This window comes from Pinus tabuliformis, chromosome 8 (genome assembly GCF_031772625.1).
Source record: "Pinus tabuliformis cultivar Carrire ecotype Pingquan chromosome 8, CPIR1, whole genome shotgun sequence".
NCBI lineage: Eukaryota > Viridiplantae > Streptophyta > Pinopsida > Pinales > Pinaceae > Pinus > Pinus tabuliformis.
This window is the reverse complement of record NC_142294.1, coordinates 497699443-497771531: the sequence shown is the minus strand read 5'-3', so window position 1 is coordinate 497771531 and position 72089 is coordinate 497699443.

Here is a 72089-nt window from a genome sequence, read left to right as displayed (position 1 = left end):
ATTGCATATGAAATAAGGATTGAAGAAGAGGATGGTACATCTCACTTAGAAACAACATTTGCTGCATCCAAGAAGACTAGTAAGGACAAGTAGACTCCGAAAGAAAAAACTTGCAGTTGTAAGGATGAAGAAAAGGAAGAAGATGAAGAAGGATTTTCAGATAAAGAATTTGCCTACTTCACGCGAAAAATGAGAACAGGTATGGGAAAATTCAAAGGTAAACTTCCATTAATATGTTTTGATTGTGGTGAGGTTGGGAATTTTGCAACCAAGTGTCCTCACAAAAATGAGGTTGTTATGAAGGGAAAGAAAGGTCCTAGGAAGTACAACAAGCAAGGTAAGAAGAAATGGTTTAAGAAGAGTTTCTTCTTCAAATAAGAAATCCCCTCATCTGATGAAGACATTGATAATGAAGAAGAAACCAATGGAAGAGTATTTTTTATGGCCAAGCATAATAAGCAAGAGGCATCTGATGAAGAAGGAGAAGAAGAGATGACTGGGGTTGAATTTCAAAATGAAGTGATGAGGATTATCAAAGAGCTCAAGGCCGAAAATAAGCACATCAATACCCTTGAAGACGAATTAAAGACAAAAAGGGAACATGTCCTAAATATTAAAATCAAGGTTGAAGAATACAAACGAATTGAAGAATCACTCAAGAAAGAATTAAACGAAGTCAACAAGGAAAGAGAGACATTGGAAGCTGAAATAGTTTCTCTATGAAAGGAAGTAAAAAATGGAAAATCTCTTCAAAACTATGCCAACAGCTCAAAGGCATTGGAAGAACCCATCAACAATCAACGATCACGCAGTAGCAAGAGTGGTCTTGGCTACAAAGAAAAATCCAAAAAGGAGTCAAATCCTTCTATGACAACAAAAGAAGATGGATATGAAAAATATACCAAGAAGGTAGATCTCTCAGGTAAATCAAGAGATCAAGACTCATAGGAAGAGCCGTGGAAAACAATTCCTCGAAGAAGATTTCTTGTTAGGTATCAAACTATATTTTATGGTCATTGTTATTCATGTGGAAGGTTTGGACATAGAACTCTAGAATGTCGCATGTATGTTTGGAATGAATATAGTTCCAGGAGATCTTTCAGAAATGGATATTCCATAAATCAACAGAATATAAACAGTTATGATCATTTGAGAGATGATGTCAAATGGTACAAATGTAACAATTTTGGACATCTGGCTAAATATTGCAGACTTGGAAGCTCTTCAAAGGAATTATCGCAAAATCAGAATGAACAAGTATGGAAAAAGAAGACTAAAAAATGTGTTATCGCTCTCAAGGCTCAAAGAAACAAAAACGTTTGGTATGTTGACAGTGGTTTCTCAATGCATATGACTGGAGATAAAAATAAGTTCATATCCTTGAAGGAAAAGAAGGATGGAACAATGTCTTTTGGAAATGACAGGTCTTCAAACGTCATAGGAGTAGGTATGGTCACACTTGAAAGCAAGGATGCATTAGCAAAGGATATGTTTTTAGTTGAAAATATGAATCATAATCTGCTCAGCGTTGGAAAGATGTGCGATCAAGGACACACGATGCTATTCAACTCTAAGAAATGTGAAATCAGGAAAGGCAAATTTGGAAAATTTGTGGCTACAGGAAGAAGAGCTCCAAATTACATATACATTTTGGATGAAACACCTAAAGGGTGATTTTTGGAAAAAGAAGATGAAAGTTTTTTATGGAACAAACACATGGGACACATAAATTTCGATAATTTGGTCAGGGTCAGCAAAAAGAAAAAAGTAAGAGAAATGCCTAAAATTTCAAAACCTACCAATTCGATATCTGAATCTTTTCGGCACAACAAATTGACAAAATTTGAGTTCAAGACAAAGGAACACTTTGCATCACATCCATTGGAATTAATACATACTAATCTACGTGGTCCTATGGGAACAAAAGGTTTAGATGGTGAATTATACTTTATGCTAATGATAGATGATTACACCAAATTGGCATTCGAATGTTTCAAAATCTACAAGGATGGGTCGAAAATTAAACCGATTTTAAGATCAAATGTTTGACATGAGAGAATTCACGTGCAAAGCATTTCAGCAATACTGTGACGAAAATGGAATAAAAAGGAAATTCTCAACAACTAGAACACCAAAACAGAATGGAGTTTTTGAAAGAAAAAACATAACCGTATAGGAAATGGCTAGAACAATGTTAGTTGACTCAAAATTGGATGATAAATTATGGATCAAGCAATCGATATAGTCGTATTCATTATAAACAGAGGTCTTCTCAGGAACAATTGTAACATGATTCCATACAAACTATGTTAGGGAATACCGACTAACATCAAATACTTTAAAATATTTGGAAGTAAAGTCTGCATCAAAAGAGAAGACCAAAATTTGGCAAGTTTGATTCTCGTGTTGACAAAGGTATTTTTGTTGGTTATTCACACAAAATAAAGGCTTATAGATGCTACAATCTGAGGCAAAAACAAATAGTTGAAAGTATAAATGTTACTTTTGACAAAGACTATGTTCTAAAGGATAGCAATGAGATCGTCTTTGAGGGGCTTGAGGTAGAATCTCTGAAGAATGAAGAAGAAGCTCTAGAACAAGACCAATCAAATAAGGAAACAACAGTCAACTAAGAGGAAATAAGAAATGATTAGAAGGATGTACAAGAAAATTCTGCAAAAGTTTTAAAAGAATGGTGTCAAAAGAATCATCTGTCAAATCAAATCATCGAAAACATAAATGAAGGAATTAGAACCAGAAGAAGTCGACAAATTCATTCATCACAACAAGCCCACTTTTCTCTTTTAGCAACTTTTGAGCCTAGCAATTTTGAGAAAACTAGTCAAGATGAACAGTGGGTAGCAGTTATGAATGAAGAACTGGATCAAATTGAGAATAATGACACTTGGGAATTGGTTCCATGACCAAAGGATAAAATTTTTATTAGAAATAAATGGGTCTTCAAAAACAAATTGAATGAGGATGGACATGTTGCCAGGAATAAGGCAAGATTAGTTTGCAAAGGATATCCACAAGTAGTAGGAATTTATTTTGAAGAAACGATTTCTTCCGTTGCTAGAATGGAAGTTATCAAGATGTTTCTCACTTTTGTTAAGTCAACATTTCTAAATGATGAATTGGAGGAAGAAGATTACATTAAACAACCTGAAGGTTTTATGCTCTCTAGCAAGGAAGACTAGATTTGCAGATTAAAAAAGGCACTATATGGTATCAAACATGCTCCTAGAGATTGGTATGCTCATCTTGATGGATATTTTCATCAACAAGGATTCAAGAAAGAAAGCGCTCACAACAATCTCTATGTGAAAGTGGATCAAGATAACCTAACAATTATCGAGGTATATGTGGACGATATAATCTTCGGAAGCAATGATGACAGATTAAGTAAAAACTTTTCCATAAAGATGCAAAGTGAGTTTGAAATGTCTCTACTTGGCGAGATGACATACTTTTTAGGGATTTAGATATCTCAGTAGGATAAAGGAATATTTATATATCAAACCAAGTACATCAAGGAAATTCTTAAGAAATTCAAGATGGAATATTGCAAGCTTGTCCTTACCCCAATGGTAACAGGTTGCAAGTTAAGCTTAGAAGATTCGTCAAAGGATGTGGAACAGAGGTTGTATAGATTTATGATTGGAAGTCTTCTATATGTGATAGCTTCTTGACCAAAAGTAATGCAGGTAGTTGGACAAGTAGCAAGATTCCAAGCATCACCAAAAGAATCTCATATTTTTGTCGTCAAAAGAATTATTCGATATCCTAAAGGCACAACAAAATATGGTTTATGGTATCCCAAAGGAAATGATCTAGTTATCTAAGCTTATATAGATCCAGATTCGGTAGGAAGTGTTGATGATCAAAAGAGTACCAGTGGAGCAACATTCTATGTAGGTGGTTTCCTTATTTCATGGTTAAGTAAAAAGAAGTCTTCAATCTCGTTATCCACAACGAAAGAAGAATATATCGCGACATCATCTTGTTGTACTCAAGTTCTCTAGATGAAGCAAACTTTGCAAGATATTCAAGTCAAGTTTGATGAGCCTATTCCCATCTTCTGCGATAACACTAGTGACATCAGTATCTCCAAGAATCATGTGGTACATTGTAAAAAAAATCAAATTTCGATCAAATATCATTTAATTAGAGAGAAGGTTCCGAAAAGAATATCAATCTTGAATATGTTCGCACAAAGGAAGAAATTGTTGACATATTTACCAAACCATTACCTCGTGAAGCATTTGAGTATCTTTGCCAAAAGCTTGGGATTCTCCCAAGTTCTCATTAGACTCTTTCTCTTATCTAACAAAGTAGAAAGGGGGAGTGTAGGTCTGTACAGGTCTGTAGGATGATAGTTTGTAGGGTGGGGTTACCATTTGCCATTCATGACAAAGGGGGAGAGTAGGCAGTTTTAAGAGGTTTCATGATCACAGGGGGAGTACTTGTGTTGCCATCCATGCCAAAGGGGGAGATTGTTGATCAGTGGTTTTCATTGATGTCAACCCAAGTAACACCAGGGGATACCACAATCTTGAATGGTCATTTTGACTTTATAAATCATCCTATTCTGAGTCAATGATATTCTAGATGGATTCTACTCATTGAGATGATTCCGTTGATATATGGCACACCACGTAGTTCTTCACGGTTTGAGATTTATTCATGTTTGAAGTTAGTAACCCCAGTTAGTGGGCTAAAACCCCATGGGGTTGTGGCATGACACTCGTCATTGGTTGTGATCATTAAATAGTCAATAATTTATAATTTTTTATGCTCCTAAAATCCCTCCAATGTTCACTAGTTGAGGACCCTCTCAACTCAAGACATTTCTATAAATAGTGACCCTCATATCCTCCTTTAGCAAAGCACTTTTCAACGAACTATCTTGTGAGAAGACATACATAAATTTTTGGCCCTCATGAGCTTCTAATGTAGGATCTATTGTAGGTAATTTAAGGTTTCATTGAGGTCTGGTTAGGGAAAAAAAATATGATCAAGTTTGAAGGTCTGTTTTGAAGCAAGTTTAGAGCCTTGGATTCTAGGATTTCATTGCTTCAAATAAGTCATCGTGGCATTTTCACTATAATTTTGTTTCTACAAAGCTTCAGAAGCTAAAATTAAAACCCATTTTACCCGAAATATGGATGAACAGTGTGACCCAATTTTAGATACTAATTCTCTATATTTTTAGAGATATGATCTGTGGAAGTTATGGTTTTTGTAGGCTCCAAAATTCCATGTCAAATAGGTGACCTCGGGAAAAGTTTCATAACTTTCTCTCTATGCATTGGATTCAAATTTCGTAAATAGTGACAGAAAGAAAATAGACTATAGTTTATTGGATATTGTTTTCAGGGCCAAAGATAGAAACAATGACACGTGGCGCTTCGTACAAGTTCTCTCCACTGAACTCATATTTAATTAGGTCATTATGTGAGATTGCGCATAACTCTTTCTTGAAGAATCCAATCTCGATCATACTTATGGGGTTGGAAAGAGGTCTCAGAGGGATACAATAGGACAAAATTTTAGACCTTGGAGATTCGAAATTACATATATACAATAGGTTCAATAGCAAGCTTCTAGAAGGCAAGAAAAAGTATGCATTCAAGGATCAGTGCAATAAGGACCACACATCAACGGTTAAGGGTAAGTCTCCTACAAAAAGGTATGTATGATTAGTGTTTTCATTTGAATTTTTAGTATCATCTCTCACATATGTTTTTGTAGGATAACATAAGTAAATTTTTTTTTTATTTGTTTGGGTCTTTCTTGTTAATGCATGTGAAGGAAAGATGACACTTTAGAACAACTCGAACACATACTAGAAGGACATGAAATGCCAAAGTACCATTACTTGAAGCAAGCACAATAGTACCTCAACAGCTGCAAGTGATCCAAGAAGAAATTTCGAGTCAAGTGTTAGGTCTTGTCAAAAATCCAGTGCTGTAAAAGAGTCATCATTGAAAGAGTCATTATTGTAAAAGAGTCAATATGCCTAGAGTCGAAGAGGCATTGTTGGGAGGTATAGGAGTCACTGTTGGGATGATGTCATGGTTGGGTTGCAAGTCATAGTGTGATTGGGTGTTTGGTCAAGTACAAGAAAATCATTGTAAATCATATTGTATCGTGGATCATTGTCCCTGGTACAGGAGTCCACACTCTTGTCTCACTTCTGATCATTATAGGGTGGTAGGGAGGTGCTAGGCAGGTGCATGAAGTCGCCTATAGGTTGGAGCCTGTGAACACTTCAGGGTGGTAGGTTGGTTTAGGATGTTGGGGCATCCATTCAGTTGACTATTGAAGAAACTAGGGCATTGGGGTGTCCTTCCAGTGGGAGCTGGAGAAGAAGGCTTTTCTAGAATTCTAGGAAGTCGTAACCTTGATTTCAATTGGGGTCAAAGATTAAAGAATTTATTAGAAAACCGTTTGGTGGTTTTTTACCTAGAGGGGGTTTTCCACCTAAAATTCTTATGCCTATTGTGTTCTTTTGTTTATTGTTTTTGCTGGATAAACATTAATAATAATTGAAGATTAAATAATGCTCTGAAAAGATTTAAAAGTGTTAATTTCTAAGGAATACTGATTCACCCCCCCTCTCAGTATTTCCAACAGTTGGTAGGCCCAAATTCTTCACGACCTCTGACGAAATGAGATTCTTCTAACTCCCACTATTGATAATGAACTACAACGAAGAACCCTTCATCCGCATTTGTGAGTGGAAGAGGAGCTCCCCATCCTTTGGATCTTCGGGCTCAATCTTCTGGATCATGGTGGTGGAAACGATGACACTGGACGTCACGCCAATAATCTTCTTCCCTTTGTCATTCCCCTTGTTAGGTTCTAACTCAACGTCAAAACATGCGTCTGATGCAGAAGCCTTCATCTCGGCCACTAGAGACTGCTTGGATTGACACTCACTCATATTGTGAGTGGGGCTCTTATGGAACTCACACCGCTTTCCCATGTCCTTCTTTGTCTTCATGGTGTTGTTCTTTTCTTGCAAATTTTGTGAGTCATCCTAGGTCACCTCGCCTTGGCTCTGTCCTTTATTCTGTGGTTTGGGGGTTGCCTTTCCCTTGCTTCAGATTAGCAAATCCAAAGTCTCACTTCTTCTGTTTAAATTTATGATCGATCTTAACAGCATATTGATAAGCGTCGCTGAGTGAGGAGATGACTAGGAAATCCATCTCATGTTGTATGTAATTGTGTAGGAAGACATGGTACTTGAGCATCAAATTTCGCTCAGAATCTTTGATACCCAACTTCATGCAAAGTGTATGAAAAAGAATTTGTGAAGTCAGGTACATCTTGGTCCCTTCCTTGCCACAATGTGGCCCACTTTATGTATTTATTTTCATAGCTCCCGACAGGGTAATACTGCTCCTTAATGGTGTCTCAAAAATAATTCCAAGTGGGTGTGGCTGAAAATAATGAGGGTTCCATCTCGTCCCTCTTCTCACAATAGGTTTCCCACCAGTCCTTGATGTGGGGACTGGCTTTGAGGAGTGCAAAAGTAATCTTTTCTGAATTGGAAAAATCATGAACCAAAAAATATCCTTCTAATACATTTAACAATTTTTCTATGACATCTGCATCTATCTGGCCTTCAAATATGGGGATGTCAAAGTTGACTTGGCACCTCCAGAGTGGTTTTCAAATGAATATGTGTCACCTGTGGGTAGCCACTGAAGGATCTAGGTGAATTTTTCCATCATTGCGTTCCTCTGTCGCTCGAGGAATTCTTCAAGAAATATTTTGAAAGGATATCTTGCTCCCTCATCTTTATTTTCTTCCCCCATGGGAGGTCGTTTGGGTTTTCGAGGCTGGTCTTGCAAAGGTTCAACCAGTTTTAGCCCTAACTCCTTATATCCTGACCTTGTCGAGGACATGCAAAGAAAAACAGAGAAATACTAGACCGCTCTAATATCATTGATCCTAACTTATAGAGGAACACATCAAAAGAGGGATATTAACATAAACACAAAGATGCAACAGAAATAAAACTTCATTTCATTAATATCAAAGAATTGAAATTTGCTTACATACATAATGGAAATAAACTAGCTCGAGAGATGGTAGCTTACCTCTAAGAAGAGATGTGGTGGATACATGTCTCTAAACTGTGTTACAATGAGGCTTAAGGGACTATTTATGATTGAGAAACAATGGAAAACCCTAAACATCCAAAAAACTAACCCTAGGAGATGAAGCACCAAAACTGTGGGCCAGGTTGGGGTAAATTGGTACATCAACTTCCTAGGGTCGTAACTTTGGCATACAATATCTGTTTGACATATGATACTTTGTTATAAATATCTATCAGAAGAATAAAACTTTCGGCTACAAATGTGAGTCTTTGACTCACATTTTCCTGTTTTCCAAAAAACGTCGTTTAGGGCCTCAAAACGGCTTCGGAAGTTTAGGACCCGAAAAACTACCAAAAATAGTAAACTATGCTATAATTAAGGAAACTAAAAAATTGAAGGAAACAAAGGTGGGGATCCAAGTGGAATAGGTGGGTGGCTACCACTATCCACCTAGATCACTTGAACTCTGAGCCAAGGGTGAGCACATTGTGCATTCCTAGCCAGTAGTAATGACACCCTTATCTCCTGCAAATGTGCATTATGCCATCCTCAGGAAAACCTCCTTCACAAGCACATTGTACAATCTTGAAGCACAATCTCTCAAGCCTCTACTACTTACACTTGCTCATTGCACTGAAGAATGACTCTTTCTTACCTCCATTGTGCTTGGCACAGTGCCAATGGACAATGGAGCCTCCTCTGGATCACTTCTGAAGAAAATGGGGCAATTTTTGATCCTCCTCTTTTGTCACTACACATTACGTTGTCACAGTCAACAGTCACTCAACCCTTGTCTCCTAGACTTTCCCACTGTGTAGAAGCCTTGTCAATCCTCTCCTACACTTCACAATGTGTAGTTCTAGTGGGTAGTGAGTCATCTAGAGACCTTCTCAATAGAAAAATTGTGCAATGCCTTGACTCCTTCTCTCTTGGGAAGCTTCAATCCTTAGGCTCCTAGTCATTGCCTCTTGTACTTCACACACATTCTTGTTTCTTCCACTTTCTCTAGTGCAGTGCACATTTCCAATCCATTGTCTCCCATTTCTTAGCTCCTGTAATTTTAGACTTAACCCAAGGAAGCCTCTCCCTCTTAGTCCTCACAAAAACCCATAATAGTCAACACTTGCCATGAATAGGTAGAGGTAGCATAGATGATTTTCTGACTAATGTTATTTTTTCACAAGTGAACTTCATTTTCAAGTGTCATCATCTCAACATGGCAAGTTGATTTTCAAGGAAGTCATTAAGGAGAGGTTACAAGAAGTAACTTGTGAAGAATAAACACAAAGGAACCATCATGAAGGACATGAAGGAATCTTGAATTACGACAGAAATATGGCAACTCATGTTGACTTGGAAGGTTCCAACGCTGATCCTGACCTTTTGGAGGGTGAAGAAGAAGTAAAATTTAGACCTATCATGAATAATTGAATACATAGCATCAAAGAGAGAAACTTAGCATTGATACATTATAATAAAGTCATGGCTCCTCAAAGTTTCACCACAATAGTCATATGTTTTTAAAGTGTTTTTGCCACATTAATGGTAAAATGTAATTATTGTATTTCCACAAAATGAGAAAATGTAAATGTGTGGAAGCCCAAGGGTCCCACATGGAATATGAAGAGTCACTAGAGAGTCCTAAAGTCTTGTAGAAGATCAAAGGTCACATAGGAATTCGAAAAGTCATATGGGAGCTCAACAATCATGAGAGAAGGTCAATGATCACAAGGGAGGTGGACAGTCATGTTATTTGTTATAAATAAGCCCTCATAGCTCAAGCAAAAGGAAGACGACTTTTCACCTTGGCTTATCTAGCTTGGCATAGGAGAGAAAATATTTCTTTGGAGGAGAAAGTAGTGAATTAATGTTCCACTATTGGAGCTAGTGTTTCATTGTTGTAATTGTATATCTTGGAACTTTCACATAATATATGAAGCTCTTAGAGTCGGCACACTTTCATGCATATGTGATGAATGATTGTAAGACTATTTGTTCATTATTTCTGGTGTATGTTTGTGTTAACACATACTAATGAAAATTAATTATTTCATTGGATTTGGTGTGCATTTTGTTGAATGTGCATTATTACTTTCTTTTATGATCACTGTTATCTTGTGAGCTACTTTGCAAGTTAATTAATTATTCTTTCCATGCTCTTGTGTGTCTCTTTTAGGATAGTACTATATACTTTTATTTTAAATGCTAACTCTTTGTTTTCCCTTCCATGAAGGTACCTTATATACATTGTAATTGTGTGCTTCACAATGTCAACTTACTTGTTTTTTTAAAAGATTGTTTGTATAATATCTTATGTTGATAACTCTTCCAAGGAAAATTCCTAACAATAATGGTGGACAGGACTATTATCTAGATGGGGCTCTTACTCCAAATGGTGTGAGGTATAGTTGGGACTTCATACTGGGGAGGCCCCCTTTGTTGGTGGATTTTCAACACCGTCAACAATTATCCACCACCATGTCTGCCATACTTGCATGTGTTACTTGTTTTTGGCCCACATGGCCAACCAAAATGACAAATCTACATGTCACATGCCACGTCCCTATTGGTTCCACATGTACTGTTAATATTATCATGCCATTATGGATCCCATGTCACTCTATTAGCTAATCACAGTGCACCATGTATATTTCTCCACATCACTAGGTAAAACAGAAGAGGGGGTCGAAGCCTTGTCATGTGACCTTGCTATGACATAATCCTGAAACCCAAAACTTTTAGCCTTGTGCATGCCTTTGTAACTTATAAGGAAAAGCTTCCAAGGTTACTTGTTTTGTTGGTCCTCCCCACCGATGATGTGAAGTAATCAATTTTTCCTCCATCACATTACTCGGCCACATCTTGTCAGTGCTGCATCACCCCACTAGTTATATCTTGTGCCTTCCTTCATAACTCCCGACGAAATACTTTTGGGTTTTGTTTCGTCGGGGTTACCTGTACTCTATGGGGTCCTCTCATGCTATCCTCCTAAGATTATGAGTGGTCCACCAACGCACCCACATGGCGGTGCTTTCCACCTCTGCATGATGGCTGTCTTGTAGGGCCCTTGACCAAAAACACCAAAATTTTGATTTTTACCCTTATAACTTTGACCAACCATATCTTTAGTTTGAGGAATCCTTTTTCAAAATTCAATATACTGTTGGAAATCTATTTCCAACCACTATCCATTTGAGTAGCTTCCAAGAGCTTCCGAATTAATCTTTTATACTAAAAATGCCTCTAATGTCTTTTCTCCCCGAAACACACTTGTTCATCTATTTTCTTGGAAACATATGAGTTTTGCCACACCTTTTACATGCTTGTCAATCTAATAACAATATCCATGATACTATCTTTGATGTCAATGACAACACCTTTGACATCATTTGCCACCAATGACAACACATGTCTAATAGAAGGTTCTTAATGAAGTCTTAGAGCCAAGGTGTCCCTCTACCTTTCTCTAACAACATAACACATTTTTCATAGAAACACATGGAAATCAATGCATATTACAATGTTCCAGTGCCACCATAATGGCCTAGTTCGTGAAGTATTTAGCTCTAGTATGTTTCTACTACACCGATCTAATATTACCATGTTGATACTTCTTTGTTTTGTAATCTACCTCATAAATATTTTTTGGTTAGCTCAAAAACTCACCTATATCATAAGAAGACAATTCTTATGAGATTATTCATAGGAATTTAAATAAATTCAAACCATAACTTCAACAGATAAATTCTTCCAATTGATAATTGATATTTATCTCTATAGTTACTCTTTTCTTCCTCTAGCTTACAAGCACTGATTGATTTTGCAGAAAAAATAAATACTATGTGTTTCATAGCTCCACGTAGTCTTCAACCAACTCCATATTTAAATCCATCTCACAGATTGGTTTCTTAGCTGAAGAAAGAACTCAATGGTAGTTATACTGCTCCACATAGTCTTTTTGTATAACTCCAAATAAGACCCACCGTGCTCACATCCCACTGAGTGTGTGCATATTTACTCTCCCACAAGTGACTCACTCCTCTAGGCCCAAGAAACCCCCATTTTTGGTGGTATCCCTATCCAAGTGTTTTCTTGTGTGGGCTCCCATTAGCTACTCACCTTTATAGGCCCCAGAAATCCCAATTCTTGGAATTCTTCCTAGCCAAAGTATTTCCTACATGGGCTCCCATCCGCTACTCACCTTTTTGAGCCTAGGAAACCCCAACTTTGGGGAGTCTACCTTGCCAAAGGCTTTCCTACATGGGATATTCATTATATTCTTACAACCAACTAATAGTTTGACATGCTCTAATATAATGTGCATGGAGTCTTATGGCCAGGTAATGGTTTGGCATGCTGCATTGCACTACTCATGGAGTCTTAAAGTTAAGGTACTGGTTATGAATTTCTCCCATCAGAAAAGAAAAACACCACAGGGCCAAAATGCCATTAATGCATTCCTCTTCTTGAGCTCCATGCTCCATCATTTCGCCTATGTCACAACATTTAGTTTTCCATGAGGCATACTGAAAAATTTCAAATCATAAATTTTAATTAGAAAAAATTATTTCATTAAGAAATCAGATCTCATAAGCATGAGACTTGTAATTAGTTGTTGGGTTTTTTTGTAGGTGGTGTTACTCTGCAATGCTAGCTTTGATTTCACACCCCATTCCAACACTCTTTCTACAATCTGATCCTTTAATCAACCAATTAGCTATCAATATTCACACATACATTTATGGCAAGGATTCACAACATCCTGAAGTGATCTTAGAATTGTTGCACATATAACAATTCCATTAATCCATCTAATTTATATTAGATTGAAAAAAATTATGATAGCATCATACATGTGCATCACATAAATTCCAAGCATTTCATAATGCAATCCAACATTTATTCTAGCATACCAATGAGTTAAAAATGAGAAATGCATATCTCTAAATTCATGAGAAATTTAGTTCTCCATTTCATTTAGCATGCTTTACAAAATTCATTGCAATATTTTCACACTAAAGGTTACCTACCTTAACCATGCCCTTTCCTAGGCATCCATGCAAAGCATTCATTAATTTAAAATGATATATATTAATTTCAACTGAAAGAAACTCTCATCTAATTCCCTTCCTTTACCTTTTAGCCATTGATTATTGATGCCTTACTTACTTGTCTTTTATTACCAACACTTTCAATTGAAGCCTTTTTAAGGGGTCTAGTTGCTTGGTAGCATATCTATTGTTGCAATATTTAGCAATTCCTGAAATGATTTTAGTCTCACATATTAGTCACAAATTTATCAATTAAACTATTTACAAATTTCAATGTTATTTCATAAAGGAAATTTCATTACTTGTTCAGTATACACATTCGAACTTTTATTTTTCCATCCACCCAAACCTATGCATATTCATTTTGACAAGCATGTGTTTCACATGCACCCATCCCATGGTATGCATATGTTATTGTTTTCAGGGTAAATTTTCAGCCGCTATTGTTTTCATTTATTCACAAAACACATGTCATAAGTATAAGCATAAATGTAAGCACATTGATCATGGTATTTTACAACAAGAGGTTTTTCTTGTACACTTTCCCAATGGTTCCTCCATGTGACATGGAATCCATTAAATAACTTCACTATGTTACTCAAAACATAACAAGTAGTATATTAGTCACATAGTCATAATATTTTTAAATATAAATCACTTATCTTCCTACTATGATGGTTATCATGATCCATATTTATGAACGAACAAAATGAAACACAAATTTAAAACAAAAACATATAGATATAATGAAACAAAATTTCAATTAATAAATATCAAATGTTCAAAATTCTTTACATGCAAAATGAAAGAAAACTAGCTCAAATGATGGTAGCTTATCTATGAGAAGAGATGTGATGGCTACATTCCTTCTGACAGTGAGGATATGAGGCATTTTTATCACGAATAAATAATGATAAACCATAAACATCCAAAAACCTAACCCTAGGAGATGAAGCACCAAAAGGTATGGACCTTGATGGGGTTAGTTGGAACCTCAACTTTTTGGGTTTGTAACTTTGACATATTATCTTTGTTTGGTGTGCACGATAGCTTGTTAGAAAGGTTTATCCAAGGAAAATATATTTTTATTGTAAATTTCATTCAAAACCTCACATTTTCCCATTTCCATAAAAATCATTGTTTAGGGCCTCAAAATGGCTTTGAAAGTTTAGGACTTGAAAACTACCAAAAATAGAAAATTGTTGAAATAGGAAATTGTGTTGAAAAATAGGAAACTAATGGAAAACCGTGTTGGGGGTCTAATTGGAATAAGTAGGTGGCCAAAAATATTCACTAGGATCAGTCCTCCCCCCTAGAAAGAAATTTTCCCCATTGCATTGAGTGCCTCAATGAGGTGAGGAAACTTCTGCTGAGCTTGGTCCCTGGTGAGCCACTTGCCTTGGTGTAGAAATTGGACGGATTTAACAACCTGATATAGTTGAATCATATGTCAATGAGTGTTATTAATTTGTGTGTCCATGATACGATTAGTTGTGGACTATTCAATTCAATCTGGGTTGAGCTTTGTTGGTGTCAGTTGCTCAACAATGTCTAATTTGTCCAACAATGGTGGAAAGTATGGCCAAAGGTGGTCCACATTGAATACTAGGTGTAGGCCAAGGAATGGGGAGATACTTAGCTCAAAATCATTGTCACCTACAACCTTGGTGATGGTGTTAGCCTCGTATTGTAGTTGTCGAAGCTTCCAATGGGCTCTAGAAAGGAATTTCTTCTACAAATGCAACCAAACCTTGTCACCCACTTGAAACTTATGGGGAACCTGATGTTGGTCATGAAGTTATTTGTAATTAGTATTGGATTTATCCAAGATATCATGAACCTGTTGGTGGATGTGATGAAGTGTTCAATAAAATTTATGGCCTTATCGCTTCAAATTGAACATGTGAAAATTCTATTTATCTAGTTGCAAGAGGCATTGCAACATCAATGTGGCACAACAATTGAAATCCTAGGCCCATCTAAAATGGGCTATGGCTAGTTGAGTTATGGAGATATTGTTTTTAGTTGTGTTGAACATAGGGGAGACTCTCATCCCATGTTCATGGATGCTTAGAGTTGTACATGTGTAATATGTGCACTATCATCCTATTGACGACCTTTGTTTGACCATCAGTATGGGGGTGGAATGTAGTCGAATTGGTGAGCTTGGTGTCTAACAATGATTAGAGGCTCGACTAGAATGTGCATAGGAACCTTCTATCCCGATATGATATAATGTTTTGCAGGATCCCAAAATGTACTCATACTCATTGGAAGAAGAATTTGGTAGTGGATTCTGTTGTGATACTCTTCTTGTAGGAAGCCAATATGGCCATCTTAGGAAATGTATCAATGACCACAAACACATAGTCACTACTATGCTTGGTAGAAGGAATACCAGACATATAGTCGATGGAGATGGATTCCAAAGGTCGGCTAGGAGTAGGCAGAGGAGTGTACATGCCTTGCTTCTTAATGGTTGGCTTTGCGATAGCACAAGTATTGCAGGATCTAAAATATTTTACAACATCATGTTGGAGTTTTAGCTAATAGAAATACTTATGCATTACTTCCATTATCTTCTCCACACCAAAGTGTCATGTGACCTAGCTGTAACGTGCCTCCAAAATCATCTTGGAACACTCTCTTGAATGAACAAAAATATGTCCCAGGTAGCACAATAGTCCATCCTAAAGGTGGAAGCCTCGAACTGGCTTTGCAACCATCAACACCTTGTAGGTGGCAACAAATTTCGAGTAATTTTCATATAGTTGCATCCATCCATAGGTCTCGTGCCCATAAGAGTTGAGAACTATTTTAAGTGCCACAATTGGTCGTCGGTTAAGGCATTTTGCAATGTGATTAGTGCTACCCTTCTTGTATTTAATGTTCAACTGTAATTACGACAAGTATGTGGATGATTTATTATGGCGATCATTCTACAACTTCCCCTATGTTTGCATAAATTAAAGAGGTTGGTGATCTATATGGATGATCATCTCCTTCCCTAGAATATAATTTTTCCATTAGTGGCAGACCTACACAATATAATACATTTCCTTATCATAGGTGGGGTATCTTCAAATAATATCAGAGAGTGTCTCACTATGATATGCTACTAGATGACCTTACTGAATGAGGATTGCACCAATAACATACTCAGAGGCATATGTCTCAATCTCAAATGGTTGATGCCAATATGGAAAGTTGAGGAATGGTGCAGAGAAAAGGCGGTGTTTTAGTTCAATGAATTCCTTCTATTGTGGCTCAAATTAGAAAAAAATTTCTTTTGTTACACCCTTGGTAACTTGACTCAAGGGCTAAGTGAGATGAAAGAACCCCAACACGAATCTACCATACAAACTATCAAGGCATAAGAAGTTGTGAATCTCTATTAGATTTGTGGGGGCCAATCAATCCTAAATGACTTGGATATTAGCTAGATCCACATGCAACCATTTCTAATCAATTATGAGGCCTAGATATTGGACCTGGTCAATGCCAAAGGAGGATTCTCCAATTTGGAAAATATCTTATGTTGTTGCAGGGTTTGAAGGACTTGTCAAATATGTTGCAAGTGCTTTACCAAACTCTTGTTGAAGATGATGACATCATCAAGATATACAACCACATGAACAACTACTCAAATAGACCCTCCTTGGACTTGAAGGCGATACTCCATATATCCATGGGTTCTATTGGAACTTGGTGATAGTTGAACTTCAAATTTATCTTGTTGAAGTGTTTAGCCCCATTAAGCTAGTTAGGAAGGTCATCAATCCATGGGATTGGGTATTTGTTATTGACTTTGATTTTTTTCAATTCCCAATAATGAATGTAGAGTCTCCAGGTCTCATCTTTCTTCTGCATGAGGACAATTAGGCTCCCACAAGGTGATGAACTTGGTCAAATGTACCCATTTGTAGCAACTCCTAGATTTGCTACTTGATTTATTCATTCTATAGAAGAGAGTAGTGATATATTAGCCCATTAGATAGAGGTGAACCAAGGGTCAAGTCAATCGAATGCTTGACTTGACAATACAAAAGGTACCCCTGTGGGTGAGGAAAATATGTCCCAATACTCTTCCATGACCTTATCCACTTGATTTTTTTGTGTGGCAGAGCCATTTCTAGAGGCCATGGATGTGGCCACAATACTCCCCTTACTTTGAGAGAAAATTAGGAAGAAAACAGACTTCCTAGTTTGGGAGATGATCTTACTGCACTTCTTAGCAGAGATCAAAGAAATGGAGGCAGGTGGGGCTACCTACAATATATTGTATAGTTTTATTCCTAAAGTAATAATAATCGTACAAGGTCAAGAATCATACACAACATGATGCTTCCATTAGTTTGGTTTTACTAATAAGACATCAAAAACTTCAAGGGGAGAAACAACAAGTAATACCTCATCTCTGAAAGGCTTAATGTTGTAAGTAAAGTGGCACTTATTGCTAACGCGAGGATCTCGTCCTTGGTGGAGACATACGATGGTGTACAGTTGTAGGTGTGGTTTTCTCTGCAAGCCGAACTTCTTAACAACATATGATGAGATGAGGTTCTTTTGACGCCCACTATGAACAATGAACTGCAACAGAGCACCCTTCACCCACATCTATGAGTGGAAGAGACGCTCACCCTCCTCCAGATATTTGAGCTCACTTTACTTAATATTGGTGGTGGAAAAGGTGGTGTTAGGTTTTTTCATCAACGATTTGTTGCCCTTTGTCAAGTACTAGCTCAAAGTCAGAAGATGCGTTTAACTCTAAAGCTTTTATCTCAACCACTAGTGACTATTGGCATTATGGCTAATGTGTTGTCCTTGATGGAAACCTGCTTAATAATGATGTCAACATGATTGGAACAGATGCTACATATGTGGTGAATAGATTAATGATATTTCATAGATAAAGGCATGTTAAATATGAAGTTTGAGAAAGTATACGCGAATCCTATGAAGAAGGGTCACATACATACGTAGGTATTGTGAAGAAAAATCACGTACAGAATCCACACCATGGTAATTTGGATACCAGGTGTCTTTACAATGATATTGGCCCATATTAATGGGTGTGATAAATGGTTATTTGATCCCATCAAAGAATACTTACAACATAACCAAGGTATTTACCTGAGGTATTGGCTAAGGAAAATACAATATAAAGAGATGGAGATCAAAGTGTTGGGTGTGAAAGTATTGGGTTATATTTAAAGATTTGATCTTAAACAAGTGTGAACCAGAAAGAAAGGAGAATACTTAGATCTGATAGATATGAAAGTATAATAAAGAATAATGAATAGAATTTCTCAATCTGTTTTGGCTAACATTGATAAATATATGATGATAATAATGATATGATGTGAATATGTGTTGGTGAAGTTTATGTAGTATGTGTTGTGATTGCAGCGAAGGTTTTCCTTAGAAATTTCAAGATTTGTAAGAAAGTTTGTTTTAGGATAATGATGTACATATGTGGATCCATCTTTGTAGGGCCACGTATATATTTTGCGAAATACTTTTCAGTATGTGTATATCTGTACGTGGGTGTTATGCATGGTAAGTGCGTACATAAATGAAATCTACTTTAGAAAAGTCATATATACATTCTAGGGTTTTGTAGTCTAGATTAATGATGATTTATTTGATCAATTTTGTTCTGACTGTTGTTGTATGTCGATGATGTCTCTATTATAATGATCTGTATCTGACAATGTTGACTGGGTTAAATGATGAATGGTTGGTAATGATGCTACAATATGGTGATCTTTGTCTGATTCAGTAATCTGTGATTAGTTAAAGTAATCTATGATTGATGGAATGATCTAAGTATGGTTCAATGATTGATGATTCAGTGTTCAATACTCTGATATCTGTATGCAAATATGAGACAGAGAAAACACGTATATACACGAGCCTTATTCAGTAAAGTCACATACATAATTTTATATTTGTTTTTTTTTTTTGCTAGGTTCTGCATTCTATGATTTGATGCTTCAGATTTTAGTTGATTTGTGTGTGACAGTGTCTCAGATTTAGTGCTTTAGTTTGTTTGGGTTTACGGTTGATATGGGTCCAATTTAAAAATTTGATGAAAGGTAGCCTACAGGTTGTGTGATGATTGTTTGAAAGGTGGATCTAGTCTAAAATATTTTGAAAAGTGGTCCACAAGGAGTTGAGGGTTTCAACCTTCAGAAAGGGGGTAGGAGCTCCCTTCTGGTAGGAGATGATAAATGAGTTTAGGGGATTGTATATCCCTTCTAGTGAGTACTAGAGAATAAGAGAATATTTTAGCTTTCAGTGTGCCTACGTACTAACATAAGTTTGCATTAGTAAAAATGTAATACTTTTCTTTATATCATAAGAAAGAATACAGAGACAACAACAATGGTGGTTTTCTCACACATTGGGTTTCCACCTAAAAATCCTGGGTTTATTATATGCTATGATTTATTTATGTTCCTTACTGCATACTGAAAATTAATTAATCTACCTATGAAATGATTAAAGATAATCATCTGATAGAATGCATGCAAATTCAGTAAGATGGATATACGTTGGTTTCCTTCTCTGAAGTAGCGTACATACACAAGTTGATTTAACAAAAGTAGTGTACATATTTTAGAATATAAATTTTGGATGTTTGAATTTAAAAAGACTGATTCACCCCCCCAGTATTTTTCCCAACAGTGATTACTTTGTGTAACGTTCACTTGTGTTGTGAATGGGGCTCTTATGGAACTCATACCACTTTCTTGTGTCTTTCTTTGTCTTCCCATTACTATTATTTTCTTGTGGCTTTGATGAGTTTTCCTATGTCATTCCACGTTGGACCTATCCTTTATTCTATAGTTTGGGGGTGCATTTTCTCTGCTTTGGGTTCACAGATCCAAAGTCTCGCTTCTTCTCTTCAAATTTCTGCTCGATCTTGACAACATATTGGTATGCTACACCAAGTGAGGAGATGTCTAGGAACTCCATTTTTTTCCATATGTATTTTTTCAGACATCCATGGTACTAAATAAATAGATTTCACTTAGAGTCCTTGATACCAAACTTCGTGAATAGGGTGTGAAATAAATTTGTGAAATATGGCACTTCTTGGACCCTTTCCTGTTGTAGTTGTTGGAAATAATACTGAGAGGGGGGGTGAATCAGTATTATCAAGTTCTTTTAACAAATCTTCCTTATTTACACTTTGAATTAATTTTGCATATCAGTACCATAAAATAATGAGCATGAACAAGAAAAACAGATAGTCACACCAAAGAACACCAGATATAAGGTGGAAACCCAATGTGGGTGAAAACCACCTGCTGCAATATGTCTCTATCTTCTTTCAAATTAGAAACTCCTTTTACAATGGTCTTGTACTGGTGCAGTCCTTTACCAGTACGCAGGCTGCAACCTGCAGAGAGCTACAACTCTCTCTCGTTTTCTAGTCTCTCCTGGAAGGGAGCTACAATCCCCTACTTATATCAAATGATCATCAAGTACATGTAGATTTCACAGTCAACTGCAGTAACCAAATCAACAAAACAGAACTAAACCCAGAACACCTTATCAACAGAAAAATTCAGTCAACAGAAAGTCATAAGACAGATATGCAGTTTTCCTTTCTCTGGCCTGCGTCGCTACGCACTTCACCTTCTGCGGCGCCTCCGCACTGCGCCTTCTGTGGCGCCTCTGCACTGCGCCTTCTGTGGCGCCTCCGCACTGCGTCTTCTGTGGCGCCTCTGTGGCGTCTCCGCACTGCGCCTTCTGTGGCGCCTCCGCACTGCGCCTTCTGTGGCGCCTCTGTGGCGTCTCCGCACTGCGCCTTCTGTGGCGCCTCTGCACTGCGCCTTCTGTGGCGCCTCTGTGGCGTCTCTGCACTGCGCCTTCTATGGCGCCTCCTCACTGTGCCTTCTGTGGTGCCTCCGCATTGCGCCTTCTGTGGCGCCTCTGTGGCGTCTCCGCACTGCGCCTTCTGTGGCGTCTCCACACTGCGCCTTCTGTGACACCTCTGTGGCGTCTCCGCACTGCGCCTTCTGTGGCGCCTCTATGGTGTCTCCACACTGCGCCTTCTGTGGCGCCTCCGCACTGCGCCTTCTGTGGCGCCTCCGCACTTCTGCAGCTGCAGCGCTCGAGAGATCACCCTTCACAGATTCGCTTTCAACTTCCCTTTTATAGATCAAACTTTTAAAACAATAACCCAATATTTCAGATCTTAAGATATTCGATTTGCAAGAATGAATTAGCCAAGTGATCTCCTTTGCTTTATATAGGCAAGCTTCTTCCTAAAATCATGGATCAATACCATAGATAACCAATACAAGGGGCCCAAAAACATGGGGCTCAATAATACCAAGGACTAACCACCATGGACCAAAGGTAAGTTCTCCAACATATACACACTTTTGATGAGGTACCATGGTCCAAAACCATAGGTTCAAATACCAAGGACTAACTACCATGGACCAAAGGTAAGTTCTCCAACATGAAAGTGCGTGAACTTTTTCTCTACATGAAATAAACTTTTCTCTACATGAAATAAGTGTGTGAACTTTTCTCTACATAGAATAAGATTTTCTCTGCATATAAGTGCGTGAACTTTTCTGCACTATAATTTATCATCTAAGATGAGTGGGTTGCCATCAAGTACAACATATGTATCATAAAGCCATACCAGAATCATAATGCCAACAATCTCCCCCTTTGGACTTGATGGCAACCTCAAAATCTTCAGCTCATTCTCCCCCTTTGACATCAAGGGCAAAGGGTTATGCTCCCCCTAAGAGCATGCTCCCCCTGAATATGAACCAGATCTGTAAAGAAGAAACATAATCCACCAAACACCATAAATGACCATGAAAGAGATAGAGACATATTGCAGTAATATTCAGATCAGCATACATGATCGCCTTCTGTACATCCTCCATAATGCCAACAATGCATTATAAGCTCCCCCTGAACCAGTGCTATTTGATCTTCAACCAATCCGCAACCCAGCACATGTACGCATATTCCCGTACAACCAACAATCAGAAGAGATTCAACAACAAGATGATGCATCAACAACCCCCAGCTTTTGCCTGAGGTATTCAAAAGTCTCCCTGGGCAATGGTTTGGTGAGTATATCAGCAACTTGTTCCTTAGAAGGAACATACTCCAACTTGACCTTCTGTTCAAGAACTTGTTCCTGAAGAAAATGATACTTGATTGGTATGTGCTTGGTTTTTGAATGCATGACAGGATACTTTGAGATGCTGATTGCACTTGTGTTATCGCATAAGATGGAGATAGGTGGTGTACAAGTGATTTGAAAATCCTGCAAGGTCTGCATCATCCAAAGGCGTTGAGTGCAGCAAGATGCAGCAGCAACATATTCCGCTTCAGTTGTAGACAAGGCAATCGAACTCTGTTTCTTGCTAAACCAAGATACTAATATGGAGCCCATAAAGAACGCACCACCACTTGTGCTCTTCCTTTCATCCACGCTTCCGGCCCAATCTACATCTGTATAAGCATGAAGCGTGAGATCTGTATCTCTAGGATACCATAAGCCATAATTTTGTGTCCCTTGAAGATATTTGAAAATTCTCTTCACTGCCTGAAGATGAGTCTCCTTTGGATTTGCCTGAAATCTTCCAACTATTCCTACTGCATGCATGATGTCCGGTCAGGTACCTGTCAAATAAAGTAGACTTCCAATCATAGATCTGTAGGTTGGTTGATGTACTGCTGCAGATTCATCATTTGCATTAAGGCTACATCCTGTGACCATGGGTGTACATACTGGTTTTGCATCTTCCATGCCATATTTCTTCAAAATCTGTTTGAGATACTTGGTTTGAGATAAAAAGATTCCTCCTTCTTTTTGTTGGATTTGCAAACCAAGGAAATATGTCAATTCTCCCAGCAAGGACATTTCAAATTCTTTCTGCATGACCAAGGCAAAGCTTTGACTCATAGCTTCTTCATTGCTGCCAAAAATAATGTCATCTACATACACAACAAGTATTAGCAATTTGTCATTTTCAACTTTTATATAAAGATTGCTATCTGTTGATCCTTTTGAAAAACCTTTTTGATGAAGATATTTGTCCAAATGATAGTACCAAGCCCTTGGAGCTTGTTTGAGACCATAGAGAGCCTTTTTCAATCTGCATACAAGATTTGGATCATTTCCAAGAATGAACCCATCTGGCTACTCAATGTATACTTCTTCTTCCAAGTCTCCATTCAGAAAGGCTGATTTCACGTCCATTTGAAATACTTTGAAGTTTTGAAAACTTGAGAGAGCAAGGAACATTCGGATGGCCTCAAGTCTTGCAACAGGAGCAAAGGTTTCTTCAAAGTCCATTCCTTCTTGCTGCGCATACCCTTTACAAACAAGTCTGGCCTTGTTTCTAATTACTTCTCCATTTTCATTCAATTTATTTTTGAAGACCCATTTTGTTCCGATAACATTCTTATCCTTTGGTCTAGGAACCAGTTCCCAAGTGTTGTTTTTTTCGATCTGCTCAAGTTCTTCATCCATTGCTTTTACCCAACATTCATCTTTGCATGCCTCTTTCACATTTTGTGGTTCAGTAGAGGAGAGTAATGCCAAATAGCTTGAGGCTTCTGCAACTGTTCTTCTTGTTTGTACACCTGCTTCTTTCTGCCCCATAATCTGAGATTTTGGATGATTCTTCTGAACATATCTGGATGGAGTCTTTTCTTCTATTCTTGTCTGCTCCTCTAGTTGTTCTTGAGGTCCTTCTTGAGGTTATTCTTGAGGTTCTTCATCATTCTGTCGTTGAGGGTAGCCTTCATCTTCTTCTATGTCTTCATGATGTACTTGCTGGTTGAAGGGAAAGTACCCCTAGGGTCCTTTGGGCTAAGACTCTACCAGACTGAAAATTGCTTATTCAAAGAAACACACACACAACCATTATCTTTACTTTAAGCAAATTCTAATGTTAAGGGTACGTACCTAAGGTCCTACGTTCGAGAAGGCCTTTAGGGTCCAAACCCTTCTTGGAGTTTCCTTCTTCTTCCTTTGACCTGTAAGACAAACATATCAAAGAACACAACAGTACATGTACAAATACTTATGTATAAACCATCTTCATGCTATAAAGTTAGCTATAAAAATATTTAAGTAACCACTTGCATAAGAATTCAAAACAAGAATCTCATAAGCATAAAGAAAGATTGTTTCGGGAACCAAGACGTGTTTCTTTATATATAAAGGCAAGTAAAGTACATATAACGGAAAGATATCACCTGAACACCTTCAGCAGGCTCCAAGCAAAGCTTCCTCCCGGATTCGTTCCAGCCTCAAGCCTCCAACAAGAGCTCCTTCCAAGTCTTATTCAATGATGACATAAAGGATGAATGATCACCAATACACATGGAAACAAGGGTTTCCTATGCAAAATGGGGGAAGTGCAGAAAGCACCAAGGACTTCAGACCTGGTCTAAGGGGAAAATTTCAGCATAATAATCTTGCTCTCTTTTTTCTCTCCCTTAGGCCTTCCCTTTGATGTCTTTTTATACCATCTCCAAAGTAGTTTTCTAGTTAGGAGTTGGTTGGGAACAGTTGGGCCACGGGCACTAACAGGTGATCAGCAGGTAAAACCCGCGATCTCCGCCCGAAAATAAGGAATTATTTATTTTTTTAAGTGTTTTAATACATACACGCGGGTTGGGTATACACAGACCCGCGTGTACACGCATTTAACTCAGGGCAATGTCGCGTATAGGGAATAAAACACTGTTTTTTAAATTTTTGGACCAGTTCTGGAACGAGGGGTTGCCCTAGGCCATGAGTGCAGCATCACAAACCATAAGAGTGAGATTTGGAGCTATAACAGATTCCCCCTAATATATGAGGTCAGAAGGGGAACATGATGGCCGAAATATATTATGTAAGTACATGGAAAGGAACTCTGTCGAAAAACCGAGGAGGACTGCACCAGAATTCAGCCTGCCAAGCCACCAAAAGGAGATCAGAAAGAAACACTGTCTGAGGCGGGCATACCCATGCTCAGGAAAAGTAAAGCATGTCCACATATCAAGTACGAGCGGATCCACTAAGTATACAAGTATAAAGGACTGGAAGATACATAATGGATCAGCTGATCATAATGATTAAGTACATGTTTGAATATCACATATAAGACTGTCAATGATGCTGAAAGATGCAACAGATCACTGATATCAAAGACTGATCCCAAGAAGGTACCAACTGAACATGATGGAATATGATGGTACTACACTGCAAACTCAGGTGCCAGCATATAGAATGTCGCCATGACTGACTGCAACATATAAGGTGGAGTGGTATCAACTAGCAGCAACAGGAGCAACTGTCAAGTGAACCAATAAATGCTGATACAACCTGAGGTCTTCACCGACCGCCGTGGTACATTTCTACACCATGGGAATAAATGATCTGAAGTCGACCATGTGAGAAATCGTTTGATTACCGGTCATTGATGTATACCGTTAACAAACGCGAGACTACTCACCGATAATGATAATGAGCGTCAAGGTACCCAGTACAATCTAACAAGTGTGAATAGATGAGCTGAAGTCGAACACCTGTAAGAATCTATCGATCAGGAGACAATGATGGTTTCCCACTGTCGATAGCGAAGGATCTGCCACTAATGACTGCAAACCCCAAGGTACTGCCAAATGGACTCTAGATCTTTGCCCCAGAGCAATGAGTCGTAGTCGATAGGGAAATATCCGCTAGAAGGAAGGCATTAAGGCATCCTCCATCAATCTAGCGCGAGTGTAACCCATAGGCCAATAATGTGGAAGTAATCGGACGAAAAAGATGTAGTAACCCAACCGAAGTACGTTTCCGGCGTACACAAGATGTGGCTAGCGCACGACAGATCCCCTCTGAACCAACCAATAATGAAAGCTGACACAGAGGCGAGGTATCCACCAATAGGGTCAAATGGAAACCAAGGTACTGCACGAATCCCAATGTGTGATAATGTATGCTGATGTCGAACACAAGGGAAACCACTCAGTCAAAGACCCATGATACTGATCGATGCTGAGCATAAGGTGACCTATCAATAATGAAAATAGGGCCAGGGTGCGGCTCTAGGCTTGTCCTCAGAGCAAGGTGTCGTCGTCGATAAGGACAAGACCCGCCAGCAAGAAGTCAATGGGGACCTTCTCAAACCGGCACGAGTAAAGGACCAATATAATTGATGTGATGATGGACATGACACTGACAACCAGGGATGGCCGACTGAAAATGAGTCAAGAGACACCGCAGAAAGGCCGACTAAGGCTAACTTCCCTTGAACAAAAGCATGACTCAATGTGACTATGTGGCAGCATATGATGACTTTGTATAAGCTCATCATGCAGGAGGCACGAACGAACCCTCCATATGATTGGAAGAGATAACCAATCGGGGGAGAACTGACTCAATAACAAGGTTATGGCGTACCTAAGTCAAACTAAATCCCACCCATGCGGAGGAGACTTTGTTTTGAGTGCTTTGTTCAAGGGCAACACGACTGACTCTAGCTGCCAACAATAAATGGAAATAACGTCCCTGTTCCCACTCTTTTTTGGAATATTTAATTTTTTTTGTCTTTTTCTGATAAGCCGGAAAAAGAATAAAAGAATGCTATAGTACAGTGGAAAGAACGAGTGTCGGTGAAACAGATGATCTAGTTCCTGGGAAAGGAACGTTCCTATGCTCAATGCAGGGAGGTGAAAACTGGTCAATGACACTCAAAGGTATGTTCCTTCCACGGGTCAAGGTGTGTCAAGTTGCAGAAGTCAAAGGTATGCAAGGTTGATTTTTGCAGATGTCAAGGTCAAAAGTTGGCTTAAACACGAGTCCAAGTGAAGCCGGCTCTAGGCCCAAAGGTGCAAATGGTCAACATGCAATGCAGTAGTACAACTCAACACAAAGGAGCCTCTAGGGTATAAGGCCAGAACGAAGCGAAGAAGCAAAGAGGAATGAGTCTTCAACGCATAAGTCATGGCGGGACTACAGAGGACTCCCGAGCCTACTCAAAACGAAGCAGCATGGGCAACAAATGTCAGTGAGGTGCTAACTAGGATGCCCATGTAAAGGAATGGCTCTACCATCGTGTCATGATTTAAAGAATCGGCGAGTGAAAATGGTTTACGAACCATAACACGATGGGATCGACCCTATGGCAGATGTATCGGTCAAATGGAGGCTAGTATGCATAATGCAACGGAAAAATGGTGTCCCTAACCTATATGCGAGTGAAAACATGATACCTGCCATGACGGGTCAGCAGTCATGGAACCGTCTCGAACCGTCGAAAAATGTCCAAAATGTCCTGAAAAACAACCCAATCTCGACATTCCAAGCTCCCAAGTTAAAAGTGACATGAAACCAAACAAAATAAAATTTTGAAATTTTTTTTCATTTTCAAAACTTATAAAAAGAAATTTTGGACTTACCATTTTCACCGTTTGACTTGGAGAGCAAAAATTGTGGAGCAAAAGGAGCAAACTTCCCTGTGACTTATTCAACCGTTCAAACTTGCCAAAAACTTCCAGGTACGCCTCAAACTTGTCTTGCAATCAATTGTGATAGTTTTTAGGAAGTTTAATTGATGTTTCACCATTATATTTTTGCAAAAAATTCCTCTGCGGCGTACACGCGGGTTGGTTGTATAGAACTCGCGTATACGACGTCCCTACACGCGACTGTATACAAGGGAACCCGCGTGTGCGCAGCAAACTAATTTTATACACAAAACTAACGGATGAAAATGATTTTTTCTTCCAGGATGCCTCTCACATGGCGAGAAAGAGAGCACTCAGCCGTGGATAATGAAGTCATGGGCAATGATGATGCATTAAATGCTTTACGGGGATGCGGATTGCTTAAGTTCTTCAAATTGCCAAATATGAAAGCAAATACGCGTTTGCTTGAGAGACTCATTGATTACTGGGATGTCGATGAGGAAGCATTCATTATTGATCAGATGCCACTCAGGCTAGAAGTGGAAGATATATATTTTATCACGGGCCTTTCCCGAAGGGGAGAGGTAGTACATTCCCGCGGCAGGACACAGAATAGCCTCAGTGTAGATGACTATGTAGAGATTTACTGCCTGGGTCACCGAAAGGTCGGGAGCCAGATCTCTATCCCAGCTGTGGCGAGTTTGTCACTCAGGATAACGGGTGAACGGATCATCCTCACTGCATCAGGCATCACGGGTAAACATGAGCGTAGCAGTGGACTGTCTCACCACTGTATTTGACTGGTGTACTCCTCTACTGGCCAACATGAAGGAACAACTCACTTCTATCCGGAGGGGACATACCAAGAACTTTGGGTTCGGAACCATCTTGTGCACTTTCTTCTTCGAGAGGGTTCCCGCACTCCGTCCCAGGGTAGCAATTGCCATCAGTAGTCCACGTGATCCACGCATGGGCCGGTGGGCTGACTTGATGAAACGTCTGGGGGGTGGGGAAGTCCCAAGGAATGCATTCGACGATGATTTCTTTACCTGGTGGGAGCAGCAAATCATCGTCGTGGATGACTACCCCTATGCCGGACTGGATTTTCAAGGAGATCCTGATCTAGTGTTACCACCGGATGCAGCATGGGGCGAGATTGGTAACATTTTTTATTTTTATGATTTTTTTTGGATTTTTCAAATATAATGATGAATTTTGAAAAATATTTTTTGATGAGATTCAAATGACTAATATGATGATCATGTTCCAGACATTGGGCCTGTACGACCAGATGGATTCCCACGGCATGGACGGCGTGGCCGAGGAGCCGAAGAGGCGGCTGCCGAAAATGAACGGACCCTAAACAACGTCCAGCGACACTTGGCGAGACTGAGCCGCCAAGTACCGATGGCTGCGATAGAGGATCTTCCTCCAGATATGCAGCGTCATGTGGTTGGGATGCCACGTGACTGGGTTCGCATCTTTTGGCGCGTGGCCAATGCTATAGTGACATATTTAGACGCTCATCCTGAGCCGAGGCGTTAGATATGCCCGACATGATTATGGGCATTTGAGTCCCAATTTTGTATATTTTTGGACACACATATGTACACTCGAGACACTTTGCGATATATATATATATATATATATATATATATATATATATATATATATATATATATATATATATATATATATATATATATATATATATATATATATATATATATATATATATATATATATATATATATATATATATATATATATATATATACAGTTTGACTTTTTGATGCATGATTTTATGATGATGAATGATTGATATGCCAGTCTAATGCTTGATTAGCGATAGAATCAGCTAACCAATTTTGAGATCTTGGAATGTGCAAATAATTAATGTAAATAAATGATCTTTGCAACAACCTCACTCTTAAATATTGGCGATATAATAATGGATCTCTAACCCGATAAATGTTATTTAACTGAGACACTATCAATTGAGAATCAAGATATACTACCAACGAGTCGATCCCATGGGAGATTGCCTCGGATAATAATTTGATAACAGCTGTATACTCGGCCATATTGTTTGAAGCAGGACCGATACACACGCCTCTCGATACCATCAATTGACCAGTTGGATAATAAAGTACCCAAGCTGCGGAAGCAAGATTCCGAGTGTGCCGACTAGCACCATCGGCGAACCCAAAATAAACCAAATCATCCATCAACACCTGCCAAAGCAGACCAAAAAGTGCTGATATCAGAAAACGCTCGATAATATATGTACAAATATACATAAAATACAAAGAAGCCATTGCCTGGTAAAACTAAGCAAAATACTTCTTTAGATAGAGCCCATTTCGGGGCTCCGCCAGCTTGTTTCCTTCGAAATCAATTAACTCATACGATCCTTTTCCTAAGACTCGTTTGATAATGAAAGGACCGTACCACATAGGCTTGAATTTGCCTGCCCCCAAGGCGTCCTTATCTTGGTCATAGACCAAGACAAGGTCACCTTCAGAAAAGACACGAGGACGGATAGACTTATCATACTGAGTTTTGACCCTTTTCTTATGGGCCTCATTCATCGTGGCGGCATCTCGACACTGCTCATCGAGATGTTCCAAGTGAACTAGGCGCTCCTCGAGACTCGAAGTCTCAGGAAGAAGCTCAACAGCCAACTTCAGAGATGGGATTTCACATTCGACCGGAAAGATAGATTCCATCCCGTAAACCAACTGAAAAGGAGTAAAACCAGTAGCCGTTTTGACGGAGGTTCAGTATGCCCAAAGAGTCGAATACAACATAATGTGCCAATTGGACCGATTTTTATCGATTGTCCGTTGGAGTATCGTCTTAAGAGTTTTATTGACCGCCTCGACCTGTCCATTGGCCTGAGGATAATAAGGAGACGAATGCTCCTGACGGAAACCTAATTTAAGAGCCAATTCGGACATTAGCTGATTTTGGAAATGACTGCCATGGTCAGTGACAATCTCTCTTGGGATACCGAATCTTAAGATAACCTGATTGAAAAGAAACAAAGCTGTCGTGTCACTGTCGTTCTTATAAGTAGGCATGGCCTCAGCCCACTTCGTGAAGTAGTTTACAGCCACGATAATGTACTTGTGATTCGCCGCTGAAGGCGGATTACAAGTCGTAAAATCAATACCCCACTTAGTGAAGGGACCGGCACTGACAACGGGAAAAAGGGGAGCTGGATGCGCGCGCATCTTGCGAGTAAAAATTTGACACGGGTGACAGCGTTTTACCGCTTCCACACAGTCCTTAAAGAGTGAAGGCCAAAAATAGCCGGCACGTAAGATGCGCTGGGCTGTAGCAAGCCCTGATAGATGACCACCACAAGCTCCACTGTGGAAATCATTAAGCACAGACTCTACTTCCTCTAAGGTTAAACAACGCCGAAGAATTGAATCAACCCCTCGACGGTATAATGTGTCACCAATGATAACATAGTTTTTAGCTAGGTGACGTAATTTGCGATGTTCATCCTTGGAGAAAGTAGAGGGAAACTTCGAAGTCTGGAGATAAACAATGAAATCTCCATACCAAGGGTCTTGTGAAGAGATGAGGAATATATGTTCGTCGGGTAAACTTTCCTCATAAACAATATCCTCTCCACAAGGAATCTCAGAAATTAGCTCCGCGAAGACCATAGATTTCTTAGACTTAGCTAACAAGAACTCGAGATCGAATTCTTGTAAAATGACTATCCATCTATTATATTTGCCCCCAATCACTCGCCTACTGAGGACAAATTGAAATGGATTGACTGCCGCTAAGACAAAAGTTTTGCGTAGCAAAATATAATGACGGAGCCTCTGGACAGCATGGACAACTGCCAAGGCCAACTTCTCAACTGGAGAATAGCGGAGTTCAGGACCTATTAAGCCTCGGCTCAAATAATAAATCACGTGCTCGGCAAGAGCATCGTCCTCCTGAACTAGAACCATACCAATGGTAGATTCTGCTGCAGCGAGATATAAAAGGAAGTCTCTACCATAATCCGGTGGACTCAAAAGCGGGGCAGAGACTAATGCCTTTTTCAAAGCATCAAACGACCGCTGCGCAAAGTCGTCCCACACAAATGGAACTCCTTTCCGTAGCAAACGCATGAACCCTTTAGTGATCTCGGCATAGTTTTCTATAAACCTTCTTAAGAATATCCTTCCCTTGAAGACTTTGAAGTTGACGAATTGAAGACGGGGGAGGCAACTGAACTATTGCCTCAACCTTGAAGGGATCAACCCGAATCCCTTCATTGGACACAATAAACCCTAACAACCGACCGGATGTAACCGCGAAAACGCACTTGTTGGGATTCAACCGGATCTTGTAAAAATGACATCGCTCAAAGACTAATCGAAGGTGACTAGGATGGTCAGTTCTCTTTCGAGAACGAGCAGCGAGATCATCCAAGTATGCCTCGATGACATGTTTGATGTCGTGGAAAGCGTATGACATGGCCCGCTGAAAAGTGGCTCCAGCATTTTTAAGACCAAAAGGCATCTTTCGATATGCAAAGGTACCCCAGGGACATATGAAGGTTGTCTTATGTTGGTCTTTAGGACGGATAGAGATTTGATTATAACCCAAAAAACCGTCCATGAAGGAAAAAATTTCATTACCCGCGCACTCGTCGATAATCTGATCAATGAATGGCGTGGGGTAATTGTCTTTCGGACAAGCCTTGTTTAAGTCCCTAAAATCGATGCATACTCGGATTGTTCCTTGCTTTTTGTCCATAGGGACTGGATTAGAAACCCAATCCGTAAGAGGAACAGGGTATATAAAACCCGCCCTTAGCAGCTTCTCAACCTCAGCTTTGATAGCGCTGCTTTCCTAGGGTTAACCGGCCGAAGCATTTGATGAATCGGTTTTGCGTTTTCGTACGTCTTGATCTCATGCTGGACTATAGAAGGATCAATGCCGGGCATTTCCTCATAAGACCAAGCAAATACATCACGATATTCCTTGAATAGGTCGGTATAAATTTGAATTTATTCAGGGGAACACTCAATTCCGATGACGATATTCTCGATGATGTTAGGATCCTTAGAGATGTTTATAGGTATCGTTTTTGAAATTACCGACATATTACCTTCGGCACGTGCGTGTGTTGGAGCCAAAGGGTTCGACACCGTACAAACATCACTACCAACGAGCTCGGAGAATCTAGATTCTACTTCCTGTAATGGAGGAAGAAAATATGAACGATGGTGTAAGTCTTCCCAAGGTCGATCTATACCCATCATTACTTTGAGGATTGCTTCTTCAGAAGGTAGAACCGAATCTAAGCAGTCCAAGGCAGAGGTAGAATCAAAGCTCCAAGCGGGGGCCACATGACCATCTAACTCCTCTTCGGAAAAAGGAGTAGAATGGTTATCTGTAGAGTCTACGATAGACTGATATCTAAGCTCAACTGCAGATATAGGAAACGCCATTCCATTAACTTGTCCTTCAACTAATGTGGTCGTAGGTGAAGGCAAGGTCCAAGGGTCGGAAAAATAATGAGTTCGAAAGAACTCTTCTCGAGGGGACTCCTTGGATGATGAAATAGCATTGATTCTTGCAAAAGGAGAGGGAAGATCAAACGTACCCATCAATGAGGAATACATCCCTACTCCTAAATTCTTAGTCGGCGAGCGAGGGTTATCCACCAAAGGAACAGTAGAGTCGGAGTTTGCTTGAGGATCGATTGGAGAATAGTCCAATTGATCGACCTTAACGATTTTCCCCTCATGAGGAAAGCAGATGACACGAAACAGAGTCGACACAACGGCTTCCATCTCGTACACCCAGTTCCTTCCTAATAGGAGATTATAGTCTAGGTTAGCATCTACGACTTCAACTTCGATATTAACGACCTTCCCTCCAACACATATAGGAAAGGCCGAGATAATCCCATGCGGCTTGTGAGAATGGCCATCAAACGCAGTTAAGACGGTTGGTGAAGGAACAGCCGAAGGTGAACCGATAGCCTTCCAACATGACATGGACATAACACATGTGGAAGCTCCTTCATCTATAACGGTGCGAAAAATATTGATTTTCCGGTATGAAGACGTTATCTGAAAATCCATATGATGAGGGAGTCTCTTTTTGACATTTGACATGTCAAAAGAGAGCACTAAAGAGTTAGCCGGATCCACTGCTCCAATTGCGGAGAGTAAAGCACTTCTCTGAGACGGACACGACTGGAGAACCTCCAAAGCGGACATAGCACATGGGCTTTGAGCCAGATCCTCCACAATGGAGTAATTCTGGGCAGCCCTAGCGTTAGGGTTAATCGTCGCGCGTTTGGCGGAACCTTTCGGTATCCTAGGTATAGTCTCAACAGGGGGCCTCTCAATATGAAGGTCATTACCTCCGGGAACAGTTTTATCCTTAGATGTTTCAGCTTCACCATAATCACGTGACCGAGTAGTCACATGGACATTTGAACCCATCATAAAAACATTTGATGCTTTTTCCCCTTCCTGGTTGCCCCCCGAGGAGGTCCCAGGATTCGAATTCGCGCCAACAAGAAGTTGCTGCCCTTGGGGAAACGGGTTAGTTAACACAGCTTGTGAACTAGAAGTCCCTTGCTATCCTAACAAGCGCTGAGCGTCTTCAATTCTAGGGCAGAGATGAGTTAGATGGTCCCCACTGCATAACTTGCAAGGGAACTTAACTTTCTTTCTCGACTCACCTTTACCACCACCAGCGTTGTTGCCGGATTTATTTGCATCAGGCTTCCCATCCGAGTTCTTCTTCTTACCACGTCCTTTCTTTTTCCCATTGGAATTTTGATTTCCTTTGGGGTTATCGGATTGGACGGCGTTAATTGAAGAAGTTTGGGAAGCGGGAGGATTAGACAATGTGACTTGGTTATTAGAAGTAGTTTGTAATGACAACTGCTGCAATTGATTCAACAAGTTCACTGTAGTCGAGTCTACTGACCCAACGATACCATCCACGTGCGGACCTGGCTTTGGCTTAGCCAAATCAACCTTAGATCCAGGAGCATCTGGCAAGTACTTTTGGAGGATCCCAGACTGAGAGTAAATCAATTCTAACTGCTGGGCCCTGAAAATGGCTTGCTCCTCAGAATAGACCCCAGACATGGAGACATCCTTGGAGATCTCAGGTTGCAAAGACTTCAAAAACCACTCTAGACGGTACTCCGGAGGGATTTCGGTTTTAATGAGCCTCTTTCTCCGTCTCCATTCCTGAATGTGATCAGAAATGTGGGTTGCCTTATCCTGACGAAAGGTGGCCAGAAGTTCAGTTCCGGCATCATAGCGGACAGGCAACTGGAAGTGATTTAAGAAGATATTGGCTAAGTCAGCGAACGATGTAAAGCTGCCCCCTGGCAACTCTATATACCATTTAGCCGCATTACCAGTCAAGGTGCGCTGAAAGAGTCTCAACCTTATCAAATCCTCGATGAGGGAGTTGGATGAGCACCACAAATGGAATGTGGTTACATGGTCGCCCGGATCTTCACCACTCTTCCCTTCGAATTTTGGGATATCCGAAGGGAGTTTGGTTGGGACCGGAGGCCAGGCCGGATTGTATCTGATAGGGTCATTTGTTAGCTTGGTGAGATCTGGCAAGTTTAACGTTGCCAGAAATGGAAGCCTAGGAGGACCTAGGGGATTCCACCCAGACTGGGCAGAACTCCCAAAGTTCTGAAAAGATTGTCCTGGGATTTGGGAGGCACCAGGCTACCCGAAGTGTCCAGTAGAACCGGCTGAACCAAAAGGCAAACCTTGTGGTCCAGCAAAATTCGAAGTTTGACCAACTCCTGCCGTATAACCTCCATAGCCCGCAAAGTTTCCTCCTAAAGAATGATAAGGAGTTGATAACCCCTGATATGGGTTCCAAGCCGAAGCAAGGGGAGGAATGCTTTGAAACATGTTAACCGTGGAATACGGCCTACTTCCTTGTTGGCCGATAAATGGATTCGCAGTTCCCGCGCTACTAACCCTAGGGTTATTCCAACCTTGGAAAGGATTGCTGCTTTGTCCTACTGAAGAAAAAGGCATGGATCCTACCGTCGGGTTGGAATGTGGTATATGACCACTTCCGAAAGGAAAACCCTGGAATGAAGTCGATCCGCCCATCATGGACGTAGCGGCACTAAACGGAACCGATGGAATACCCTGTGATTGGGTGCCAAAAAGGAAGGAACCAGTACTAAAAGCATTGGTTTGGGCATTTCCACTCGTGGACGGAATGGAGGTAGACCCTATTAAAGATGTGCTAGCAAAAGATCCGAACAAGGAAGCGGAGGGGATGGAAATGGTTCCTCCCCCTTGCACCGATGTTGGGGTTTGCATAGTCGCAGCACTCGTAGAAGCCATGCTTCCAGTAGTGATCATAAATGGTAAGCGCGTAGCGTAACCTAGACTCGATGGTCTATGAGACGGAGTCCCAACGTATTGCAATACGTCTAGATAACTAGATGGTAGAGGAGAATTTGGAACCACTAATGATTCTAAAAGTTCTTCTACCTCTACGTTACTCTCCGCTTGAAAACGAACTCGAGAAAGGACTGGAGTATCCCTCTCTTGCTCAGAAGTTCCAGGCCTTGCTTGGCCGCTAATATCCCCGAGAGGAGGATCAATCCCCGATGCGTCAACCGGCGTGGGACGGACCCCACCGGTAGTATTCCCTCTGCGCCTTCTAGGAGAAGGCTCTAAACTAGGTGGCGAGAGACCACGAAGTCTTCGAGACCGTCTTGGAGACTGGTCAGCCACTTTGAATTTTTTGCTATGATCTAACTAAAGACTCAAAAAATTAAAAGCTAGGCCAACTAGGAGCACAGAGCACACGCTATAAAGTCCCTAAAGATACAGCCAGTCAAACAGCTTCCAAGTATTTCCGCTCTGGGTGATTAGGACCAGACACCAAAATACGAGAAAGTGAATCAAAGGGCCTTCCGAAGATAGTCTGGGATGATGAGGGCCCAGTCCTATCAGCGAAGGTATCAGAGGAAGTTACGCTGACCTCCTAACAACAGCCTACGCCGATGCAAGCCCCCAAGCTTCGCAAGGGTGCCCTCCAGTAGTACTGTCGAAAGTGATACAACGTCGACCTCAGGTGCCACGGGATTCCCCTCCGCAGCCACCTATGCAGATCCCTAGGAGAGGCAACTATGGGTACCAACTCGTAGCAGAAGCCAGGCGGAACAGTCGTGAGGTAAGTTCAGACAAGTAGGAGAGGGGGTATCTCTCTTCCCTGTCTTCACAGACCCTCGTGCTTAACTCCCAGATCTAGAGCTTTCCTGGTCTCCCTAACGCTACTGGATTTTCTCTCGTTAATCAGACTCTTATGTTTGACGTTTTATGTGGCCTTGGAGAGTTAACTCTCCACTCGCCTAATCCAAGGCCCTAAAATCCTAAACTTGTTGGTGTAATTGACTAAAACAAAAAGTTCTAGTGGATTTTAATTAAGCGCTTGATTTTATTAGGCTGTTCTTTAAGTCACAAGGTAATGGAGATGAAACTTGTGGTGTTTTTATGGATGCAAAAGAAATTAATAAAACTTAGCTACATGCATATGCACTTTTTGTTTTCGATGAAGAGCAATTTCTATGAGGTTCAGAGGTACTTCTAATATAAACAAATTTTCCTTTTCTTTTCAGACTCCACACTCACAAAAACTAACAAAACTATATATGCCTAAAAAGAGATGCAAATCTATCCTAATGCAAGAACTATATGTGGATGCAAGATTCAAAGACTAATCTAAAAACAAAGAAGGAAAGTTGCTGCTTTACCAAATTTTGTCTTGCCACTAAAATGCTTAGATAGAAGATGATGTGTTACTAATCATTTCGTCCAAACAATAAAAACAAGTTTTAAGATAAAAACAAAGCACTTTCACTTCGAAAAAAGGAAATCAAATGAAAAGAAAGTTTAAGAAAGCGAAACTCAAAACTTTCAAAAGATTTTCTTTCAATCAAACCAAAAGTCTTTTTCAAACGAAAGCTCTAAAAAATACTGACACCAATGATTGATAAACAGGCAACCAAACACTTTTGTGAATTGACACCTTTCAAATGATGAAAACTCAACAAAAATAAATGTGTTTGAAATCGCTTTTGGCAATCAAAAGCAGCAATGAAAGTTCAAAAGATCAAAAGACAAGTTTCAAGAAAATGATAACAAACAATTTTCCCGAAACGAAGGAGCAAATGGTCACAAAAATGATTTCGTTAAGCAAACAAAAGGTCATTCAAACAAAATGAACACAAAGCTTGAAATCCAATCTTCCTACTCTGCTGAAACAGAGTAGTCAAGATCCTTAATCAGAAATATTGTGTGTCAACAACAATGACGCTTGCAATCAACGAAAACAAGACTAATACTCCTTATAACTAGAGAGAGTTCAGAACAAGATGCCCCCTGTTAAACAGAGAACTGTTATTGGAAAATGACTGCTTCAAACTGACCCAAACCACCAGACAGACATTCAGCAAAAAAGAAAATTTATGAATCTTGAAAAATATGATATACGCGCCTGCAGTGATGTGCAGAATGCGTGTACACGCGACTGTAACTAAGGAAACCTGCGTATACGCGGGTTCACTTAGTGAAACTTGCGTATATACGCTTCTGTAATCCAGAAAAAGAGCGTATCTGAAGGTTTTCAAGAAAAATAAAAAACACAGACTGAAAAAACTAGAAAAGCTTAGAGTTTAAGAACAGATCAGACAGTCAGAGCCAACAAACAGAGGGGCTGAGCCTTGATTGGCTTGAGGACTACCCAAACTAGGAACAACAAGAGTGTTGTCCCCAGCGGAGTCACCAATTCTGGTTGAAGGGAAAGTACCCCTAGGGTCCTTTGGGCTAAGACTCTACCAGACTGAAAATTGCTTATTCAAAGAAACACACACACAACCATTATCTTTACTTTAAGCAAATTCTAATGTTAAGGGTACGTACCTAAGGTCCTACGTTCGAGAAGGCCTTTAGGGTCCAAACCCTTCTTGGAGTTTCCTTCTTCTTCCTTTGACCTGTAAGACAAACATATCAAAGAACACAACAGTACATGTACAAATACTTATGTATAAACCATCTTCATGCTATAAAGTTAGCTATAAAAATATTTAAGTAACCACTTGCATAAGAATTCAAAACAAGAATCTCATAAGCATAAAGAAAGATTGTTTCGGGAACCAAGACGTGTTTCTTTATATATAAAGGCAAGTAAAGTACATATAACGGAAAGATATCACCTGAACACCTTCAGCAGGCTCCAAGCAAAGCTTCCTCCCGGATTCGTTCCAGCCTCAAGCCTCCAACAAGAGCTCCTTCCAAGTCTTACTCAATGATGACATAAAGGATGAATGATCACCAATACACATGGAAACAAGGGTTTCCTATGCAAAATGGGGGAAGTGCAGAAAGCACCAAGGACTTCAGACCTGGTCTAAGGGGAAAATTTCAGCATAATAATCTTGCTCTCTTTTTTCTCTCCCTTAGGCCTTCCCTTTGATGTCTTTTTATACCATCTCCAAAGTAGTTTTCTAGTTAGGAGTTGGTTGGGAACAGTTGGGCCACGGGCACTAACAGGTGATCAACAGGTAAAACCCGCGATCTCCGCCCGAAAATAAGGAATTATTTATTTTTTTAAGTGTTTTAATACATACACGCGGGTTGGGTATACACAGACCCGCGTGTACACGCATTTAACTCAGGGCAATGTCGCGTATAGGGAATAAAACACTGTTTTTTAAATTTTTGGACCAGGTCTGGAAGGAGGGGTTGCCCTAGGCCATGAGTGCAGCATCACAAACCATAAGAGTGAGATTTGGAGCTATAACACTTGCCTAGGAATGTATCCCTTCTCATCAACCACTACATCAATGCTGTCAACAATTCTGCCAAGTCTTTTATTGTAGCACTTGTATGCTTTGCTATGTGGAGAGTAACCAAGAAGAATGCCTTCATCTGCTCTAGGTTCAAGTTTGCCAAGCTGCTCATCAGTATTCTTAATATAGCATTTGCTCCCAAAGATTTTGAAGTGCTTTACTGAAGGAGTCTTACCACTCCAGAGCTCATGAGGAGTTTGAGTGCTGTTCACCCGGACATTTGTTTTGTTGAGAATAACAACTGCAGCATGTGCAGCTTCACCCCAGAAAGTTGCGAGAGTTCCTGACTCATCAAGCATAGCACGAGCCATTTGTTGGACTGTTCTGTTCATTCTTTCCACAACTCCATTTTGCTGAGGAGTTCTAGCTGTAGAGAATTCTCTTCTTATCCCATGTTCTTCACAGAAATCGAAAAATTCATTTGAGGTAAACTCCCCACCTCTGTCGGATCTGAGGCACTTAATTTTGTGACCTGATTCATTTTCAACCAAGGCTTTGAATTTTTCGAATGCTTCATCTTTGTGCTTCATAAGTCCTAACCAGACAAACCTGGAGAAATCTTCAATGAATAATATCAAGTATTCTTCTCCTCGAGGTGTTCTTTTCCTGAATGGACCACATGTATCTGTATGTACTAGCTCAAGAGGCATGCTAGCTGATCCTTCCTTCTCTGGAAAGTTAGTTCTGGTTTGTTTTCCAAACTGACATGATTTGCATATGGTGTTGTCAGGAATTTTGATATCTGGAAGATCGCGAACTGCCTGATATTTGCATGCTTTCCTTATTTGTGAAAAGCTTAGATGCCCCAACCTCCGATGGCATAACCAGTGCTCATCATCCTTGCTTAGATAGCATTGTTGTTGTACTTCTTCAAATATGTACAGATTATTTGGAGTTCTTTTGCCTTTGATCACTGTTTTACCTGTATCAAGATCACGAACAAGACATCCATTTGATCTGAATATCACCTCGGTTCTTTGATCACACATCTGGCTGACACTTAGAAGATTATGCTTCAATCCATCAACATACAGAACATTTCCAGCCTTGACCTTTTCTTTTAACTGAGCAATGCCTTTTCCTTTTATTGTTGCAGGAGTATCATTTCCAAAAGAAACTTTCTTTCCTTTTTCTAGAGCAGAATATGACTCAAGTTTTTCTTTATCACCTGTCATATGCTTCGAACATCCACTGTCAATGTACCATAGATTTTCCTGTCCCTCTGCATAAAATGCTATCCCACATCTTTCTGTTTGTGGTTCCTTTATTCTCCATGTTTTGGTGCTTGAGGCTTGTTCCTTTTTCTGCTGAAACCTGCTCCTGCATTCAGAATCTTCATGACCAAAGTTATTGCAAATATAACATTCAACTTCATTTTCAAGAGCCGAAAAGTTGTTATAGGTACTTTTTGTAATCCCGGTCATACTTCTTTGTTTTTGAGCTTCTCTAGTCATGATTGTTTTATATGCAACACATTGAGATGCTTTGTGACCAAAGTTATGACAAGAGAAACATTGTCCATTGAAGAAACTTCTGCGGTTATCAAATCTACCGGCCAAGTGATTGTAATCTCTATTGTCATTCATTCTTGAACCAAATTGAGAAGATTTTACCTGTGGTTGGTTGTAGCTTTTGTTCACTCTTAAGACGGATTGCCCCTGATAGTCTTTGTTTGCAATTCGTCCCTGCTTTACCTGATAGTCTCCATTGTGCTTTTGCTCATTCCTTTTTGCTGCATCAAGATAACTTTTTGACGTGGATGCTTGAGAAGTTTCTCCATTATAGCCCAGACCTGTCTTGTTTAGAGGAGAACGTTGTACATTGATAATCTCATCCAGAGTTTCAGATCCTTTGACAAACTTAAGATTAATAGCTTTTGTTTTCTCAATCTCTTTTCTAAGAGCAACAATTTCACCTTCTAATTTTTCAAGATGTTTTTCCTTTTCATCAATTTGAAATTGTAGAGTATCAATGATCATATTCTTTTCTTCTATACATCTCTTGAGTCTAGTAATTTCTTCAAAAAGGCTATCCACATCTATAGCATCCATATAATCATCATCTTCAAATGCCATTAATAGTTTATATTCATTACCTTGTTCATCTTCATCACTATTTGATAGACCATCACTATCTTCATGAGTGTAGTAGCTTTTCTTATTTGCACCCTGTTTCTTGTTCCATCTAGCAGGTTCCTTTCCTTTTTCCTTATAAGGACATTTTGCAGCATAATGACCTACTCTTCCACAAGAAAAGCATTTAAAAGGTAACTTACCTCTGAACCTTCCAGAACCCCTTTGAAGATTTTTGACAAAATTTGATTCTTCTTCTTCTTCTTCTGGCACGTGACTTGCTTCATAATAGTCTCCTTTGCCTGAAGCCTTGAAAGCAGCTTCTCTTATGTCTGATGGACCTCCCTTTCTCATTTCATAAGTAGTTAGAATCCTGTGTAGCTGAGACATAGTAAGAATTCGTAGATTTTCCTTTTCTTCTATTGCAGACACCTTAGATTCAAACTTGGGGGACAATGATCTTAGAACCTTTTCAACCACAATAGCCTCTTTTATTTCTTCACCCAAATTTTTCATGCAATTAACAATCTCATCTACCCGAAGAAAATAGTTAGCCACACTTTCATCATTATACATCCTGAGATTCTCATACTGAATCCTGAGAGTTTGAAGTTTAGCACGCTTTACCTATTCATCTCCTTCGTAGCTCAAGACAATCTTGTCCCATATTTCTTTTGTGGATTTATATTGCATAACCTTTACAAATTCTGTTTGAGATAAGCATCCCAACAAAGTATTGACTGCTTTAGCATTTGTTTCATATTTCTTATTTTCGGCCGCATCTGTAGGAGTAGTTGAAGGAAAAGCGTAGCCTGTATCTATGATATCCCAAACTTCTGTACCAAGAGATTGAAGATAGGCAGTAACTCTTACCTTCCAATAATTGAAGTTTGTCCCATCAAAAATTGGTGGCCTGATTGATGCTTCCCTCTCGTAGTTGCTCATGATGAATGATCTTCCTTCAAGCGATCAAGCTTCTCCGAAGGACCTGCTCTGATACCAATTGTTGGAAATAATACTGAGAGGGGGGGTGAATCAGTATTATCAAGTTCTTTTAACAAATCTTCCTTATTTACACTTTGAATTAATTTTGCATATCAGTACCATAAAATAATGAGCATGAACAAGAAAAACAGATAGTCACACCAAAGAACACCAGATATAAGGTGGAAACCCAATGTGGGTGAAAACCACCTACTGCAATATGTTTCTATCTTCTTTCAAATTAGAAACTCCTTTTACAATGGTCTTGTACTGGTGTAGTCCTTTACCAGTACGCAGGCTGCAACCTGCAGAGAGCTACAACTCTCTCTCGTTTTCCAGTCTCTCCTGGAAGGGAGCTACAACCCCCTACTTATATCAAATGATCATCAAGTACATGTAGATTTCACAGTCAACTGCAGTAACCAAATCAAAAAAAAAGAACTAAACCCAGAACACCTTATCAACAGAAAAATTCAGTCAACAGAAAGTCATAAGACAGATATGCAGTTTTCCTTTCTCTGGCCTGCGTCGCTACGCACTTCACCTTCTGCGGCGCCTCCGCACTGCGCCTTCTGTGGCGCCTCTACACTGCGCCTTCTGTGGCGCCTCCGCACTGTGCCTTCTGTGGCGCCTCTGTGGCGTCTCCGCACTGCGCCTTCTGTGGCGCCTCCGCACTGCACCTTTTGTGGCACCTCTGTGGCGTCTCCGCACTGCGCCTTCTGTGGCGCCTCCGCACTGCGCCTTCTGTGGCGCCTCTGTGGCGTCTCCGCACTGCGCCTTCTGTGGCGCCTCCGCACTGTGCCTTCTGTGGCGCCTCTGTGGCGTCTCCGCACTGCGCCTTCTGTGGCGCCTCCGCACTGCGCCTTCTATGGCGCCTCTATGGCGTCTCTGCACTGCGCCTTCTGTGGCGCCTCTGTGGTGTCTCCGCACTACGCCTTCTCTGGCGCCTCCGCACTGCGCCTTCTGTGGCGCCTCCGCACTTCCGCAGCTGCAGCGCTCGAGAGATCACCCTTCACAGATTCGCTTTCAACTTCCCTTTCATAGATCAAACTTTTAAAACAATAACCCAATATTTCAGATCTTAAGATATTCGATTTGCAAGAATGAATTAGCCAAGTGATCTCCTTTGCTTTATATAGGCAAGCTTCTTCCTAAAATCATGGATCAATACCATAGATAACCAATACAAGGGGCCCAAAAACATGGGGCTCAATAATACCAAGGACTAACCACCGTGGACCAAAGGTAAGTTCTCCAACATATACACACTTTTGACGAGGTACCATGGTCCAAAACCATAGGTTCAAATACCAAAGACTAACTACCATGGACCAAAGGTAAGTTCTCCAACATGAAAGTGCGTGAACTTTTTCTCGACATGAAATAAACTTTTCTCTACATGAAATAAGTGCGTGAACTTTTCTCTACATAGAATAAGCTTTTCTCTGCATATAAGTGCGTGAACTTTTCTGCACTATAATTTATCATCTGAGATGAGTGGGTTGCCATCAAGTACAACATATGTATCATAAAGCCATACCAGAATCATAATGCCAACAGTAGTGTGGTCCATTTTATGTACTTTTATTCATAGCTCCTGAAAGGGTAATAATGTTCCTTAACAACATCTCAGAAAGAGTCCTAAGGGGGTGTGGCTAAAAATAGTGAGGACTCCTCCTCGGACATTTGCTCACAACAATTTTCCCACCAGTCCTTGACATGTGAGGTGGCCTTAAGGAGTGAAAAGTAATATTTTCTCTATCAAAAAAATAATGGATCGAAATATATCCTTCTAACATATTTAACCATTTATCTATAGAATTTGCATTTATCTGGCCTTCATATATGGGAATGTCAAAATTGAATTGTATCTTAAAGGGGGAATTGCCTCCAAAGTGACTTCTAGATGAATATGCTTCACCCATTAGTAACCGCCAAAGGATCTGGGAAAAACTATCCATCATCTCATTCCTTTGTTGCTCGAGGGCTTCTTTTTGCAATAATTTGATAGGATATCCTACTCCCTCTTCTTTATTTTCTTCTACTGAGGGAGGCTATCAGGGTTAGTGAGGACAGTCTTGCAAGGATTCAAGCAGTTTGCGCCCCAACTTCTTGAAGAAATTCCTTGTAGATTCAAACTGCTAATTGTAATTTTCTAAAACAATAGACTTGAATCTACTCTACCAATTGCAAAAACCAATTTAAATGATCATGAAATCATGAATCATACAAGAGAAAGGATTCAATCAACACATTACACAATAATCTCCTGGGGAAAGGGCCAGCTAAAAACCACACTATCTGTATATTGCATTAGTCAGAAAATATGAGAAGATTACAATGCTTTTCTCAAGCCTGAGAAACCTTTGCACTATCTCTATCTGTCTCACTGCTTCCCAGAAAAGCCTAAGCCAATATTTAACCAAAGTTTTATCTCTTAGAGAAAACACTAGCTGCGGGGAAAACTCTAAGGTAAACTTGAACCTCTTTGAGGTTGAAAGCTAGCCCTTCAACCTGGAGAGGGATCTGTCCCTAAACTCAACTACTCAAGGTCACTATATTATAAGGTTTGCAATTGAGTCATATGACCATATTTATTGAAGAATGATTGAATTTGGTTGGACTGTGTGAAAATACTACCATTGAGAATGGATTCTGGCCCAATTAGGCTTTATATAATTATAGTTTCAATGAGAAAAACACAAAATTAGGGTAGTGATATTTCCTTTGACACTTTAAGGAATTTGGAAGAAAATGAAGGAAATTAGTGCAATGGTTAAGTGAACAAAATTTATTAAATGCCCGAGCTAAATAAAAAGGAACATAAACACATGAATCCCAATTTCAAACACTCAGTATTTCAGACATGAGGAAATATAAAATGGAGGAAAGACGGACATGGAATCATAACACAAGAATTTTTGTAAACTACTCACGAAGATTGTTTTTCATTAAGATATGCTCAATAATCCACAAGCGAAACTATATTTCAAATAAACTCCAACCCTTTCTTATTCTACAATATTTTCTTATATACATAATATTATAATTGAAATAGGTTTGTAGCTCAAAAATAATTACAGTAATCCAATACTAACAGTATATCTCTTAGGTACGTGCATATGAAAATATCTTTAAACATATCAAGTTTTTTTTCAAATCAAAACAACTCGCTGAAAATTATTCTGAAAATGGGGTTGAGAAAATATATCAAGGTAGTGCTTCACTTGCTGTAGATCAGGCCTTGTCATCATTAAAAAATAGGCTTATGTTGTAGCTCATGCCTTCTCGGATATCCCTACTACAAATCACAGATAATGTTGTAGGAAACCCTTTAGCTATCAGAACTATTGATTTGGCTGATAGGCTGACTGTCAGCATTTTCGTTCAAGTTATTCTTCTGAAATGTGCTGACAATGGCAATGTCAGTGTTTCTCTGCAAAATACGTCGATAATGAAAATATCAGTAATATCTTGTTCTTTCCTGTGCTTATATGCTAACATCTTCTTGATAAAAAATTCACTTTGATAGTGAATGATCAGAACTGAAAAAGATAGTTGCCAGCCTCTCAGCTGAGGGTACTGGTTTCTTCCAGTAAAACGTTGACCTTATCCATCCATTGCCTCTTTCTTTGTCTAATTTCCATGGGGATTTTCTTCTTGGCTTCCTTTGTTTTCGTGGATCTCTTTGAACTTGTAGCTTTCCCTTTATTTATAATCAATTCCTTTAGTGGAACATTGTCCACATCTGTGACCTCTTTGGTAAGGTCCATGCTTTCCTTCAACTTTATATTCAACCTCAATTTGTTTAAGGGCCTAGTGTGAGGTTTTTCATCCCCTTTGAACATTTCAAATAGGGTGGGCTCTTCTTCATCTAGAACTTCTTCATCATGGGGTTTATGGTCAATCCTCTTTCCCTTATTTTTCTCTAGTGTCTGGATTTCTATAGGGAAATCTTTAGTATGTATATTTTCAGCATGTGGGGAACTCACAGTAGGAGGGTATTTAGCATACTGTATCTTCCTAAGCCTATCACTTCTTCTAGAATAAACCTTAGGTATTTTAGGAATATAAAGTAAGGGTTTGTCTTCCTTTTGTTGGCTTCTAGTTTGCACAGTAGGGGTACGATGAGAAGAGGTTCCTTCCTAAGGGTTTTTGACTTGTTTGTTTCCCTCTTCCTTGTTTAGACTTAAGGGGTTGGGGTTGAAACCCTCCCTATAATAGGAAATGACTCCATGTTCTTCTAGATTTTTCCAATTGATTTTCAATTAATAACTTAATTAAAGGTTTGTGATAGATGAAATTTGGAGATGGGTCCTTTCTGGCTCGAACCCAAGTAACCATGTGCCTAAGACTTTCTAACAAAAAATAGCATGTATTCATTCTTATTTTTCCTACTAGATGAGATAAGAAATGGAAATGGTATAAGTTTACCTGGTTAAACACCCCTCACATGTGAAATATAACCGAGAAATTTTTAGTATCCCATGCCATATGTCTTCCAACCAAGGCTTCTGTACCCTTTCTTTCCAATTTATTTCCTTAAACTCAACCTTTAGGAAGAATGGGACATCGATCCTAGCCAAGACATAGCTTATAAATACCTTTTCTCCATCTGTAGGTAGATTTGTGATCTCTGCAACCATCTCCTATGTCACCTGTAATGCAATTCCTCCAACCTCCACATGCTAACCATCGAAACCCTAGGTGAATCCTTGAGCAACCTTGTCATGGAAAAAGGTGTATCATCAGAAAAATTCCACCCACCTAGCCTGTCGAAAATGTTGTTGAATATCTGAGTAAATCTCCAAAAGGTCATGACCTTTCGGTTCATTTCTGTTTAGCCTTCCACTTTTCCCCATTATCTTTACAGTCTGGCTATTAGGCAGATGAGAGACAAAGATTCGATCCTATATCTCCACTGAATAGCTTGAATCAAACAACTTTCCAGCGATAAAGTTAACAAAACATACAAATGAAATGGTGAATTTACTATGCGGGAAACAATAGTGATGTTTCAGGCAGACTAACTGATTAACAGGTGAAATAATGTTTTAATCCTTCGATATTACAAAACCACATCATACCTCTTCGATGGTGGAAAACCTTCTTTTCAACATGTAACTTTCACCTTCAAATTTATCGTGGCATGACTGGGCAATTATTATTTCGTTGCTCACGTGGAATTTATCAATGCATTTCAAAAATCAAAAATTCAATTTTTAGGTTTGCCGTTGATACTCTAGATATTAGTGATACCCGATAATGTTGAAACTCTCATTGTCATTGTATTATTCAAAAAATTCTGTTGTACTAACAAAAGCATTGATAGTCCCATTATCAACATTATTTCCTGTTTATTACAGAATTTCTGCTGACACTGTAATTGTCATCATTAAATAAAATTCAAACTTAAATAATGTGATAACAACTGGCTCCACAGGGATGTTGTCAACCATTGATGGCAACAAGAACCCCACATATGAGAGGCCTATTTATTACAAAAAATTATGCTTAAATAAAGAAAACCATTTTTAAAAAACATGTTCTTTTTACAGACTCTGTTGGGATTTTTTGAAAAACTATAATTGTTGTGAAACAATTTTATTCTCTAATAAACATTATCAGAACCTTAGGGCCTTCTCCTCGGGCTTCAAGTTCTTCAGAATGCTCATCCACACCTGCAAGTACTTCAAAAAATATGGATATTTACAATGAAATTTGAAACATTCTTTGTTCAAGAAATGTAATGTTTCAAGAAACATCCATTGATTGGACCTCCAGATAGAAAAAATCCTTCCAGATATTCTAAAATGAAATTGTTCTTACCACGGAAATATGCAATTTTGCATTGGCCTTTCCAGATGTTTTCAAACTTCCCATGCTTACCTTTATCCTCAATGTGAGCTTCCCACTTCAAGACTAGGTCCAGGCACTTAAAATCATCTTCTTTTTTCTTTTTATCAAAAATTCTCTTGATTTGATTCTAAACCTATTGATACTTTTCATATGCCTTCTCTCTATCCTCTTTTACTTCTATTAACTGATTTATCCTCCTTTGCATATGGTTCAGTTCCTCTCCTAATTCCTGTAAATATCTCATAATAGGGATTCCAATCGAAATTGGGAATGTTGCATCAACACCATATACTAATTGAAAAAGGGTAGTACCTATTTACCTCTTAGTACTGGTCATGTTTTCCCATAAAGAAAACTTTAGTTTTGTATGCCAAGCCTTCTTGTTGTCTTCTAACAACTTTTTGATAATTTTGATAAGACTTGTATTTGAGGACTCATTCAGCCCATTACCTTGAGGGTAATAGGCTATGGAATAACCAAGTTTAATATGGTACTCATCACAAAATTTTATTAGTATTTTGGATTTGAAACACTGTGCATTATGAGTAATAATTCATTTTGGACTACCAAACCTGGAAAGAATGTTTTCTAAAAATTGAATAACAACGAGATTAGTAGCTTGCCTGCTTGGAAGTGCTTCAATCCATTTGGTAAAGTAATCCATTCCTGTTAAGATCCATTTGTGTTGTGTTGAAGATGCCAGATGAATTTCACCTATGAATTCAAGGCCCCATTGTTGAAATGGTGCTTCTACAGAAATGGGTTTCAAAGGTAGAGACATTAATTTGGATTTTCCTTCAAACAACTGACATTTATGGCAGGCTGCAACTTCCTTTTGGACATCAGAAAAATAGTAGGCTAGTAGAATCCCACTTTCAATATTTTATCAGTAGTCACCTTCTAGTAATGATGTCCTCCACAGGCTCCTTCATGAAATTATTTGATCATTGCTTTGGCTTCATCTTCTAATAGGAAATTCAATAAGATGCCTTGCAGGTCTTTCCAAAATAAATAACCATCCAAAAGACAATATTTAACATATTTTAGCCTCAAAAATCAGGCCCGAGCTTTATTTGTCCCCAGTGGCACTTGTAGATTCTGAAATATGTAAATGATATCAGTACACCATGAACAATCTCTAAAACAGTCATCCACTTTACACCTTGACTCATCCTTTGGAAAATATGATAATTCCATAATTGAATTCATATCAAAAGTGTCAAGATTTGTTTCGTTCATTAGTCTATCTAAACCTTGTCCTTTGATTAATTTGGTAGGCTTTATTTCCAAATCAAATTTTAGCATATTAGAAATCCACTTCCCCCTCCTGCCATCACTATTAGGCTGGATCAAAATACTTTTTATTGCAGCATCGAGTACGTAGGCAATCACATGAGAATGCAGTATAAAGACCCTAAAATCTTTAAGTGATTTGATCAACACATGATCTGATATTCACCCTATGAGTGACATCAGTTAAGATTTATTAAACAATAGGTATTATAGATGTTGGCATTGTGGCACTGATTTAGAGCTATGGCACAGGTGTTGTCCTTGATGGCAACTCACTTTGGTGACAGATCTCAGTACAGGCTCTCAGAATGAAGGAAAAAGATATATACGCAGGTTCACCTAGACGAAGGTGCGTATACACGCGGGTTAGACGTTACAAAGGCGCGTATGCGTATACACACACTTTCATGCAATAAAAAAAACTTATATGTTGGAGAACTTACTTTTGGTCCATGGTATTTAGTCCTTGGTATTTGAACCTATGGTTTTGGACCATGGTATCTCGTCAGAAGTGTTGATCCCAAGTATTGGGTCCAAGGTATTGTTTTATTATGGTTTTGGACCGTGGTATTGTGAAAGGCCTAAGACTATAAAAGAGGAAGGACATCATTTGGCAAAGAATCATCTGAATCAATTGAATATCTAATAAGTGCTAGATCTGAAATATTGGTGATTGGGGTTATGGTGCAGATCTGGATCTGAATGAAGGAGGAACCTTAGCGCAAAGAGAAGGATAAGTTCTATTGATGGGTCATAATCTTAAGGCTTGAATGATAGTATCTTTGTATGATTTTGATCTGTTATATGTGGCGCATGCTTGATCTATAAATCTGATAATTTGGGTTAATTAGTGTCTGAATATTTGAAAGAGTGAATTATCCTTTATAGATCTGTACGCAGGTTCAGTGAAGCGAAGGTGCGTATACACGTTGGTTCAGTGAATAAAAACAGCGTATACGCAGGTTGGTCCAAACACAGAAGCGTATGCACGCAGGTTTCTGGTTATTGAAGTAGCGTACATCTCTTGAGTTGTGTTCTAGCTACTTCTGTTTGATTGGTGCAGTGTTCTGGGTTCAGAATTTGGTGTGTGATTACTGTTACTATGTTCTGGGTACAGCTGTCAGAGAAGTATCTACTTGATTCAATTCTAATTAGTGAAAAGGAGATTGTTTGATGAATAAATTCTTGATGATTGATTGATGTTCATGGATCCAGTCTGAAAATTTATGAAACGTGGTCCCTGGAAGAAAGAGAAGGTTGTAGCCTTCAGTAGGCCAGCACCTACGTACTAGTATCTTGGCTAGTGCAAGAGCAAAGGGGGTTGTAGCTCCCTTCAAGGAGAAGCTGGAGAACGAGAGAGGGTTGTAGCTCTCTGCAGGTTGCAGCTTGCATACTGGTAAAGGACTGCACCAGTACATTGTAAGAAGAAGTTTCTAATTAAAAGAAGATAGAGATGAATTGCAGCAGGTGGTTTTCACCCACATTGGGTTTCCACCTTATATCTTGTGTTCTTGTGTGTGATTATCTTCAGCTTTGTTTTACTGTTTCTGGTTATTGTTTATTTGATTCTGATACACAGATTAATGATCAACATCTGTAAGATAAATTAAATTATAAGTCTGCATTGTATACGCGGGTTTCCTTCTCTGTAGTTGCGTATATACGCGGTTTTATCTAACTGAAGTAGCGTATATGATCTGGGTTTAAAAAGAAAATAATTGACTTGATAATACTGATTCACCCCCCCTCTCAGTATTATTTCCAACAATTGGTATCAGAGCAGGTCCTTCAGAAGTAGCTTGATCGCTTGAAGGAAGATCTATCATCATGAGCAACTACGAGAGAGAAGCATCAATCAGGCCACCAATTTTTGATGGGACCAACTTCGTCTATTGGAAGGTAAGAGTTACAACCTATCTTCAATCTCTTGGTACAGAAGTCTGGGATATCATAGATACAGGGTACACTTTTCCTTCAGCAACTCCTACAGATCCGACTGGTAAGAAGCAATATGAAACAAATGCAAAGGCTGTCAATACTCTATTAGGATGTCTATCTCTATCGAAATTCGTCAAGGTTATGCAGTATAAATCCGCAAAAGAAATATGGGACAATATTGTTCTGAGCTATGAAGGAGATGAACAGGTAAAACAGGCAAAACTTCAAACCCTCAGAATTTAGTATGAAAATCTCAGAATGCACAATGATGAAAGTGTGGCTAACTATTTCCTTCGTGTAGATGAGATTGTTAATTGTATGAAAAACTTGGGTGAAGAAATAAAAGAGGCTGTTGTGGTTGAAAAGGTTCTAAGATCTTTGTCCCCTAAGTTTGAATCTAAAGTTTCTGCAATAGAAGAAAAAGAGAATCTACGAAACCTTACCATGTCATAGCTGCACGGAATTCTGACTGCTTATGAAATGAGGAAAGGAGGACCATCAGACAGGAGAGAAGCTGCTTTCACGGCTTCAGGAAAAGAATATTACTATGAGTCAGGACACGTGTCAGAAGAAGAGAAGAATCAAATTTTGTCAAAAACCTTCAACGGGGTGGAAGATTCAGAGGTAAGTTACCTTTCAAATGCTTTGCTTGTGGAAGAGTCGGTCACTATGCTGCCAAATGTCCTCATAAGGATAAGATGGACAAGGGTAAGGAACCTATTAGATGGAACAAGAAATAGAATGTAAATAAGAAAAGCTATTACACTCACGAAGATAGTGATGGACTTTCAAATAGTGATGAACATGAACAAGGTAATAAATATAAACTTTTAATGGCTTTTGAAGATAATGATTTTGTGGATGCTATAGATGAAGAAAGTCTTTATGAAGAGATTTCTAGACTCAAAATTTGTTTAGAAGAGAAGAATGTGATCATAGATACTCTATAATTCCAACTTGCTGAAAAAGAAAAACATCATGAAAAGTTAGAATGTGAAATTGTGGGACTGAGAAAAGAGATTGAGAAAACAAAAGCTCTTAATCTTAGATTTGTTAAAGGATCTGACACGTTAGATGAGATTATCAAAGTGCAGCGCTCTCCACTAATCAAGACAGGTCTGGGATATAATGAAGAAACAACTCAAGTGCAGAAACCATCTACCTCCAAGAGTTATCTTGATGCTGCAAGGAGAAGTGAACGAAGACCCAATGGAAATTACCAGGTAAATCAGGGACAATTTACCTCAAGAATGAACAAAGACTACCAGGTAAATCGGGGGCAATCTAATTTAAGGACAAACATAAGCTACAACCAACCACAGGTAAAACCTTCTCAATTTGCCTCAAGAATGGATGTCAATAGGAACTACAATCATTTGGCTGGTAAATTTGATAATCACATGAGTTTCTTCAATGGCCAATGTTTTTCTTGTCATAACTTTGGTCACAAAGCAGCTCAATGTGTTGCCTATAAGACAATCATGACTAGAGAAGCTCATAAACAGAGGAGTATGACTAGGATCATGAAAAAGACCTACAACAACTTCTCTGCTCTTGAAAATGAAATAGAATGTTCTATTTGTAACAATTTCGGTCATGAAGATTCTGAATGCAGGAGCAGGTTTCGGCAGACAACTCAGAAGGAGCAAGCCTCAAGTGCCAAATCATGGAGAATAAAAGAACCACAACCAGAAAGATGTGGTATAGCCTTATATGTGGAAGGGTAGGAAAATCAATGGTACATCGACAGTGGATGTTTGAAACATATGACAGGTGATAAAGAAAAACTTCAGTCATATAGTGCCTTAGAGAAGGAGAAGAAGGTTTCTTTTGGAAATGACATCCCTGCTCTCATAAAAGGTAAAGGTTCTGTTCAGTTGAAAGAAAGGGTCAAAGCTGGAAATGTCATGTATGTTGATGGCTTAAAGCATAATCTATTAAGTGTCAGCCAGATGTGTGATCAAAGAATTGAGGTAATATTTCGATCAAATGGATGTAGTGTTCGTGATCTTGATACAGGAAAAACAGTGATCAAAGGCGTAAGGACTCCAAATAATTTATACATATTCAAAGAAGGACAATATCAATGCTATCTGAGCAAGAATGATGAACACCGGCTATGGCACAGAAGATTGGGGCATCTTAGTTTCTCACAGATAAGGAAAGCATGCAAATACTAGGCAGTTCGTGGTCTTCCAGACATCAGAATCCCAGACAATACAATATGCAAATCATGTCAGTTTGGTAAGCAAACCAGAACTAACTTCCCTGAGAAGGAAGGATCAGCCAGCAGGCCGCTTGAACTTGTCCATACTGATGTATGTGGTCCAAGTAGGAAAAGGTCACCTTGAGGAGAAGAATACTTTATATTATTCATTGATGACTATTCCAGGATGTGTTGGATAGGACTTATGAAGCATAAAGACGAAGCCTTTGAAAAGTTCAAATCATTCAAAGCCTTGGTGGAGAACGAATCAAACCATAGAATCAAATGCCTCAGGTCTGGTCGAGGAGGAGAATTTACCTCGAATGAATTTTTCGATTTTTGTGAAGAACATGGAATAAGAAGGGAATTCTCTACAGCTAGGACTCCTCAGCAAAATGGAGTAGTGGAAAGGATGAACAGAATGGTTCAACAAATGGCTCGTGCAATTCTTGATGAGTTTGGAACTCCCGCAACCTTCTGGGGTGAAGCCGCATTTTCTGCAATTGTTATTCTCAACAAAACAAATGTCCGGGTGAACAGCACTCAAACTCCTCATGAGCTCTGGTATGGTGAGACTCCTTCGGTAAAATATTTCAAAATTTTTGGAAGCAAGTGCTATATTAAAAATAATGATGAAAATCTTGGCAAGTTTGAATGTAGAGCAGATGAAGGCATTCTCCTTGGTTATTCTCCCCACAGCAAAGCATATAAGTGTTACAACAAAAGACTTGGAAGAATTGTTGACAGCATTGATGTAGTGGTTGATGAAGAAGGAAACATTCCTAGGCAAGTGAATTCCGAAGATTTCGAAGATGATGAGGACTATCCTTCAACATCAAATCAGACTTATGATGAAGAAGAATCTCAAGAGGCACCAGAAGAATAGATAAGAATAGAAGATAAGACTCCATCCAGGTACGTTCAGAAGAATCATCCAGAATCTCAAATTTTGGGGCAGAAAGAGGTAGGTATACAAACAAGAAGAACAATTGCAGAAGCCTGAAGCTATTTGGCTTTGCTCTCCTCCATTGAACCACAAAATGTAAAAGAGGCATGCAAAGATGAATGCTAGGTCAAGGCAATGGATGAAGAACTTGAGCAGATCGAAAAGAATAACACTTGGGAGTTGGTTCCTAGACCAAAAGATAAGAATGTCATAGGGACAAAATGGATCTTCAAAAACAAGTTGAATGAAAATGGGGAAGTGATTAGAAACAAGGCCAGACTTGTTTGTAAAGGGTATGCTCAACAAGAAGGAATAGACTTTGAAGAAACTTTTGCTCCTGTTGCTAGACTTGAGGCCATCAGAATGTTCCTTGCTCTCTCTAGCTTTCAGAAGTTCAAAGTATTTCAAATGGACGTGAAATCAGCCTTTCTAAATGGAGACTTAGAAGAAGAAGTGTACAATGAGCAACCAGATGGTTTCATTCTTGGGAATGATCCAAATCTTGTATGCAGACTAAAGAATGCTCTCTATGGTCTTAAATAGGCTCCAAGGGCTTGGTATTATCGTCTGGACAAATATCTTCATCAACAAGGTTTCTCAAAAGGATCAGCAGATATCAATCTTTATATCAAAATTGAAAATAACAAATTGCTAATACTTGTTGTGTATGTTGATGATATCATCTTTGGCAGCAATGAAGAAGCTATGAGTCAAAGCTTTGCCTTGGTGATGCAGAAAAAATTCGAAATGTCCTTGCTTGGAGAACTGACATATTTTCTTGGATTACAAATCCAACAAAATTAAGGCGGTATCTTTTTGTCTCAAACCAAGTATCTCAAGCAGATCTTGAAGAAATATGGCATGGAAGATGCAAAACCAGTATGTACCCCTATGGTTACAGGATGCAGCCTTAGTGCAAATGATGAATCAACAGCAGTGCATTAACCAACCTATAGATCCATGATTGGAAGTCTGATTTATCTGACAGGTACCCGACCAGACATCATGCATGCAGTGGGAATGGTTGGAATATTTCAGGCAAATCCAAAGGAAACTCATCTTCAGGCAGTGAAGAGAATTTTCAAGTATCTTCAAGGAACTCAAAACTATGGCTTATGGTATCCTAGAGATACAGATCTCACTCTTCATGCTTATACAGATGCAGATTGGGCTGGAAGCGTGGATGACAGAAAGAGCACAAGTGGTGGTGCATTCTTTATGGGTTCCAGATTAGTATCTTGGTTCAGCAAGAAACAGAGTTCGATTGCTTTATCTACAGCTGAAGCAGAATATGTGGTTGCTGCATCTTGCTGCACTCAACTCCTTTGGATGATGCAAACCTTGCAGGATTTTCAAATCACTTGTACACCACCCATCTCCATCTTATGTGATAATACAAGTGCAATCAGCATTTCAAAGAACCTAGTCATGCATTCAAAGACCAAGCACATACCTATCAAATATCATTTTCTCCGGGAACAAGTGCTGGAACAAAAGGTCAAGCTGGAGTATGTTCCCTCTAAGGAACAAGTTGCTGATATACTCACCAAACCACTGCCCAGGGAAACTTTTGAATACCTCAGACAGAAGCTGGGAGTAGTTGATGCATCATCTTGCTGTTAAAACTTGTCTGTTTCAGAGAAAAATGGGTGTACGCGAGTTGCCTGAGGAGGATCCACGTACATATGCCAGTTTATGAAGAGACAGTCGCGTATATGGAGGCTTGATGGATATCAGTAGGGACAGGCTCTGGATGAAGATAGTCTGATATGGGTCTGACAGAGACCATCTGGCACAGGTTCAGGGGGAGCAGATCAACTTCTAATGATGCATTGTTGGCATTATCTTAGAAGCTTTTGGTTCAAGTTCACAACTGTTGTTGGTTTCAGGTGGAACAAATGCAGAGGGAGAATAGAAGGAAAACATGGTTGTTGATCTGAATGGTGATTGACAGATGCTGCTGATATCAGTTATTGGTGACTTTCATAAGTCTTGCTCTAGATATTTCGTCTCTATGTCATGTATATCTTTTATGGTGTCAAGGTCATGTAACGGCCTATTTTGGTTTCCCCACTATGCCTGGGATGAAGATGTAATGTACTTGGTTGACATGTAAATTTCTGATGTATCCCCACTTGGTTGGGTGATGGATGTATGTATTGAGTCTTTTGGTGATAGGAAGGTATCTTATGATGTATGAGTCATGGTTCTTCTTGAAAAACATCTTTTTGCAGATATTGCCTACAGTCAGGGGGAGCATGGTCAGCACTAGCAGAGATTTCAGCATGGCAGAGATTTCAGCATGGAGCATGGCAGAGATTTCAGCATGTACTCAAGGGGAGCACAACCCTTTTCCATTGATGAAAAAGGGGGAGAATGACTTTAAGGATCTTGGTGTTGCCATCAAGTCCAAAGGGGGAGATTGTTGGCATTGTGGCACTGATTTAGAGCTATGGCACAGGTGTTGTCCTTGATGGCAACTCACTTTGGTGACAGATCTCAGTACAGGCTCTCAGAATGAAGGAAAAAGATATATATGCAGGTTCACCTAGACGAAGGCGCGTATACACGCAGGTTAGACGTTACAAAGGCGCGTATGCATATACACGCACTTTCACGCAAGAAAAAAAGCGTATATGTTGGAGAACTTACTTTTGGTCCGTGGTATTTAGTCCTTGGTATTTGAACCTATGGTTTTGGACCATGGTATCTCGTCAGAAGTGTTGATCCCAAGTATTGGGTCCATGGTATTGTTTTATTATGGTTTTGGACCGTGGTATTGTGAAAGGCCTAAGACTATAAAAGAGGAAGGAGATCATTTGGCAAAGAATCATCTGAATCAATTGAATATCTAATAAGTGCTAGATCTGAAATATTGGTGATTGGGGTTATGGTGCAGATCTGAATCTGAATGAAGGAGGAACCTTAGCGTAAAGAGAAGGATAAGTTCTATTGATGGGTCATAATCTTAAGGCTTGAATGATAGTATCTTTGTATGATTTCGATCTGTTATATGTGGCGCATGCTTGATCTATAAATCTGATAATCTGGGTTAATTAGTGTCTAAATATTTGAAAGAGTGAATTATCCTTTATAGATCTGTATGCAGGTGCAGTGAAGCGAAGGCGCGTGTACACGCTGGTTCAGTGAATAAAAACGGCGTATACGCAGGTTGGTCCAAACACAGAAGCATATGAACGCATGTTTCTAGTTATTGAAGTAGCATACATCTCTTGAGTTGTGTTCTAGCTGCTTCTATTTGATTGGTGCAGTGTTCTGGGTTCAGAATTTGGTGTGTGATTACTGTTACTGTGTTCTGGGTACAGTTGTCAGAGAAGTATCTACTTGATTCAGTTCTAATTGGTGAAAAGGAGATTGTTTGATGCATAAATTCTTGATGATTGATTGATGTTCATGGATCCAGTCTGAAAATTTATGAAACGTGGTCCCTGGAAGAAAGAGAAGGTTGTAGCCTTCAGTAGGCCAGCACCTACATACTAGTATCTTGGCTAGTGCAAGAGCAAAGGGGGTTGTAGCTCCCTTCCAGGAGAAGCTGGAGAACGAGAGAGGGTTGTAGCTCTCTGCAGGTTGCAGCCTGCGTACTGGTAAAGGACTGCACCAGTACATTGTAAGAAGAAGTTTCTAATTAAAAGAAGATAGAGACGAATTGCAGCAGGTGGTTTTCACCCACATTGGGTTTCCACCTTATATCTTGTGTTCTTGTGTGTGATTGTCTTCAGCTCTGTTTTACTGTTTCTGGTTACTGTTTATTTGATTCTGATACACAGATTAATGATCAACATCTGTAAGATAAATTAAATTATAAGTCTACATTGTATACGCGGGTTTCCTTCTCTGTAGTTGCGTATATACGCGGTTTTATCTAACTGAAGTAGCGTATATGATCTGGGTTTAAAAAGAAAATAATTGACTTGATAATACTGATTCACCCCCCCTCTCAGTATTATTTCCAACAAAAGACTCATGTGCTGGTGTGTGTTTTGTGTTATTTAAGCAACGGATCGATCAGATTGCCAATACACAGACATTTCAAATGGAAAGACAAAAGAGAAATACAGTAAGCAACACAAAGACACAAATAGTTTTAATGAGGAGTTCACCCTAATCTCTAGGGCTACATCTCCGGTCCAGCTTCAGTGGTGGCCTTGTTTTATTGTGTCTTCAAGCAGAAAAATTACATTACAGGGACTCAATATGAGTTCTCCTGAAGCAGGTTTGCTTGGCAGGGTGGTTCGTGGATTCCCCACACCACTTGGAGTACATAGACTCTCGTTCTTCCTACCAACTCTGTGACCCTCGGTCTACAGTGGAAAGAGCCAACTGTGATGCTCAATCCGAACAAATTCCTTTATGGGAAGGCTTGATTCCTCAAGCTCTCTGGTGCTCGTTGCTGCCTGTGGTCAGCTAGGCCCTCTGTCACCTCTGCTTGGCTTTACTGCTCTCTGTGTTTAGTCCTCCTCTCAGGGTTCACTGTTCACTATCTTTTTTTCCCTTCGGTTCCTCGTTCGAATAATTTCTTGTTCACTGTCTCTGTTCATGGGTTTAGCCATTCGACCTCCGTGCCTGTTTGTTTCCTCTCCTTCCTGCGTCGATTCGCCTGTCGCCCGCGTGCTTGGAATTCCTTGTTCGGCATCAGCATAACGCTCAGGAAGTCACCACGTGTCTCCATCGGAACTGTGCCAACATGTCCGTCGATTCGTTTCCTTTCTCCATCGTGGTTGTCAACGGATTCCAAATCCTCTTAAATCGTGGCTTGATCCCCTGTCAATTCCACTTTGTCTATCGAGCACAATCTCAACCATCCGATCTGGGCTCCTCCAGATCCAACGTCATTCGCACGTCGAGCGTGGTTGAATTTCTCGACTGATAACGCGCGATTGCGGCGATTTTTCTCTCTCCTTCGCTGCCACGCGTCGATCGTTGAGGGTGCTCGCTCTCTTTTCTCCAAAACCGCTTACCATTCAAGGGCGTCCCGATCAAACCATCGGTTTCCAGGTTGTGGGTCCCACCTTCATATGATGGTGCTCTTTCGCTTTTCTGCCCATGGTCCTCTGGCTCGAACATGACCGAGTGCCTTAGGCTTTACCATTTCAGCGCTTTTTGCCCAGCGATGTGCAACGCACATCGAAAATTACCTCCTTTTCCTGATCCGAGGCTCCCAGGGGCTATTTTGACCTCCTGCGCAGTCTCCATGGGCCTCGGTTAGCGCGCTTTGACCGAGGTCCTCGTCGTTCCGTGCCGGCTGCCATGGCCACTGGTTCAGGGTGTTTTCGATTGTTGTCTTGGATTCTTCAATTATTTGTTCGACCTGTTTTTAAATACGGTTCTATGACAGTTGTTTATGGATCCGATTCGGATCACGGCCTCCCAACTGAAAAGATTTTGGACCACCAAAAGTTGGTTTTCTTCAAGCATCAACTATGTGAGGAAACTGCTGTCTCACTTGTCCAATCTCAATCCATTTCGTACTGCTCGGCTTCGAACCTTTAAGCCCAATTCTGAGGTATTCCACCTATCCACTGCGCGTCGTCCTTACCTTCCTATCCAACACTGTATCTTCCTGCAGCTCATTAAGATATTCAGGTAGTAGGTCATCAACATAAGACAATTGACTTTGCTCTTCAGGGTCCTCAATCATTGAATGTTCAAACAACCTCAAACAGTCTTCATTTACGACTGAGTAGATGTGCATGTAAGCTGGTAGATCAAGGCGAAAAGCATTTTCACCAATCTTCTCAAGTATTCTAAAGGGTCCATACCTGATAGGTTTTAGCTTCTTACCTTCACCTTGCATCCTCTCCTTGCTGATATACAGCCAGACTTGGTCTCCAACTTGAAAACTATGCTCCATCTGATGCTTATCATGCCTAGCCTTGTACTTGGCCTGGCTTTTTTCTAGCTGTTCCTATACTGCCTGGTGGATCTCCTAGATCTGTTCAATGAACCTAGTTGCTTTGTCCACATCATTGTGTCCATCAACCATGGTATCCTTACTGTTAGTTTCAGTCTTTGTAGCCTTCCTCCAGTGATCAAATATGCTCTTACAAAGTGGTCTGAGAGTGTCAAAGTCAAATTTTACCATTTCAGCGAGTCTTCAAGCAAAATTTGGTCACTAGGTATTAGGTCTAGGGTTTGCTTTTACTCCTTTCAAATTCGTCCAAATGTCGGTCCATGTCACCATTTAGATGAGTGTACCATCATTCAAAGGGTTGTCTTTATCATGTCAAGTTCCAATGGGTCATTGTACACCTTGTTCATGCTTTAGTTGCGCCTAGGTAAAGTTCATTTCCCTCTCCTAGGGTTTTTAAGGTAATTTCTCTCGGAGGATCAAATAATTAGCAAAACTTGTATCCGGATGTTCATATACCTTCCCCTATCCATAATGTACCTTATTAAACACTTCCGATCACTAAAATCCCCCAAATTCCTCATTTTCGCACAAACCCTAGTTTCTTGCTACACCTTGACAATTTTCTAGGCTAGGCCTGTGTTTTGCCTTTTTGGACCCCTTTCCCTCACTCAATCTTTGAAATTCCACTTTACCCTACTTCCTAACATTCATCCCTACTTCCAAAAATTTTCTCAAGAATTTAGAAGCCCCTTATCCCCTTCATTTCACTTCATTTCGACAAATCCCTTGTTCCACACGTCGGGATAGGTTTCACTCAAATGATGTTTCGGAGCAATAAAAGATGAATTTGGGAAAACTGAGAGAGGTTTTTGTCCACAACAGGCCAAGGAAGAAAAAATCACTTCACTTTTTACACTGGTGTCACGGTTTTAGAGAAATGTCCAAAATACCGTTGCCTCAAGAGAATTGAATGCACCTCTGAAGTGACCTTGGGAAAATCACGATTTCTCCTAGCTTGGTTGGCCAAGTGACTTGACTGATGATTCAAATGCTAACTAGACACAAATATATTTCCAATGAGCTATCATGAGTTCAATTTGGAGTTGAGGAAGACCTCCAAAAGTTTACTGCAACAGCACTCTGCCTTGAGGCAGCCTCATTTGACACATTTTGACCAGTCTTGGGAGATTTGTTTTTTGACAGGGTACATGAACTCCAAATTGGAAAATTATAGTTGGGTTGAAAATTAGACTCAAATAAATTTCCAACGAGCTATCCCACGCCCAATTTGGACACCGGGAAGGCCTCAAAAAGCCTCCTGCAAAATGCCCTATGCAATGGGTTTGTGCGCGGCGCATTGGGCCAGAACACAAGATTTTTGCCATTCCTTTCACCCATCAAATTTTTCTCAGTCTCTCCTTGTTCAAGTAAGTCAAAGCCACTTCCTCATTTCTCTTAACAAGTGTTTGGTGTTGGTATGAAAATTTAAATGCAAAAAACTCAAAATCCTATTCTCTTGTTTTAAGATTGCTCCTAGGGTTTTAAACTTGTTTTGTGCCAAACACTTCCATTCTCCACCTTGTTTTTTCCACCCGCTCACCGTTATCTTATCATAGCAGCTCATCCCCTATTCCCCATATCCCTAAAGTCACTCATACCCATTTCATTCCCATCTCCCTACATCTCTAAAAGTCACTTACTCCTAGCTTCATCTCCCTCTCCCAAGTCATTTCATTTCCTCTCATTCTCCTTTTCCCATTTCATGTGTAAAAATTCCCAAAACCTCAGTTTCCCAAACATTCAGTGGCTCTCCCCTCTCCCAAAGTTTGTCAAATTCTCAAAGGGAAAACTACCACTTGACAAGACTCCCTTGTTCCCACTGTCCATGTTTCTCCCACAGTCCCTTCCCTTTGGCACATTTGGCATTGAAAACAAAACACCAATTTCTCATTTTCAACAAACCAAACATACACCTTGTTTCAAACACCATGGAGACAGACACAGATTCATCATACGAACAAGACAGTGATTCCATCACTGAACTGCATGCACCAAGAGGGCACTGAAACGCCATAAAAGGGAGGATAGACTCCGAATCTTGGCCGAAGCCTCTTTGGATGAGCATGATACTTGATGAGGCACCTTCAGTCCAAATTTCAAGGATTTTGGAGAAAATTTTGTCATTTTTTTGGTCACAAAACAGAGTTTTCTGCCCAACGCGTAGCGCCACTTGGCGCGCGCTTATGATTGGGACATCTTCTGGAGGAAAACTTGATATTTTTGGGTTTTTTATGATAAATTATGCATGCTCAGGAATGGCCGAGAGATTTCATCAAGTTTTGGGTGGCCTAAAGGGTCAAAAACACCTTGAAAATGGCCTTTCTGCCACTTTTTCCACACACAGGAAGCAGTCTTGGGAGATTGGATATTTGGAGGGGAAAATGGACACCAAATCTAGAAATTCCACTTGGGTTGGAAAGTAGACAGGTAGGGCTTTCCAACGAGCTATCATGAGCTCAATTTGGACTTCAGGAAGTGCCTCAAAATCAGCTCCAAAGTGGCGCGACGCATAGAGAATTTTGGCCTATTTTTCACTCAGCAGCTCAGAATTTCGGCCAGTTTTGACTAATTTCACTTTTTGATGTTACTCTTGATCTACCTTGATGTAATTTCATGAACATGATGTAATTTTGGCACATATTTACTTGTTTTAGTAGATTCATTCACTAAAAAGTGAAAAGATAGTGAATGAATCAGTTTCCTAGCATATAGAGGCAAGTTGTTTCTTTGCCTATTTTTCAGCTCCTTGTTTAGATATGATTGAAACGGCTCCTAGAATGATGAGCTCGACCCCTAGAGGTGTGGGAAGGAGTTAGGCTTTTCTATATCATGTAATTTCTTAGTCATTTTCAGGGTTGGACACTTGGGATTGCTTGGCACTCCATTGTACATCTGATTTCTGCATTTTTGGCAAAGGAAAGACCAGGGTTTTGATTGGGACATCTTCTGGAGGAAAACTTGATATTTTTGGGTTTTTTATGATAAATTATGCATGCTCAGGAATGGACGAGAGATTTCATCAAGTTCTGGGTGGCCTAAAGGGTCAAAAACACCTTGAAAATGGCCTTTCTGCCACTTTTTCCACACACAGGAAGCCGTCTTGGGAGACTGGATATTTGGAGGGGAAAATGGACACCAAATCTAGAAATTCCACTTGGGTTGGAAAGTAGACAGGCAGGGATTTCCAACGAGCTATCATGAGCTCAATTTGGACTTCGGGAAGTGCCTCAAAATCAGCTCCAAAGTGGTGCGACGCATAGAGAATCTGGGCGTGGCGCATAGAGAATTTTGGCCTATTTTTCACTCAGCAGCTCAGAATTTCGGCTAGTTTTGACTAATTTCACTTTTTGATGTTACTCTTGATCTACCTTGATGTAATTTCATGAACATGATGTAATTCTAGCACATATTTACTTGTTTTAGTAGATTCATTCACTAAAAAGTGAAAAGATAGTGAATGAATCAGTTTCCTAGCATATAGAGGCAAGTTGTTTCTTTGCCTATTTTTCAGCTCCTTGTTTAGATATGGTTGAAACGGCTCCTAGAATGATGAGCTCGACCCCTAGAGGCATGGGAAGGAGTTAGGCTTGTCTATATCATGTAATTTCTCAGTCATTTTCAAGGTTGGACACTTGGGATTGCTTGGCACTCCATTGTACATCTGATTTCTGCATTTTTGGCAAAGGAAAGACCAGGGTTTTGCAGCACTTGTTGGGATCCTTGTGGCTCTGTGTTTTGATGGTGTTTTTCTTCATGCAATTTTAATTTCATTGATGTTTCATGTATGCCATTTCCCTTCTCTTTGCTTCTAAAATTAAACAAATGAGTGACAAAAGGTAGAATCCATTAGCTTGTTGTGCTCTACCAGTTAGTTTGTTTAATTTTCAATGTTTTCTTCAATTTGAAGAGGATTCTTGGTATCCTCTTGCCCTCTTCAGCTCCGCAGTGGTCTTTTCTATCCATTCATTTAATCCAAAGCATCAAAACTACTGCCTACCTTGCCCCAACTGGAACTCTGGGAAAATTTGGCCTCATCTCTGGACCCAAATTTGCCTTTCCCTTGATTCCAACAAAACTCCCAAAAATCAAATCAAATCTTTGCACTTCATACCTAGCCTAAAATTAGTTTGTATTTCAGTCATCTCAAGCCCCATCGATTATCTTTTGCTGAGATTGACCCGGAGAGAGCCCTCTCCTGTCCTCGTAGGGCTAGCTATGAGGCTGAGCGTGGTTTGATGTGGACCTAGAATCTTACCTTTTCAGCCTGAGGTAAATCTAGGCTCTAACATAGTGGCGACCATACTGGGGAAGAAATTTTATTTTCATTGTTTGGCTTTGTAGACTACAGACGGAGCCTGAAGTTAGCCAGGTAGCCTTCGAAACGCTTTTGCTTTGCATTAGCGCAAGTAGATAAAAGCTACTTCAGTCAATCTCTGGTCTAGTTTATAAACTGAACATCTGATCTAAACGATCACCCCAGTACATGTATCAAGTTAGATCTGATGGTTGATGGTGGACAATGATCAGACACCGCAAGGCTGAAATCATTCACCTGGCAACTCCATTCACTGAAAAATCTAGAAATCAATCATTCACCTGGTGACTCCACTGCAGGAAGATCAGTAGCTTTAAGATTTTCAAGATGGAACGGGTTGCAAGAAGATACGCTCCCATGAGCCGAGATCACATCCCAGGTTTTCCAAATAAAATGCCCAAGGTGGATTGGCTTCAAAATTTGCCTATGTTCAGAAATGTGGAAGGTAATGACACTGCTCTTCATCTGGTGAAATTTCAAATTCATGTGCATAAATTAAAGATCAATTTTCCTGAAGACTGTCTGATGAAAATGTTTATGGATACTCTGGAAGATGAAGCCTAATCTTGGTATGAAAGTATTCCACCTGCTTCTATTTATTGTCTAAAGGATTTTCATACAATATTCTTTGAAAGGTATAAAGAATCTTGTCCATCCTTAATATTAGTGCAGAATTGTTGTGAACATGTTAGTAATTTCATTGAAGATCTTGAGAATTTTTACGAAGATAATGAATTGATGGACGGAGAAATCATGGAAGCATTGTATGAAAATTCGTTTCAACAGCATACAGAAATCTTAGAGGATACTTATCAAGATCAACAAGTTGAAGTTTTCCATATTGCTGAAAATGATGAGAGAAGAAGTTTTATTTCAGATCTAGTTGAAATAAAAGATGTTACGCAAGAAAATGATGTTCCAATCTCAGATAATGATGATGATAAATCAGATCGAGAGACAGATTGTGATGAGGAAAAACATGTTGTTCTAGATCTCATAAAAGAGAGTTGCATTGTTGAGGCTGCCTCAAATGAAGAAAACAGAGTTACAGACCTAAATGCTCTCATCCCACTGGAACTAGATCTTCACGAGGAGGTAGTTCATTCCCTCTATGAAAAACAAGACGAGATCTTCGCTCAAGTAAGTGAAAAAGTTTCCTTGGATGAATCATTGGTAGATGATAGAAATGTCATATTTGAGTATCAAGAATCATCTGAAGTTTCTTTTCTTATGATTGATGAATGTAATGAGAAACATGACAATCTGGCTATTATATCATATGAAGATGATCAAAATAATATTCAGACTACAGAAGATCAGAACATTTAGCACTGCCTTTCAGATTCTTCTTCATATGTCTCATGTTTTGAAATGTTTTTCCAAGAGGAGATCTACTCATCTACTTGTTCAGAATTATTTGAGGACTAGGAACATACTTTTACTGAAGTACATTATGAAGGAAGATCAGAATCAAAAGAAAAAGACACCTTGTTTCTTCAGCAAGAGGTAAATCTTCATGTTTTTCAGGATCCAATGGAAAATCTGTTGCAGTCAGCAGTGAAGGTGATTATCGCAGTATTCAGTGATGAAGGAGATCATGGTCAATTATGTTTTTGGATGCCTAGTTACCAGTATTTATTGTTGACCAGAAGATCTGATCAGGAGAATCAATCAAGGAGGCATCTGCTTAATTGGTTACATTGGAAGGCACACTACACATGATTGTACATATTCCATCAGCAGGCAGTTGGTTGTCATCATGATTTGAAACCCTCGAATCTTGATGGACTGCTGCCATTAAACAAGCTTTGTAAGTTCTTGTTTTAGTTAAGTCAGTCATGAGTCATTTCTTTTTGCATTGAGTCAGTTTTTTCAGTCATTTTAGTTTCAAAATTGAGTCAGTTTGAGTCAAATTTTCAGTCAATAAATGAGTCAAGAGTCTTGTGTTAATTTACTGAAGTTATGGACTCCATTGCCCAATGGATGAAGGCGCTGGTCTGCTCTCCCAAAGATCTGCCGTTCTTGGCACCTCCAAGGAGCTACCATCCCCATTGGAGCCAATGTTAGTGTCAGTCTTTGCAGCCTTCCTCCAGTGATCAAATATGCTCTTACAAAGTGGTCTGAGAGTGTCAAAGTCAAATTTTGCCATTTCAGTGAGTCTTCAAGCAAAATTTGGTCACTAGGTATTAGGTCTAGGGTTTGCTTTTACTCCTTTCAAAGTCATCCAAATTTCGGTCCATGTCACCATTCAGATGAGTGTACCATCATTCAAAGGGTTGTCTTTATCATGTCAAGTTCCAATGGGTCATTGTACACCTTGTTCATGCTTCAGTTGCGCCTAGGTAAAGTGCATTTCCCTCTCCTAGGGTTTTGAAGGTAATTTCTCTCGGAGGATCAAATCATTAGCAAAAATTGTATCCAGATGTTCATATACCTTTGACTATCCATAATGTACCTTATTAAACACTTCCCATCACTAAAATCCCCCAAATTCCTCATTTTCGCACAAACCCTAGTTTCTTGCTACAACTTGACAATTTTCTAGGCTAGGCCTGTGTTTTTCCCTTTTGGACCCCTTTCCCTCACTCAATCTTTGAAATTCCACTTTACCCTGCTTCCTAAAATCCATCCCTACTTCCCAAAATTTTCTCAAGAATTTAGAAGCCCCTTATCCCCTTCATTTTGCTTCATTTCGACAAATCCCTTGTTCCACACATCGGGATAGGTTTCACTCAAATGTTGTTTCGGAGAAATAAAAGATGAATTTGGGAAAACTGAGAGAGGTTTTTGTCCCAAATAGGCCAAGGAAGAAAAACCCCCTTCAATTTTTACACCGGTGTCATGGTTTTAGAGAAATGTAAAAAATACCGTTGCCTCAGGAGAAATGAATGCACCTCTGAAGTGACCTTGGGAAAATAAATATTTCTCCTAGATTCGTTGGCCAAATGACTTGATTGATGATTTAAATGATAACTAGACACAAATATCTTTCCAATGAGCTATCACGAGCTCAATTTGGAGTTGAGGAAGACCTCCAATCGTTGACTGCAACAGCACTCTGCCTTGAGGCAGGTTCATTTGGCACATTTTGACCAGTCTTGGGATATTTGTTTTTTGACAGGGTAAATGAACTTCAAATTGAAAAATTATAGTTGGGCTGAAAATTAGACTCAAATAAATTTCCAACGAGCTATCCCGTGCCCAATTTGGACACCGGGAAGGCCTCCAAAAGCCTCCTGCAAAATGCGCTATGCATTGGGTTTGTGCGCGACGCATTGGGCCAGAACACAATATTTTTGCCATTCCTTTCACCCATCAAATTTTGCTCCGTCTCTCCTTGTTCAAGTAAGTCAAAGCCACTTCCTCATTGCTCTTAACAAGTGTTTGGTGTTGGTATGAAAATTTAAATGCAAAAAACTCAAAATCCTATTCTCTTGTTTTAAGATTGCTCCTAGGGTTTTAAACTTGTTTTGTGCCAAACACTTCCATTCTCCACCTTGTTTTTTTCCACCCTCTCACCATTATCTTATCATAGCAGCTCATCCCCTATTCCCCATATCCCTAAAGTCACTCATACCCTTTTCATTCCCATCTCCCTACATCTCTAAAAGTCACTTACTCCTAGCTTCATCTCCCTCTCCCAAGTCATTTCATTTCCTCTCATTCTCCTTTTCCCATTTCATGTGTAAAAATTCCCAAAACCTCAGTTTCCAAAACATTCAATGGCTCTCCCCTCTCCCAAAGTTTGTCAAATTCTCAAAGGGAAAACTACCACTTGACAAGACTCCCTTGTTCCCACTGTCCATGTTTCTCCCACAGTCCCTTCCCTTTGGCACATTTGGCATTGAAAACAAAACATCAATTTCTCATTTTCAACAAACCAAACATACACCTTGTTTCAAACACCATGGAGATGGACACAGATTCATCATACGAACAAGACAGTGATTCCATCACTGAACTGCATGCACCAGGAGGGCACTGAAACACCATAAAAGGGAGGATAGACTCCGAATCTTGGCCGAAGCCTCTTTGGCTGAGCATGATACTTGATGAGGCACCTTCAGTCCAAATTTCAAGGAATTTGGAGAAAATTTTGTCATTTTTTTTTTGGTCACAAAACAGAGTTTTCTGCCCAATGCGTAGCGCCACTTGGCACGCGCTTATGATTGGGACATCTTCTGGAGGAAAAATTGATATTTTTGGGTTTTTTATGATAAATTATGCATGTTCAGGAATGGCCGAGAGATTTCATCAAGTTCTGGGTGGCCTAAAGGGTCAAAAACACCTTGAAAATAGCCTTTTTGCCACTTTTTCCACACACAGGAAGCAGTATTGGGAGATTGGATATTTGGAGGGGCAAATGGACACCAAATCCAGAAATTCCATGTAGGTTGGAAGGTAGATAGGCAGGGCTTTCCAACGAGCTATCATGAGCTCAATTTGGACTTCGGGAAGTGCCTCAAAATCAGCTCCAAAGTTGCATGATGCATAGAGAATTTGGGCACGACGCATAGAGAATTTTGGCCTATTTTTCACTCAGCAACTCAGAATTTCGGCCAGTTTTGACTAATTTCACTTTTTGATGTTACTCTTGATCTACCTTGATGTAATTTCATGAACATGATGTAATTTTGGCACATATTTACTTGTTTTAGTAGATTCATTCACTAAAAAGTGAAAAGATAGTGAATGAATCAGTTTCCTAGCATATAGAGGCAAGTTGTTTCTTTGCCTATTTTTCAGCTCCTTGTTTAGATATGGTTGAAATGGCTCCTAGAATGATGAGCTCGACCCCTAGAGGCATGGGAATGAGTTAGGCTTGTCTATATCATGTAATTTCTCAGTCATTTTCAGGGTTGGACACTTGGGATTACTTGGCACTCCATTGTACATCTGATTTCTGCATTTTTGGCAAAGGAAAGACCAGTGTTTTGCAGCACTTGTTGGGATCCTTGTGGCTCTGTGTTTTGATGGTGTTTTTCTTCATGCAATTGTAAGTTCATTGATGATTCATGTATGCCATTTCCCTTCTCTTTGCTTCTAAAATTAAACAAATGAGTGACAAAAGGTAGAATCCATTAGCTTGCTGTGCTCTGCCTGTTAGTTTGTTTAATTTTCAATGTTTTCTTCAGTTTGAAGAGGATTCTTGGTACCCTCTTGCACTCTTTAGCTCCTTAGCGGTCTTTTCTATCCATTCATTTAATCCAAAGCATAAAAACTACTGCCTACCTTGCCCCAGCTGGAACTCTGCGAAAATTTGGCCTCATCCCCAGACCCAAATTTGCCTTTCCCTTGATTCCAACAAAACTCCCAAAAATCAAATCAAATATTTGCACTTCATACCTAGCCTAAAATTAGTTTGTGTTTCAGTCATCTCAAGCCCCATCGATTATCTTTTGCTTAGATTGACCCGGAGAGAGCCCTCTCCTGTCCTCGTAGGGCTAGCTACGAGGTTGAGTGTGGTTTGATGTGGATCTAGAATCTTACCTTTTCAGCTTGAGGTAAATCTAGGCTCTAACACTTACCAAAGACAAAATCCGGAGGAGACCTTGGTATGAAACCAAAGCATGTCTCAAAAGGAGATCTCTGGGTAGAAGAGTGTTTGGCTCTATTGTAAGCATGCTGCACATAGCACAAGTGCTCATCCCAAATCTTAGGATGTTTGCTGCAATATCCTCTCAGTAACTGGATCACTGTCCTGTTAACTAATTCTGTCTGGCCATCTATTTGTGGATGAAAAGCTGTGCTTTTTTTTAATTTGGTGTCCATTAGTTCCCACATACTTGACCAAAACTTCCCCACAAATCGGGTGTCTCGATCAGATACAATAGAAGTGGGTAATCCAAAATGAACCCATACATGTTCAAAGAACAATTTTGCAGTTTGTTCAGTGGTAATCTGTTTACTACAGGGTATCAAAATACACATTTTGTTGAACCTATCCACAACAACATATAGATAATCATGACCTTTCCTAGATTTAGGCAGTCCCCCAACAAACTCCATGGAAATGCTTTCCCAAGGGTGAGAAGGAACTGGTAAGGGAGTGTATAAGCCTAGTTTTCTGTTACTGGGCTTGCTTTTAGCACACATAACACACCCCTTTACATATCTAGAAACTGTCTCATTCATTTTCAGCCAATAGTAGAACCTTTGTAGCTGTGCAACTGTTTTACTTACCCCAAAGTGACCTGATATCAGAGAAGTGTGTGCTTCCATAATTATCTTTACTCTCTCAGTTTGTGGAATGCAGAGTTTCCCACAATGATATAAGAGTCGGTCCTTCACATGATAGTCCAATTCTTCTACTCTTTTGCCTTGACTCAAAGTTGCATATACATCTTTAAAGTCCATGTCCTGAGCACACTGTTCTATGTAGCTTTCATGCAGCACAGAATTATGCTTAAGTATGGTAGATGCATTTATAATGGGTCTAGATAACATGTCTGCAACCTTGTTATGTATGCCCTTTTTATATCTGATGACTAAATGAAACTGTTGTAGAAAACCCATCCATCTGTAGTGTCTTGATTGTTGCAACTTAGTTTGGGAGTGTAGATATTGAAGTGGTTGATGATCAATATGTATTACTGTTTCTTTGCCAATTAAGTAATGTTTCCACTTTTTCACACTTTGGACTAATGCATACAATTCTTTATCATAGGTAGGATAGTTAACTACTGCAGGATTAAAAGTCTCAGAATGATAGCATATGGGTCTACCGTGCTGTGTCAACACTGCTCCCATGGCATAGTCACTGGCATTAGTTTGGATCTCAAATGGTCTTTGTAGATCTGGCAGTGCTAGTACAGCTGCTGTACTAATTTTTTCTTTCAAGGTGTCGAAGGCTTTCTGCTGTTTGCCTCCCCACTAAAACACCTTGTTCAATCCTATCAAAGCATGTAAGGGAGCTGCAATTGAGGAAAAATTTGAAATGAACTTCCTTCAATATTGTGCTGCTCCTAAGAAGCTTCTCACTTCTGTAGTAGATTTGGGTTTAGGCCAGTTTACAATGACTGCCACTTTAGAGGGATC